General features: G+C 35.8%; 10 protein-coding genes across 19 annotated transcripts in view; 6 read left to right on the top strand and 4 right to left on the bottom strand.

The window, feature by feature from the left end:
• Positions 1-4,620, top strand: part of LOC116025771 (dihydropyrimidinase) — a 7,609-nt gene extending 2,989 nt beyond the window's left edge. The window contains exons 7-13 of the mRNA XM_031267108.1: positions 1,733-1,820; positions 1,934-2,012; positions 3,244-3,331; positions 3,446-3,486; positions 3,633-3,685; positions 3,798-3,954; positions 4,261-4,620. Of these exons, the coding sequence (XP_031122968.1) occupies positions 1,733-1,820; positions 1,934-2,012; positions 3,244-3,331; positions 3,446-3,486; positions 3,633-3,685; positions 3,798-3,954; positions 4,261-4,452 (698 nt within the window). The 3' untranslated portion in view covers positions 4,453-4,620. The remainder of the gene's footprint in view (positions 1-1,732; positions 1,821-1,933; positions 2,013-3,243; positions 3,332-3,445; positions 3,487-3,632; positions 3,686-3,797; positions 3,955-4,260) is intronic.
• A 3,783-nt stretch (positions 4,621-8,403) lies between these two features.
• Positions 8,404-15,591, bottom strand: LOC116025661 (transcription factor TGA2.2-like). The gene is made up of 9 exons (XM_031266979.1): positions 15,289-15,591; positions 13,890-14,019; positions 13,515-13,577; positions 13,367-13,426; positions 13,017-13,094; positions 12,816-12,867; positions 11,759-12,030; positions 11,113-11,358; positions 8,404-9,003 (listed from the first exon to the last, which is right to left on the bottom strand). The coding sequence occupies exons 2-9, from the start codon at positions 13,956-13,958 to the stop codon at positions 8,857-8,859; spliced, it is 987 nt and encodes a 328-aa protein (XP_031122839.1). The 5' UTR covers positions 13,959-14,019; positions 15,289-15,591; the 3' UTR covers positions 8,404-8,856.
• Positions 15,592-17,499: 1,908 nt separating this feature from the next.
• LOC116024596 (calcium-dependent protein kinase 17-like) lies at positions 17,500-22,278 on the bottom strand. The gene is made up of 8 exons (XM_031265523.1): positions 21,267-22,278; positions 20,350-20,493; positions 19,829-19,981; positions 19,483-19,598; positions 19,093-19,260; positions 18,564-18,691; positions 18,364-18,463; positions 17,500-17,923 (listed from the first exon to the last, which is right to left on the bottom strand). Exons 1-8 carry the CDS (start codon positions 21,928-21,930, stop codon positions 17,819-17,821), a joined length of 1,578 nt encoding a protein of 525 aa, XP_031121383.1. The 5' UTR covers positions 21,931-22,278; the 3' UTR covers positions 17,500-17,818.
• Positions 22,279-26,107: 3,829 nt separating this feature from the next.
• On the top strand, positions 26,108-33,853 carry LOC116025550 (protein ENHANCED DOWNY MILDEW 2-like). Of its 4 annotated transcripts, none has more exons than XM_031266813.1 (19): positions 26,108-26,238; positions 26,725-27,186; positions 27,283-27,379; positions 27,892-27,939; positions 28,035-28,183; positions 28,950-29,046; positions 29,161-29,262; positions 29,951-30,198; positions 30,310-30,399; positions 30,472-30,933; positions 31,084-31,231; positions 31,343-31,444; positions 31,562-31,654; positions 32,043-32,084; positions 32,251-32,361; positions 32,578-32,646; positions 32,873-32,979; positions 33,053-33,116; positions 33,202-33,853. In XM_031266813.1, exons 2-19 carry the CDS (start codon positions 26,774-26,776, stop codon positions 33,667-33,669), a joined length of 2,910 nt encoding a protein of 969 aa, XP_031122673.1. In that variant the 5' UTR covers positions 26,108-26,238; positions 26,725-26,773; the 3' UTR covers positions 33,670-33,853. The 4 variants fall into 4 exon arrangements, with proteins under 4 accessions (XP_031122673.1, XP_031122671.1, XP_031122674.1 ...); XM_031266811.1 differs by having other exon boundaries at positions 32,575-32,646; XM_031266814.1 differs by having other exon boundaries at positions 32,575-32,646; positions 33,227-33,396.
• Positions 33,854-35,498: 1,645 nt separating this feature from the next.
• LOC116025549 (putative receptor-like protein kinase At3g47110) lies at positions 35,499-39,000 on the top strand. Of its 2 annotated transcripts, XM_031266810.1 has the most exons (3): positions 35,502-36,378; positions 37,222-38,355; positions 38,472-39,000. In XM_031266810.1, exons 1-3 carry the CDS (start codon positions 35,625-35,627, stop codon positions 38,870-38,872), a joined length of 2,289 nt encoding a protein of 762 aa, XP_031122670.1. In that variant the 5' UTR covers positions 35,502-35,624; the 3' UTR covers positions 38,873-39,000. The 2 variants fall into 2 exon arrangements, with proteins under 2 accessions (XP_031122669.1, XP_031122670.1); XM_031266809.1 differs by having other exon boundaries at positions 35,499-38,355.
• A 704-nt stretch (positions 39,001-39,704) lies between these two features.
• On the top strand, positions 39,705-42,931 carry LOC116024996 (pentatricopeptide repeat-containing protein At4g14170-like). The gene has a single exon (XM_031266045.1). The coding sequence runs from the start codon at positions 39,750-39,752 to the stop codon at positions 42,186-42,188; it is 2,439 nt and encodes an 812-aa protein (XP_031121905.1). The 5' UTR covers positions 39,705-39,749; the 3' UTR covers positions 42,189-42,931.
• Positions 42,932-43,336: 405 nt separating this feature from the next.
• Positions 43,337-47,704, top strand: LOC116024948 (2,3-bisphosphoglycerate-independent phosphoglycerate mutase-like). The gene is made up of 9 exons (XM_031265991.1): positions 43,337-43,656; positions 43,848-43,975; positions 44,408-44,558; positions 44,695-44,898; positions 45,112-45,536; positions 45,930-46,122; positions 46,220-46,315; positions 46,869-47,024; positions 47,292-47,704. The coding sequence occupies exons 1-9, from the start codon at positions 43,495-43,497 to the stop codon at positions 47,454-47,456; spliced, it is 1,680 nt and encodes a 559-aa protein (XP_031121851.1). The 5' UTR covers positions 43,337-43,494; the 3' UTR covers positions 47,457-47,704.
• Positions 47,705-50,469: 2,765 nt separating this feature from the next.
• Positions 50,470-55,127, bottom strand: LOC116024677 (stomatal closure-related actin-binding protein 1-like). Of its 4 annotated transcripts, none has more exons than XM_031265632.1 (13): positions 54,883-55,127; positions 54,117-54,408; positions 53,793-53,921; positions 53,440-53,532; positions 53,157-53,297; positions 52,644-52,712; positions 52,305-52,388; positions 51,976-52,153; positions 51,792-51,908; positions 51,584-51,642; positions 51,358-51,492; positions 50,871-51,020; positions 50,470-50,785 (listed from the first exon to the last, which is right to left on the bottom strand). In XM_031265632.1, exons 2-13 carry the CDS (start codon positions 54,393-54,395, stop codon positions 50,747-50,749), a joined length of 1,473 nt encoding a protein of 490 aa, XP_031121492.1. In that variant the 5' UTR covers positions 54,396-54,408; positions 54,883-55,127; the 3' UTR covers positions 50,470-50,746. The 4 variants fall into 4 exon arrangements, with proteins under 4 accessions (XP_031121492.1, XP_031121491.1, XP_031121493.1 ...); XM_031265631.1 differs by having other exon boundaries at positions 54,117-54,403; XM_031265633.1 differs by lacking the exon at positions 54,883-55,127 and adding an exon at positions 54,761-54,845 and having other exon boundaries at positions 54,117-54,403.
• Positions 55,128-56,746: 1,619 nt separating this feature from the next.
• LOC116025197 (40S ribosomal protein S3a) lies at positions 56,747-58,925 on the top strand. The gene is made up of 7 exons (XM_031266337.1): positions 56,747-56,837; positions 56,971-57,018; positions 57,146-57,251; positions 57,766-57,903; positions 57,997-58,182; positions 58,314-58,514; positions 58,683-58,925. The coding sequence occupies exons 1-7, from the start codon at positions 56,827-56,829 to the stop codon at positions 58,773-58,775; spliced, it is 783 nt and encodes a 260-aa protein (XP_031122197.1). The 5' UTR covers positions 56,747-56,826; the 3' UTR covers positions 58,776-58,925.
• Positions 58,926-59,046: 121 nt separating this feature from the next.
• On the bottom strand, positions 59,047-63,101 carry LOC116025196 (CBL-interacting serine/threonine-protein kinase 3-like). 3 transcript variants are annotated; one of them, XM_031266335.1, is made up of 15 exons: positions 62,961-63,101; positions 62,262-62,470; positions 61,981-62,043; positions 61,826-61,897; positions 61,498-61,605; positions 61,329-61,409; positions 61,195-61,248; positions 60,987-61,112; positions 60,801-60,890; positions 60,484-60,606; positions 60,281-60,388; positions 59,940-60,053; positions 59,757-59,813; positions 59,598-59,672; positions 59,047-59,366 (listed from the first exon to the last, which is right to left on the bottom strand). In XM_031266335.1, exons 2-15 carry the CDS (start codon positions 62,430-62,432, stop codon positions 59,289-59,291), a joined length of 1,320 nt encoding a protein of 439 aa, XP_031122195.1. In that variant the 5' UTR covers positions 62,433-62,470; positions 62,961-63,101; the 3' UTR covers positions 59,047-59,288. The 3 variants fall into 3 exon arrangements, with proteins under 3 accessions (XP_031122195.1, XP_031122194.1, XP_031122196.1); XM_031266334.1 differs by having other exon boundaries at positions 62,262-62,475; positions 62,961-63,098; XM_031266336.1 differs by lacking the exon at positions 62,961-63,101 and adding an exon at positions 62,814-62,922.
• Between the last annotated feature and the right edge of the window lie 4,571 nt (positions 63,102-67,672).

The following is a 67,672-nucleotide window of genomic DNA, read 5'->3' as shown; positions in this document are numbered from 1 at the left end:
CTCATCTTTATGACCCCGTACATCCACCTTTATCTAGAATCTAGAACTATACTTTCTGTTAACATACATGTCAGGATGCCCTCCTTTTAACACCAATTTTTTTTTAGTCCTCAAGCTCACCTCTATATACCTGTCCATACATATATTTAGAACCTGGACCTAGACTTTCTTTTAATGTTAGTCACCATGTCTTATATTTAATTGTTTGACAGTTCTGCTTCCTTGCATCTCATCTCAGTTGGCTTCTTTGTTATCGGCAAGTTGTTTCTGTGCTCCTTCAGTTATTGCCATTTGCTGCATATTGCTATAGTAGCTTGAAAGCAACATAGTCGTAACTTTTTAAAGGGGTTTCAACTCTTATTAAAACTACATGTTTTCATTTGAAATTCTATTCATTATTATGAATTGCAAATAATTCCATGCAACCATTATCATTTTTCCTCTTTAATCTGTTACAAACATCTAGGGGTCGTTTACCAAAATGGAGAAATGGAGGATTTTTTGGAAAAACAGAAAATTGGAGAGGTGGAAGAATGAAAAATGAAAAACTTGTTTACTAAAATCATTTCTTCAATTGCCTAACTTCTCTCCATTCTCCAACTTTATGTATAATTGTGGAGAACTCTTATTTGGACTTCTCCAAATGGAGGAATTGGAGACAACACGAGTGAATAGTGTTTGCTATAGGGAGTTCCGCAGTTCGAATCTTGCTGTGCACTTAGGTCTGTTGTTCTTTTTCTTTCCTTATTATTATTATTATTATTATTATTATTATTATTATTTTTCCTTTTCTTTCCTTATTATTATTATTATTATTATTATTATTATTATTATTATTTTTCTTTTCCTTTTCTTTGCTTGTTCTTCTCCTTTTCTTTTATTATTATTATTATTATTATATTTCTTCTCCTTTTCTTTGCTTGTTCTTCTCCTTTTCTTTCATTATTATTTTTCTTTTCCTTTTCTTTTGTTCTTGTTGTTATTACTAATATTATTATTATTATTATTATTATTATTATTATATTTCTTTTCCTTTTCTTTGCTTGTTCTTCTACTTTTCTTTCATTATTATTATTATTATTATTGTTATCTTTATTACTGTATTATTTTTCTTTTCCTTTTCTTTGCTTGTTCTTCTTCTTCTTCTTCTTCTTCTTCTTCTTCTTCTTATTATTATTATTATTATTATTATTATCTTTATTATTATTATTATTAACTTTATTATTATCATTATCATTATTATTATTATTATTATCTTTGTTGTAGAAAAGTACAAATGTCATATGAGATGATTGTATTTAATGAAAAAATTAGAGAAATGAAAAACATGATCAATATGGAATGAAAATTAGAAAACTGGAGGAATGACGAAGGAAAACTGGAGAAATGGAAAATTGGAAATGGAAAAACAGTGAAATGAAGTAAACGACCCCCTAGCCTTGTTTGCACAGTCTGCCTCCACTTTTTTGCCAAACTCAGTTGGCCGAGACTCATGTATATAATTTCCTGTTTTGTAGTATTTGTTTAATTGATTCATGAAAATAGTCAACAGAAAGATATTAAGTTTTCTCGGTACACGTCATTGCAAGTTCTATGACCTTTAGCAGAACCTTGATGCTTATTGCTTAGTTGCATAAACAAACATTTGCATCATCCATTTCCAATGAAAATGGAGCTGTAAGAATATTCAGAATTTAATATTTGTTACCTTTTCATAATTTCTATATTGCAGGGCAAAGAGTTATCGGGGAACCTGTAGTTTCAGGATTAGTTCTTGATGATTCTGTACTTTGGGACCCAGACTTTAATACAGCAGCCAAGTAGTTCTTTCCTTTCTTTAGTTTCAGATTCCCTCTGTTATCCTTTTATTTCTCTTACTGAGATAATTACGTAAAACAGGAGGAAAATGCATAATGTTCTTCTCTTTTTTCAGGTATGTCATGAGCCCACCTATTAGAGCACCAGGACATGGAAAGGCTCTTCAAGCAGCACTTTCAACAGGTCTTTTACAGGTATTATTATAATCTTCAATGAGAGACAGTTATTTATGCTTCCCTTAAACATGGAAATGATGTGTGACTTCCTTGGCTGCTGCCAAATGAGTCCTTATTGTATCAAAAATTTGAAAAGGCTCATAATTTTTATTAGGGGTGGGCATTTCGATCCGAACCGAACCGAACCGAACTAGTAATACAAACCGAACGGTTCGGGATTCTTGTAAACCGAACGGTTCGGTTTTTAACTGAACCGAACCGAACGGTTTAGTAAAAACCGAACCGAACCGAACTTTGTTAGGTTTTAATAATAATAAATATAAATATAAATATATATAAATATATATTATATATAATACATATATATTAAATTATATATATATCCTAACAATGAATAAATTCATTCCAGTGGAATGAATTTTCATTCCAGTGGAATGAATAAATTCATTCAGTGGAATCAATTTGGCCAAATTCATTCATCAAGTTTACTGGAATGAAATTTCAGGTTTGGAAATTCATTCCAGTAAACTGGAATTCCAGTTTTGGAATATTAGTTCTATTTTTATTTATTATTTATTATTTTTTTTAATACAACTAGCCCTATTACATTGTAATATCTGTTCATCTAATATTGTTAATTTTTAAATTTATTTTTCAGCATTAGTTTTATTTTTTATTTTAATTTGTTTGAATTATTAATTTGTTATGTTGGTTTTTAATATTTAGATATTAGACTTTGGATTTGAGTTATGTGATGTTTCATACATAGTTATTACGGTGTCCCGTCAAGTCGCGGCGCCCCCGGCCGCTTTGTCGCGTATGAAATATTGAAATTCGGGGGCCGTAAACTGAACCGAAACCGAACCGTTTCAAACCGAACCGAAACCGAACCGAACTCTAATGTTAAACCGAATGGTTTAATTTTTTTAAAACCGAAAAACCGAAACCGAAAAAACCGAACCGAAAACCGAAATGCCCACCCCTAATTTTTATATTTGGACGAGGGACAGAAACTTGTATCTTCCAAAAGTTATTTGTTAAACTTATACTTGCTTTAAGACAGATGAAAACTCTCCTCTAGGTATAAACCTAGACCTTATAGTCTACATTATAAGCTTATGAGTCTTGGTAGGAGATATCATGTTTAATCACCATTCCCCTAAGATGTACCAAAAGTTGTATGTGCTATTGCCTTTTGTATTTTCTTTTCCTTTTCTTTTATCAGCTAATGTACGCATTAACTCTGCAGCTGGTAGGGACTGACCACTGTACGTTCAATTCAACTCAGAAAACCTTGGGAATTGATGACTTTCGGAAAATACCAAATGGTGTCAATGGTAATGTAACTTTTAATTCCCTTTCCATGTATATATATTTTCTCATTACCTAGGTTTAATCACCTTTGCATCTCAATTTCTAAAATTAGCCCTACTTTGTTACATTCTTGTAAGGTATTGAGGAGAGGATGCACTTGGTTTGGGATACAATGGTGGTAAGTACTCATTTCTAGGCTTCTAGCAGATTATCAAAATTTGTAAAGTCTCATATATTCCATGTGAGAGGATGCTAGATTGTTAAGTCCTACAAAATATTTTCATAACAAACCTCTAAGTTTTCTTTGTATTTTGACTGTTCTAGGAATCTGGTCAAATATCCGTCACTGATTATGTTCGTTTGACGAGCACAGAATGGTATGACTAGGAGCTTGCTATAATCTTTCAATAACACACAGAATTTCAAAATTACCTCACATATTTTTTAATAGATTCTTAACTTCGACAATCTGATGCTTCTTTTTTCCAGTGCACGGATTTTCAATATATATCCAAGAAAAGGAGCAATCTTTGCTGGGTCAGATGCAGATATAATCATATTGAACCCTAATTCGAGTTTTGAAATTAGTTCAAGTTCCCACCACTCAAGATCAGATACAAATGTTTATGAAGGGAGGCAAGGCAAGGTAAGTATTTTTGGACAAATTACCAACTTCAATGTTGAGAAGGAATTTGGCAGAAATTTTACTGCAAGCAATAGCTCTATTGCTGTCTTCATTTTGTTATAAAATTGAGGCGAGGAAAGAGTAAATGCAAGAAATCCAACGAAAGGAAGAAGTAAACTGTAGTTGAAAATGAGAGAAATTTTCATGTCAAATAGTGCAATTAAGAATGTTAACCCCCCTCCCTCTCTTGGTTAAAGTTTTATAATTGATTTTTATTGGGCGTTTTGTTCTGAAAGTTTTATTCCTTCTTCTTTCTCCTCCCTGTAGGGAAAAGTTGAGGTTACTATTGCTGGGGGAAGGATTGTTTGGGAAAATGGTAAGCTGAATGTTGTTCCAGGTTCTGGAAAGTACATTAAGATGCCACCTTTCAGTTATCTTTTTGATGGGATAGAGAAAGCAGATGCAACTCATTTCTCATCCTTAAGAGCTCCAGTGAAGCGATATAAAGCAACAAGTTGAGTTGTACAGGATCAGTTGAACAGTTTTATTGAATTTCTCATATGCTGATATTACAAGTATTAACTTATATCTACTACTGGTGTCTCATATACTGATATTACATGTATATAACTTATATATACTACTATGGTGTATGAATAATTGGTAATGTAAATTTTTGATTATGTATATGTACTGAAATTCTCTTGTGATTGCCAAAGCTAGCTCATTTCACAAACCCTTGCCTTTAATCCCTGAGCAAGGATACATTTTATAGAATCCTGTGTGGACACAATGTGATAATCCAGCTTTCTCTTGTTTTCAAGCTTCACTTCTTCTGGAACACTGAAAGTGCATGAGTGAAGAAAATACAGGGAGAGATGTTTGAGGGTGTTTCCGGGGCTTTGAAAGTGAAGCCCTAATAAGACCCACAAAGAAAGACCGAGAGAATGCCCCCCTTCTTCCTCTGCACAAACAAAAGTTTCAAAGAATTCAGACAGAAATAGTGATGCAGCCAGGCAGGTATGCAGCAGCATGTATACTTGAAACTCTTTCACTCTCTGGCATTTTATGATCCATCTGTGTTTGACCCAGGGGATATTAATCATAATAAAGCCAGCATTTGCATGCTCTATAAGTTATCTATAAAATTTTAAGTGAAATATAGCTTGTATGCTTTTTGATCAGGGGAGGTGGGGGTGGGGTGGGTGGGGGAATGGATTATTACAAAAACCATAGATTGTTTGTCCTCTGAAAACCCATTGAGTTTTGGGTGAAATGTAGAATTTCAGCAGATAGCAGGTGCAGGTACAATATAAACTGGGATGTTATGATGAATGTGTTTGACCAAAGGGGGGTATGGATCATAATTGAACTAAGAGTTTGCGTGTTCTGCGGAATAAGTATATACTGTACAACTTTAAGTGAAATACAGTATACAGGTGACAGAAGGTAAAAATTGAAACCTGAATGTAATGATCCATATGAACCTGACAAAGGGAGTGGATGTGGATCATAATAAAACCAAAGTTTGCATGTTCTGTGAAATATAACATGCTGGCATGGATCATCAGGTATAACAGAAACTGGCATGTTATGATCCATATGCATTTGACCAAGGGGATATGGATCATAATAAAATTGGGAGTTTGCATATTCTGTGAAGCATAACATTTTGGTATGCATCAGGTAAAATAGAAACCAGCATGTTATGATCCATATGCCTTTGACCAAGGGGATATGGATCATAATAAAACCGTAGTTTGTATGGTCTGTGAAATATAATATGCTGGCATGCATCAGTAAAATAAAAAGCAGCATAATATGATCCATATGCGTTTGAGTTTTGACCATAGGGATATGGATCATATTAAAACTGGAGTTTACATGTTCTGTGGAGTATAACATTCTAGCATGCATAAAGTAAAATAGAAACCAGCATTTTATGATCCATATGCCTTTGACCAAGGGGATATGGATCATAATAAAACCGGAGTTTGCATAGTCTATGAAATATAACATGCTAGCATGCATCAGATAAAATAGAAACCAGCATAATATGATCCATATGCATTTGAGTTTTGACCATGGGGGATATGGATCATATTAAAACCGGAGTTCACATGCTGGTGTGCATCAAGTAAAATAGAAACTGGTATGTTATGATCCATATGCATTTGACCAAGGGGATATGGATCATAATAAAACCAGAGTTTGCATGTTCTGTTCTGTGAAATATAACATGCCCGTGCATCCAATAAAATAGAAACCGACATGTTATGATCCATATGCATTTGATCAATGATCACCAAGGGGATATGGATCATAACAAAACCGGAGCTTTGATTTTTATATTGACAGGATGAAAAATGAAGATGGAGTATGTGCAATGAATAGCTGAGGCTTGAGAAGTCTTACCCGCCCATAGTCCTCCTCCATGGGCATGGGGGGCCCGTATTGTTTACCACGAAGCTCTTGGTCATTCCCAATGCTGTGGTGAGTGTACTCAGTTTTATGCTGCTTCCTGTTTGCGCGAGCTTCAGAAAACATCACAGTGTAATTACTTGGACTGCTCCCAGGCTTCGCTTCCCATGCTCCAAACTTGGGTACGGACATCTTATTGTTATTATTATTATTCCTCTGCATTTCCAATAACATCCACATAGTCAGTCATCTATTCTGCATTCGTGCTGCTATACAGGGGAACGGACATAAAACCAGCTTTTAGTTTTACCTCCGTTCCCTGTGATCACACGTGCTTTGTTGCATCGTGTTTAACATGCTAAGAATTTTACTTAACGTGATACATTGTGATTAGTTGATTATAAAAATAGTCAATCAATCACAATGCTTAAAATTTTCAAGTTTGTTTTAGTCAACGTCCCCTTGGTCACGCACATTGACTAATACAATCTTGAACGTGTCAAAATATGTATGCATGGTATATATTGATCAATATCCCCTTGGCTTATGCATATTGATCAATACGACCCAAACGGGTTATATCAACGCAAAATGAAATAATGCAAAATTAGATTATTAGATTACTAAAGATCTTATTTTAAATAAGATCTGAGAAGCACTGGTGGGCAGTGATTTGCTATCTGCAAAAATTGCAAATGATACAAAAGAATAAACAAGGTTAATACACTAAAAACCATTCAATAAAATGTAAACTATTCACATTGATATTCAGACCCCATGCACTGGTACATATATTTAGATTATGAGCTAACATTTAAATTTATTAGGGCTAGTGTACTAATTTAATACTCTGTATTATTTTCATTCATTTTAAGATTTTTCAAAATATATGTATATATAGGCAATAAGAAATAAAATTTGAGTGGTATAATGTATAAATTGACTCTACTAGAAATAAAATAATTCAAATTCCATCCACATAGTTAATAAGAGACACACGCAAGTGGAGAATAGGATGGAATTGGCTCATGTGTAGCAACTTCTTGCATATTTATGTATTGTTCTTTTAATTTTTTTTTATATATATTATTATTTTAAAATAATTTTAAAAAATTTCAACAAATGCAATAAATTTTAATATTAGCTTAAATTATGAAAAAAAATTATATAAACAGGATGATAAGAATTGATATAAATATCTTAACTATGAGAATTCAATATGACCACAAATATTACAACAAAAATCCTTTGAAAAAAAAAAAAAAGAAGAACGAGATATGAACTTATAGAAATTGTCCACATGTCTTTGAGAATTCAAATATGTTTACAAATACTAAAATATTTTTTTTTTTAAAAACTCCAACTTGCTATTTTGCTGAATATTTTTTAAATAATAAAAAGCATAAATAAACGGATTTAATGTAAAATATAAAAGAAATATACGTATCTATGTGTGCATGTGTATGTAATTATGTATATTAGACACAATATGTTATAGTGTCTGACACAAGCACATACCTCCATCTTGCGCTCAATGCAGCATAAAACATGATAGAACTAATATTTCTGTTCAAGCTAATGCATATTATATATTGTTAATCTGAGAATCAAGATAAGTAGTTTGCCATTAGCTATTTCTTTGGCATTGCAAGGCCATTTGCTTCCGACCATTAGCTATTTCTTTGGCATTGCAAAGCCATTTGCTTCTGACCATTAGCTATTTCTTTGGCATTGCAAAGCCATTTGCTTCTGATCATTTGTGGCCATTAATTTTGAGACTAAAAATACACATCTCTCAATTTTCCTCTAATAAAATAAATACTTTTTGCCATTAGTTAAAAGACTCTTAATTTTAAGGCTAAAAATACACCCCTCCCAATTTTTCTCTAATAAAATAAATACTTCTTGCCATTAGTTACAAAGACCCGTTGCTATCCCAAGGGTTAGATAATGGTTTGAGTTTAGATATATAGATATAATTGTCGGTTAATTTAACCTTTATTATGTAGTAAAGTGTAAACAGAAAAACCAGTAAAATGATCTTGAGTGTGCATAAAAAGAAATTAGGATGGAAACTTCCATTTGCACACACCAAAGAGAGTACAGAAATACAGAATACCAACAGCATCTAAGGGCATTATACAATGCTGGGTAAGTCTTTCAACAACAGTATTTAATTTCCATTAGCTCTTACTCTCTTAGCCTCTCACTATGTCACTTCTAAGCAAGCTAAAAATAGACAAAGTTCACTAACCATATCATGTCTATCTATTAAAAAACCAAAAAAAAGAAAGAAAAACATTCATTAAATTCAGGAAATATGTATAATTATAACATGAACAGATCAACTACATGGAGCCATGCAATCTCAGCCGATAGGGATTAGTGCAGCACAGCCTCTATATCGTCCCTAATTAAACACAGCTTCCAGGCACAATTCTCATTTACAAATGCCCCCAAGAATATCTCCATTTTCTGTATTAGACAAAAGTAACTACTTACTTACTCACGGGGACGGGCAAGCCAGAGAGAGCTAAGTGCTCGAAGCCGTGAGAAGTAGTCACTGATGCCAAGAAAAGCACGAGCTGCTTGGCGAGTCGTCAATATGCGATGCATTTGTTGCAACGTCTGTTGCCTCAGGTTATCAGCCTGAAACAAATTAGTACAGTGATGAAAACTTGTGACATGAATATATTCATTAAAGAAAAGATGGAATGCAAATTGCCAACTTGTATGATATTGCAGCTGATTAATGTTATGCAGCTCTTCTTAAACTACCAATGCTTTCTACTGGGTCACCTACCATGTAACCTATTTCAGAGTGTAATATTCAAATTGTGAAATTCAGTTCTTGATAACAATCAACAGTTCTCTCATAAGAAGCCCAGGTCGCCAATGAACATATACAAGAATAGGTCTTAAGGTCCAGAGACATTCTTATAAACCTTTTCAACCAACCTTAAATTATTATATGCCATCTAAATACTATTCATGTATAAGGCTTGTAAATTGTACTCCCTCCGTCCCATTTTATCTGTCTGGTTCGTTTAACAGGCTTGACTGAAGTTATTTTTTATTCAATTTTTCATAATATTTAGTATTAGTGCCAACTACTATGTAGTGTGATGACACCTCTGTTACCATTCCAAATTGGTGGTCACAGGATCATACCCCGGTGGTGGCATTGATTCTTTGGGCTGAAAAAGATTGAGAATGTATAGAATGGATACTACCTTGAAAAGAATCAAGAGTGTTTCAAAAAAAGTTTAGTATTAGTGTATAAATTTTATATATTTAGAAACTACATTAAAAATAGAGTTAATACCACAAATGGTCCTCTGACTATTGGGGTAGTACTCCTTTTAGTACTCGACTTTTAATTCGACCACAAATGGTCCTCTGACTTTCATTTTTGACCACAAATAGTCCTTTTGTTAAAATTTCTGTTAAATAAGTGTTAAATCTAGGGGTATTATCGTCAAATTGATATATATAATGTTCATAAAATAAAAATGTTTATAATTTTTCACCAACAAGCATATTTGAAACAATTAACAAATATAAATACTCATAAATAAAAAGATAATACACTTTATTCTCGTAATTATGCGTACAAAATTAAGCTATCTATTTTAATTTAACCAACAGACTAAAATGGAAGATTTTTTTAAAAAATCTTGCTTTCATCATTTTCATGGTTGTTCATACATGGTCGATTAATAATTTTCACTTTTCATTAATCGATCAAACATTTTGTTTGGGACATAACTGAAAGCTGCTACCGTTGAATTAATATAATTAATCAAGTACAAATTGCGAACATTAATCATGGATTTTTATTTAATTTGTTCATTTATATAAGTTCTCACGTCCATTTTATTTTTATATTTATTAACTTAATGTTTATTAATGTTTGAAATTAATTATGTTGTCATATAATTCTAAAAAAGAATTAATCATAATAATATTAATCAATTTGACGATATTACCCCTAGATTTAACACCTATTTAACAGAAATTTTAACAGAGGACTATTTGTGGTCAAAAATGAAAGTCAGAGGACCATTTGTGGTCGAATTGAAAGTCGAGGACTAAAAGAAGTACTACCCCAATAGTCAGAGGACCATTTGTGGTATTAACTCTTAAAAATACTATTAAACACCAAAAATCAAATTAAAAAATAATTAAAAAAGTAATAAGCAAAGAAGAAAGAGTTGGTTTGACTCATACATACTCCGGTCTCCGTAGTAAACAGGACAGGTAAAATGGGACAACGGAAGTAATAGCAAAAAACACCACAACAAAATGACTACACTAGGATGCATCACCAAACACCGCCTCTATTAATTTGGCACCAAATGTGCAGTAACAGATTCGTTAAACTGTTAAGAGTTCAGTTAATAAGAGAATTTTCCAACAAGGATGCTTGTCTTGAATTCTGTGATGAACCTCTATGCCAATATGTGATGCCTTGGGAAATCCTAAAGTGATTCCTAGAGCTCTTCTTTCTTTTATTTTCTTTTTCTACAATTTAATCACAATTTCAAACGTTGTTCATCCCTATATTTTAACCTAAACAAAACCTTTTTGATATTGTAACCCATAGCCGGACATAAACCCTAAAACATGGTAACGGGACCAAGGAGAGCTGATAGGGATTCAAGAGCAAAATGTCAATGCATTTGTGGCAATTAATATGCATATAAAAAGACCAAATTTCTTAACTCGAAAGAAATAGTAAAAGACCAAAGTGATCACCTGGCGGATAAACCCCTCGAGAGTTCCTAGTTTCCCCATTGCCATGGCCATTTGACCCATATAATTGGCAACATTTCCTGAAGAGCCTGATGGGCCTAAAGACCCTGCAAGAGTTTCAGCCAAGGATTGTTGCAATGCCTCCATTCCCTGGGATAACGCATCTTCAGCCTGTTGAGAAGACTGTTGCAAATTGTTGATGGCCAGTAATTGCTGTTCAGTTAAAGGCTCCAACTGATTTATAAGCAACTGCAACCCATGCAGATCAAAAGTCAAAAACAAAGTAGTTCAATAAATGGAGAAAACAAGGAAAGAAAATGTAGGACATACTTTAGCTGGAAGAATGGCACGAGATGCTGACTAATACAAGCCTATTCAAATTATTCCTCTTCTCATGTTAAAAGTTATTCCCATAATTTCGAAGACATTGGTAGTTATTGAGTAATTCAGTTGTTGAGATAGTGAGTTCTCTATGAGATAGCATTTGTTATTAAGCATTGCATGTATCATGTGCAAAAGTCTTCATAAGAGCCAAGTTCTGTTGTTTCAATGACAGAGAGCGGTGTGTGAGTTTTGTTCCTAACATTATTTGCGAGAGACATTATTACCCATAGCAAGAACTTGCACCAAGGAAATCAATAGCCCTCACCTTGAGGAGTTCAGATGAACGAAATCCACCCAACCACAAAAAGCATCTCTCAGCAGGAGTTTTCCACATGCCCGACAAAATATGAAAGACATCAGCTTTTGCAGCCTCTCCTTTTATCCTGAAAATGTCATCATAGTGTGCCATGATGCTATCAACAATGATGCGAAGTTCAGCATCACCAGCATGGGAATTAACCGCTCCTCTTAGCTCATTAATTCGTCGATTGTGCTCTTCCAGCCACCGTGCATATTCTACATCAAATGCCAGGGCTCCTAAAAGGATGGAGGAATGGAACATCACGTCAAAATAGAGATCATAAATTGAATTGAAATGACATGCAATACACCAAGATTTGTTCTTATGTAGTGTGTGTGTGTGTGTGTGTGTATATATATAGAACTTTGTACAATCTATAGTGTCTTTTCCATGCAAAGTATTCCACGTTCAATAGATTACCTTTTTTATCATAGAAAAAATTTATAACATCTAAATAGAATCCTGATTTGCATGTTCATCACAGTTCACATCCTCAAAAGTAAAGATTAAAGAGCTAAGGAACCATCCAAATAGGGCTTTGCTAGCAGGATTTATTAGAGCCCAGCATAGGAGAGACAAAAACATAAGTTGGCACATAAGGCATTGATGTGCATGTCACTAGGTTATGTGAGCTTTTAGGACTTATTAGAGATTAGTTGAAGCCCAAAGACGCTGATGAACCTTGTACGCAGCAAGTAGAGATGGATGGGAATTCATTTACTCCTTAAAGCATATATGATGTTATCATGTTTTAGGTCAGATCCAGTGCCCTTGCGCTTCAACCCAAATGGATTAGAACTGTGTTGTGTATTGGGCAACAATTATTTGAATTATCTTGGAAATATTGTATCTTGTAAGATCTTTAGGTACATGACAAAACCATTTGGTATACAAAGCACTGGCACTCTATAATTCAATCAATGTGTAATTATAAGGAAAACCAAAATTTGAACTTCATATGAGAAATACATACAGAAAAAAAAAAAGAAAACAAAAAAAAAAAACAAAAAAAGAGCATTACCATTTCCACTCATAGATTGTGATTGATCTCCAGAACTTGAGATAAATATGCCCTTCATCAGAAAAAGAAGCGCTTCTTTATTGTGTTGAACAAGGAAGCACTACTAGTTGTTCCACAACAAAGGCTAGTGCTGACAAAGCTTGAAAAGATATATATAATGAAGATAAAAGAAATAACTATGAAATACTAGTCTGAACAAACCTGTTGTCGAGCTCGTTGAAGCTCCTGCTCTAATTGTGTCAGTTTCATTCTGCTGTTCTCTAACTGTTGGACATATGCCTGCACCAAAAGGGAAAATATAACAAATGAATCAATATGAAGCACATCAGGCTATCATCATTCATCATACTAGTTCAGATAAATTAATCCCCTACGAAATTCATGAAAGAGATGCAAGGCAGATAATCTTTTCTGTATTAACTTAAGTTGCATTTTTTGAAAAGGAAATCACAAAAAATAAAAATAAAAAAATAAAAAAAATAAAAAAAGAAGAAGAAGATGAGCAATTACTGACAAAGTGACAAGGAATAACAATTAGGAGAATAACCTACCTTCTTCCGTAAACGGCTCTTTCGAGCAGCTTCACGATTTTGAGCAAGCCTACGAAGTGTCTGCACATGACAGTTGAAAATTACAACTTTGTTGATCTCCATCACTTCTTCAAGTTACTTGTCCATAGTGAGAAAAAAAAATGTGTACCTTTTGATCTCTCCTGTCACTGCCATCTGAACCCACAATACCCACTGCATGATTGTTTTGAAACTGCAATCAACAGTAAAAAAAAATTACAGACAATTAATTGCGGGATAATGAAGAAGTGAAAAGAATTTTCAACTACTCATAACTTGTTACTGTATCCACGTTCATTATCTTTTGAAGTTTTGAGCATTATCAAGGCATATAATAGTGAAAACAAAGTTTTGAAAGGCAATCCATTAACAAAGAAAACCAAATTCATGGGGATAGAAAACAATAACAACAAGAAACTAAAATATCCATCAAAGACGAATAGGTCAGAGGGCCAGGACTATGAAAAATATAATTGTGCAGATGTTTTAAGAAAATAATAAGTACCCCCATGTTTTTATCTTCAGTATCTGCATCAGTTGATGTATCAGTCCTAGGACTGACATCTGCCATCATGGGATATTACCAATTTTCCAGATATAACTTTAGATTAGGATTTGCATCACCGTATGCTCTTCTGCAATGTAAAGCAAACAGAAAACAAGATCATTATCTATGGACTTGCAGAAATGGTAACTCTAAAATGATAACATGAACAAACAGGCACCAAAGAAACATTTCACCAAGGCAAAGAGGAAGACCACTCTTCCGTTTTAGATACCTCACCTTAAAAGATGCAAGTTACATGCTTAGAAATCACCTCCAACTATTTTTACAAACTGACCAACAAAAAAAAATGAAACTGCAACTGAATTCAAAATATTTCAAGTTTCAGCAAGAACAAGTTTTAAACAGAAGGATACACAATGGTTTCAAGAACCATACGAGATATAAAACAAAATAAAATAATTATATAAAAAAATCAGATGATTCCAAGAAGTTGGAGGAGTGCTAAGTACTCTAGGAAAATTCACAATTGTCACATTCGCTAAGTTTAAACAAAGATTTAGAGCATTCAGCTAGAAATATTTGGAAGATCATGTATTTCTTTTTTTCCTTACCTGTCAAAGTTTAAGGATTTTGATCAGTCATAACACATAGTTTAAGCCATGGAGTACTTAATAAAAGGTTGAACCCAGTGCACAAGGCACCTGCATGGTACCAGGAAGGAAGAAGCATGCAAATTTACCTTAGTTTTCAAGCCCAACTATCAATTAGAGGTACCTCATATTAAATTAAATAGTTTCTAATAAGATAAGTTGTTGTAACAACACACCCTTTGCTTTGCTAAGAAAGATCATGCTTATTTAAGCAACTTTGTCAAGCATTTATTTTTACTAGGTACTTAGCTAACACGATTTGAACATTGAGCTATAGTTTCTTTTAAAGGTAATAAGTAATCAAAGAGCTGTGTATTTAAAAGTTTGTTTGCCACACTTTTATAAGTTCAGTAGACCATAAAGTGCTCTATGACCAGATCAATAGCCAAAGATACCAACCAAAAGTTTACCTCAAAACTGATATATACAACCACCCAGCCCCAACACCAAACAATTCCCTGCTCAATTCATCCAAAACAAACAGATTACACAACACTCCTCTATAATCAGACACCTTATGCTCATTCAAATCCCTACACAATCAAAAATCACATCCAAAGGCAATTCAACATACTGCAAAATCGAATTTAAACTAAATCAGCGGGAAAAAATTCAACTAAAAATATAACGCCAGTAGCAATAATCAGTCTTCAAATTTGCCAAAAGCACGATTTACGAGCTCAACCACAGTCTATCTAGAGTACAAATACAGTAGAAACCACAGAGGAGCTGAAGTTAAAACTTACTCTATACAGAACGAATGAAGAGTTTTCTCCGGCGACTCTTCGCTGAAGCCTACATATATATACACAATATATATATTGCTTTTTCTGCGTTTTTCTATTGTTTTTCCAGCGTTTCGCCTTCGTCTTCGTCCTCTTCTTATCCTCGAAGCTTTTCGGTGAATCGGTGAAGAAGAGAGCTGACCGTTTTTCTCGCAGCACAGCAAAGCAAAAACCTCCAGGTGGGCCTTGGAAACGCCCAGAGATTACAAACGAGGAAGGAGAGGAGAAAATGGGGAAATTGGGAGTGACGTCCTCTTCTTCGTCATCCTCTCTCTCTCTTACATGCCAATTTTGACTTTTGGTCTCTCTACGTTTTACTTCGCCCGTATATACGGATAATGATAGCGTATGTATACGGTGTAATTTACCGTTTTGCCCTCCTAGTTTGGTCCAAATTTTCCTGTATTTACGAACTGGCCCTTCAACTCCGGACAAATTACACAGGAATCCCAGAGAACTTTACTACATCATTATGGGCTTGCACCCCAGGCCCAATAAGGATGATGAGGTGGAATATTTTGCATGTCAATTCAATAAGGATAATGTTACATATTAAAAATAGTAAGAGTATTCTTTCAAAAAATAAAAAATAGTAAGAGTATCTCTATCTGTAGTTTTTTTACAATTTTTTAGAACAATATGATTTATATGGAGGAGAGAGAAGAATTGAGTATCTCCTGCAATGATGATTTTTTTGTGGGACCCGTTCAAAGAGAGAAAAGGGAAAGGGGAGGCGCAGCGGCCGCAGCCGCGTAAGTGGGCTGCACAAACCGCATGAGTAGGCTACACAGACCGTGTGCAACGCAGTGCTCGCCTCTCTATTTTTAGTTTTTAAATCCGTGTCAGATCTGCCTTTTTAATTTTCTTCTTTTTTTTTCCTTGTTCTCTCTCCCTCCTCTCTCTCCTAATGGCACTTCAACAACCGTGTAAAATGCATAGCTGATGAGGATGCTCTAAGAGATGGTGATAAAATATTAGGTATTAAGTTAGTCTAATAAATTAATTTCAATAGTTAAATAGGTTGTGTAATTTGTATGAAGTGGTTCAAACAACTCCATAAAATTAGTAGTTCATATTTGTTAGGCATGCATAAATATCATTTTAAACGTTACATATCAGGTCATCATAGCTAGTAACCATTCGGACTCGCGCAGCTAACACGTGAAGCGCATACACTTGCTAGACGAGCAAGTTTGGCCCTTGCCAGTTTTCTTTTCACCTATTTCCCTTACAAGAACTTAATTCTCGTGGTACATATTAGGTTTTTCTCCTTTTTTGTTTCTTTTCTTAACCCACTAACATATATAACTGGGGGTGTCGCTAGTTTTATAAACAACATTTTAATGCAATGTGTGAGAAGCGTTACAGCCCGTAAATCAATCAAGGTATGTTTGAGAGATTTAGTTGTATGGTTGCATGTATATAATTCTTCGAATTTCACAAAGAACGATGATATAAATAGGAATTTAGATATGACTTTTACTATTATACCATTACTTTGTAGATTTCTTTACAGATAATTGAACTTAAAACTTAATCACTGCTTTCCAAAAAAAAAAAAAACTTAATCACTAAACATCCAATATTACTGATAATATTTGATAGTCATACACTATTACATACTATTTGTAATTTAAACATTATGTTTGAGATATTCACATACTTGTTCTTGTGTTCGAGGTTGACTAAATTAGTTAATAGGTATGCTCAATTTTTGTCAAATTATAAATATGTCATATTATTTACTAGCTTTGATATATGGCATTGTTACCCATCAATATGAAAGTGACCCTCGTTTTTTTTTTTTTAAACAATTAAATGGTCACCTTTCAATATGTACAATCCATATATTGTTTATTGTGGGTCAAAATGGATAGGTTAAATCACATTAATTAATTAATTATATGATTTGATATTATTTGCCCATTTTAACCTTCTACTTTATATTGGTACTATATGTAGAATTTTATATATGTGGGTTCTATTATAATTAATCATAAGTTATAATATTTTCAATAATTTTGAGTTAAATTGTGATCGTTACGCTGATGAAGTCTCATTTCTATTACACTTGATATATTAATATACAATAATTATTAAATTCAATTTTTATCGCCATTAAAATCGTGTATCAATTAAATGTATCAAGTAACAATTCACGACGAAGTAATATGACTATTAAATATATTATCTATAAATGATATGTGCATGCATGTGTACGTGTCATTGTTTAATATCGTACCAATAATATTGCACTTCTAAAATACAAATATATACTCCCCATGATATGTACTATGTGTCTATGTATTTAATATTTACAAAGATATGAAATTCCCCCAACTTCCCCTACTCAAGAGCATTCGAAATTTGACGTTAACTTCCACGAACATCCTTTGACCTGGCCTGGAAATGGCAGGCAAGAATGCTGTAGGGCGGCTAAGGTTTTCTATATATATGCCTTGAGCTACGATGAAACTTATTCTCTCTACTGCTATGCAATTATAAACGATTCTCTCCGTTTCTTAGGATTTGTCTCCGAGTCTTGTTGGCCTTTCCTCATCATCGCTACAAACTCGTCGTAGTTGATTCGACCATCCTGATAAAATTTAAAACATTCAAAAACATTTTCATTCGTCAGTAGTTAAATCGTACTAGGAAAATCTATGTGCAATGAACTTGATTAATAGGATGTTAGTAAAAATTGAACTCATGACCTCATATTCCAAGAATCATATCTTACACACTCTGTCACCCCTTCAATAATTTGTATATATATAATAAAACATGCGATGTAGTCTTAAAAAATATTGTAAACTTAAGATGATGAACTGCACTGTGTCCTAAAATCGAGACATTTTCAAGTGATGTGACTTTATTTATTTGGGTTGTTGGATTTTTGATGGGTAGGCAAAATATGGAAGGGATGATACCATGTAGACAAGTAAAATCATTTAACGTAAAATTGAAACAAATTATTTATTACCATGTATATGTAGCATTTTTGGTATGAAGAATATTGCTTTGATTTGTACTTACATGATCCGTGTCGACCTCAGATATAATTTCTTTAATATCTTTCTCGTCATTCATTCCGAATTCTCGTAAAGCCTGCTCTAATTCTTCTATTGTAATATACCTAATTTAAAATGAAAAAAAAAAACATGAATACAAGAGAAATTAGTTGTGCATACTAATAATAATAATAATTGGTATATATATCTAACACTGTAACTTACCCACTATTGTCCTTGTCAAAGTATTGGAATGCAGTGTAAAGATGCTCTTCTCTATCCATTTTGTTGAGATGCATTGTTGCTGTAATGAACTCTTCATAGTCTATGGTCCCATTGCCATCAGCATCGGCCTACCCATCATTAATTCATCAAAAACAAGATTATTGTAATGACGAAAAGAAAATCATGATTGAAATATTTTTTTATGATAGAAATGACCGTTGATTTTACTTGTTAAAATGTGATTTGCTGATTATCAAATTACAGGACATATTAATATATATATTTGATAAGTAACAAATCACAAGCGGCATCATCAGCCAAATTGATTGGTCGTATAGTATTGGTTTGAGTCGATCAGGTATGGACAACTAATCGGCTTGCCTTGCTCAAGATTTCAGGTTAACTTATGTTTAGTTTGACTAAGATATGATATGAAGTATGAACATATATGTATAGTTTAAAATTATAGTCTAACACTAATATAGGAGTTTGATTATAAGTATTAATTAAATAGTGTTGATGAACTCACAGCTTCCATCAGCTGCTTAACTTCATATTCTGACAGTTTTGTCCCTTGCTTAGCTAGCCCAAGCTTCAACTCCTCAAGGGTAATTGTGCCACTTCCATCGGTGTCCATGCCCTTGAACATCTGCTTCAATCCCATGATTTCTTCCTCTGAAAGACAGCCTGCGATGACCTATTCATTCAACAAAACAAAACATAGATTAAAGTGTAATTAAGTTTGGCAAATTTGATTAACATGAATTCAGTATGCCGATGAGTTGCATTTGAGCTTAACATTATTATTATTGTATTCACAAGTTTGATTTAAATTTTATTGAGAAACTAAAATAGATACTTTTCATCTAGATCATAAGTTGTATTTGTTGATAAGTCGAGCATATATAATTATACATACCCTGAGGGCAACTTTCTTGAACTTGTTCATGGCTCTAAATTGTTTGAGTCTGTCCAAAACAGCATTATCCAATGGTGTATCTGGTGCTTCCCCATCCTCCTTGATCCATGCATGATCTTCACAGGTACACAACAGTATAATTAATATCCACTACTAGAAATCTCACTATTTCCAACCAAGAGAAGTTGGATGAAAAACGGCCGGGTTATTGGTTGGAAAATGAGTCATTGGCAGAACTTTAATGTAATTATTTTAAAGAAAGCTTAATTAAGGTATCAATATAATCTATACAGGTATTTGTTATAACATAAGGATATATAGCGGGTTATATTAAATATTAACTTACTCAAAACTTCAGCTGCAGACAATCTTTGCTTGGGATCTGAATTCAACATCTTCCGAACCAGGTCTTTTGCCCCGGGTGAAATTGCTGGCCATGGTTCAGTTGAAAAATCAAGGTGCCCACGCAGTATTGCATTGAATATTCCATGCTCCGATTCTGATAGATCAACACATATTTATTGGTTATATATTCTTTCATTATTAAAGCTATGATAATAGTTCCCCACCAGCCACCTGAATGTGAAATCTTGAATTGAAATTAAGGAATCCAATGAGATTCTATCATTATTATTTATTAAAGCTCACTTATGTGTCATTATACCAAATTGAATTACATTTCACCTCTATTTAGCTACCCTTTTAAAGTAAAAAATAATTGTACTTTTAATTCATCAAAAGTTACGTTCATCATTATGTAATTTAGTCTTTCGATTTCAAATTTAGTAAATATGGTCTCCAATTGTATTATTGTGTTGTGAATATGGTTGCTTAAATGTCTAAATCATTCATCCCTAAATATAGTACCTGCCCAAAAAGGAGGCACTCCACAGAGAAGAATATATAACATGACACCAACGCTCCATATATCAACCTCTGGTCCGTATCTTCTCCTCAAGACTTCTGGTGCAATATAATATGCGCTGCCAACTATGTCTTTAAACACATCTCCTGAAGTAAAAACAAAAACAAAAGTAAACAAATCGAGAATTTTCTTTGATAATTTTCATTTTTAAAAAAATATCTTTTACTTATAGATTTATAGTCATCCACTATTAAGTATTAAACTTGAAATCTTATAGTTACCAAACTAATCGTCTAATCAATAGCGGGAGTTGTTCCACAAATTATATTTTTTCAAACTAATATTAATTGACAAGTAGAGCCATCAAAATGGATTTTGCCCGTCAACCCGCCCCTACTTGGATAGGGGTGGGTTTCGAAAACAGAGGCCCGTCAAAGAGTGGGTTTTTTAAGCCCGCAAGCCGACCCGTAACCACCCCGCGATGTGATGGGTTAGGGCTACAAAAAATAACCCACAAAAGAACGAGCCTAATGGACCTTGCTCGCGGCCCGCACGGGGTACGGGCCAAGCCATATATATATATATATATATATATATATATATATATAGCCCTTGCATGATTAATCCTAGCATGCAGGCTGATTGTAAAAGCTTAAAAATTATGTTTGAGACGGATCTGTTCACTTTGACAGTACTAGTCCTGCTTTAGTAAAACTTATCCTAGCTCAGTCACCTGTTTTGACAGTTCTATAATGACAAGCTAGACAAATGGTATGTTACAAATATTATTTTTTTTATTTTTTTCACTTTTAACATTTGTTATTTAGTAATAATTTATCAAATGAGGTAGACTCAGTTCATATAAATTTTGTTGACAACTGTAACATAAGAAGAAAATGTGGAAAATTGTTGAACTAACCTTGCTTGTAGAACACGGAAAGACCAAAATCTGTAGCCTTGAGAGGAGAATTCTCATCTTTACTCAAGAGGAGGAAATTCTCCGGCTTAAGATCTCTGTGGATGACGCCCATGGTATGGCAGGTATGCACGATCTGGACGATGGTTCTGAGCAGCGACGCGGCGGCGCGTTCCGTGTAGTGTCCTTTAGCGATAATCCGATCGAACAGCTCTCCGCCGGCGCACAGCTCCATGACGAGGTGCACCGACTGCTTGTCCTCGTACGCGCCCTTGAGCTCCACCACGTTGGGCTGCCCCGTCAAGTGGTGCATTATCTGCACCTCCCGCCGCACGTCCTCGATGTCCTCCTTGTTCACCAGTTTCCGCTTCGCGATCGTCTTGCACGCAAACTGTTCGCCCGTTTGCTTGTGAGTGCAGAGATGCGTTACCCCAAATTGCCCCCGCCCTAGCTCCTTCCCTATTGTGTACGTAACCCTAACGTCCTCCATCGGCCGCCCTAGCACCGTCCCTATCTGCACCGGCTTCACCGACGACGACTTCGGCGCCGCCGCCGCTCCTCCCATCGGATCATTTTCCGGCGCGGTGGTCGGTTGATCCTCCTGATTTTGGTCCGATTGCTTCGGACCTTCCGCGGATTGATCTTCCTTTGGACAACAATTCCCCATTATTATTGTATATAAGGGGAAAGTTGAAATCGAACGAGAAAATCGAGATCAGGTCGAAATCAAATCAAATCAAAAAATCTATATAAATATAAAAACAAAAAATTTCTAGATAGAGCTAGCTAGAGATGATAAGGATATGATATTCTAGACAGAGAATAACATATACAGAAGAGAGATAAATGATATTGTTGCAATGAAGAGATCATTGCATGCATGCAGGAGACCAGAGAATATTGATAATGAGGGGTTGTTGGGGAGAATTTGAATTTAAGAGATAATGTTCTCTAAAATTAAGTACTCCCAAAATTCTGTTGTCTCAACCCCTCGGAGAAAGAAAGTTTTTTGTTGGTGCATTATATTGCAAGGGTTTAGAGTGTTTTTCGGAGAACAAATTGCTATATTTAGGCCATTTTATATTAGCCAAATGATGTTTATTTGAATAGAATTATTACATATCTAATAAGTTTGACGACATTTCAAATTAGCTACAAATTGACTGTTATTTGAATAGAATTACATATCTAATAAGTTTGACAGCATTTCAAATTAGCTACAAATTGACTATTTTTAGCTTTCAATGACTTATAAGTTTCAACTTTTGATTTTTTTTAGTTGAAACTCGGTAAGTCTTTAGTTTATTTATTTATTTACTAATATTATTAGAATTATTGTGAATTAGGATTAATCATTTTAAGGTTATATAAGCATATTTGGAAATAACAATAGTGAGATTATGATCTATTGAATCGTTGTGAATTATTTGTGAATCATTGTTTTTTTAAGTAATTAATTTTATAAAAATATTATGCCTTTCTAATTGTCTAGCAGATGTATTTGAAGTGTCGCATTATAAGGACATCTCTAGTAGTGAAATTTTAGAAGGCTTTTTTGTTTTTTTTTTTGTTTTTTTTTGGAATAATTAGCCGAGTTACATTGGATGAGGGAGGGGATAGGAGAGATGAAAATGATCGAATTAAGTTTATAGTGAGATTTTTTGTAGGTCCCGCAAGAGAAAGAAAATATAAGAAAAGAAAGAAGCAATCTAGTGCGCGTTGCGTGCACTAATAACACCACTAAGCACATGATGTTGGGCACTTGCATTGCACACACTCATTGGCACGTCAAGGTGGTTACCGGTTACAAAATTTTTATTTATTTATTTATTTATTTTTGTGGTACCTTCAAAAAATAAATATTATTATTACAACTTCCCAAGTGTGAAAATTGAAAAATATCATTTTTTCACGTTATATGTTACGGTTGTCGATCAGAAAATGGTGAAATATAAAAGAAAACATAAAAAGGAAATGAAAAGAAAAATCACACCCTAACAAGAAGTAAGTGTGTGGATATGTACTTAAGTTTGTGTTTAACTGTTTAGATGTAGCTTTGTTGATTTGACATATTCTCTGTTCTTGAAGTTTAGATTTTTAAGTTTTTACTTGATCAAGTTATTGTTTAAGGTGCTATCCTGTGTTTTTCATGTTTTTTTGGTTGTTTTTTCTTCTTCTGAAATTTTTACTCTTAGATCATGGACAAATAGGTGTAGCTTGGTTATTATGTGATTTTATAGAAGTGTAGTGTTGTAGCTTTAGGTTTTCACATGAGTGTGCTTAATTGGTGATGACGCAATTTGAATATGTGATACAACTTAGAGCAACCACAGAAGTGGTTTTTGCTTAAATTTTGATAAGAAAAAACCAACATATATTTTTTGGACTCGTGTGAGAAGTTTACTTATTTATTTATTTAGTTTTTAACTCCTGCAATTTATGTATTTTTGTGGATTCCCTGCTGATAGCATTGATATGAGAATAACATAGCAGGTGCGCGTGCAATGCATGTGCCGCTAGGGGTGTAAATGATCTTTTGTTTATTTTTTTTCCTGAACTGTCATCGTTTTTGTTTTTGTTTTTGTTTTTTCTTTTTTCTGTTTCTTTGCTTCCTCTCAGGCGGACTTGCATTTATTTACTTCCTGCAGGAAATTCAAAGTTCATTTCTCTGAAGAAACTTCATCCATCTAGGGGAGAGCAAAGTAAGAAGCTTTGTGTTTGTTTGTGCGTTTGAGTGGGAGTGTATTGTGTGTATATATGTATGTAAGTTTGTGTTTAACTAGCATTGCTGGTCTTATGCATTCTCCATTCTTGAAGTTTGAGATTTCTAAGTTTTTGCTTGATTAAGTGATCGTTTAAGGTGCTTTTTTTTGTATTTTTCATGCTTTTTTGGTTGTTTTTTTACCCGGTTTAGACCGTCGGGGAAGTCGACTCAGCAGTTCTTGCTTTTTTTTACTCTTAGAACATGGACAAATAGAGATGTAGATTGATTTTATGTGATTTTATATAACCACATCACCTGTTTTTGCTCAAATTTTGAGAATAAAAAATCAACATATGTTTTTTGGACTAGTGTAGGAGGCCCGCGTGCAATGCACGTGCCGCTAGGCGCGTAAATGACTTTCTGTTTATTTTTTTTTCCTGAACTGTCAACGTTGTTTTTTTCTTTCTTTTTTTTTTCTTTTTCTTTGCTTCCTAGTTGTATAAAATACAACTGTCAACCTAGTTGTATTTAACAAGAATTATCCTTTCCAAGCAATCGTCGAACCTATTGTCTTCAAGAGCCAAACCTATTTATTTTACGTCGAACCTATTGTCTTCAAGAGCCAAACCTATTTATTTTATTTTTTAACTATTGTCTTCAAGAGCCAAACCTATTTATTTTATTTTTTAAAATAAAATTCATCATTTAATCTCCCAAATACGCTATTAGTGGATAAGATTGATACCTCTAGCGGACGTGGATGAAAATTTTCCAAATCCATATTTAGCGAATTAGACGTGGATTCACCTTAAATCCACTACAATCTTCTCCGCATTTACCTTAAAATACAACTGTCAACCTAGTTGTATTTAACAAGAATTATCCTTTCCAAGCAAGCGTCGAACCTATTGTCTTCAAGAGCCAAACCTATTTATTTTACGTCGAACCTATTGTCTTCAAGAGCCAAACCTATTTATTTTATTTTTTAACTATTGTCTTCAAGAGCCAAACCTATTTATTTTATTTTTTAAAATAAAATTCATCATTTAATCTCCCAAATACGCTATTAGTGGATAAGATTGATACTTCTAGCGGACGTGGATGAAAATTTTCCAAATCCATATTTAGCGAATTAGATGTGGATTCACCTTAAATCCACTACAATCTTCTCCGCATTTACCTATACCGATATTTATTGTTTTTTTTTTTATTATTCTTTATGTTGGACCTTTAAAAATTAAAAATAAATTTTATTGTAAAGATTGTTATAATAAAATACCATGTCCAAAATAAGTAAAAAGCGACAAAAGCCCCAAATTTGAAAAACTGCAAAAATTTCAATTTTTTTCACACGTTAGTACGTTATGTCGTCAACCCGAAAATGACGAACTATAAAACAAAACTGAAAAAGGAAATGAAAAGTAAAATCAGTATCACTGCCTGAACATTGTCTTTCCTTCTCAGGCGGACTTGCATTTATTTACTTTCTGCAGGAAATTCAAAATCCATTTCTCCGAAGAAGCTTCATCCATCTAGGTGAGAGATAGGTAAGAAGCTTTATGTTTGTTTGTGTGTTTGAGTGTGAGTGTGTGTATATGTACGTAAGTTTGTGTTTAACTAGCTTCGCTGATCGTACGTATTCTTTAATCTTGAAGTTAAGATTTTTAAGTTTTTGCTTGATCAACTGACCGTTTAAAGTGCTATTCTGTATTTTTCATGCTTTCTTGGTTGTTTTTTCTTCGTCTAGAACACGGCAGGTGCGCGTGCAATGCACGTGCCGCTAGGGGCATAAATGACCTTTTGTTTTTGTTTTTTTTTTTTAATTTTCTTTTTCTTTGCTTCCTCTCAGGCGGATTTGCATTTAATCCGTCAAATCCGCTATTAATGGATTGGGTCGACACCTTTAACAGACGTGGATATGGATAAATTTTTTTCAAATTCATATTTATGGATAAATTTTTTTTCAAATTCATATTTAACGAATTGGAGGTGGATTCACCGTAAAACAAATAAAAAAAATATAAGTAAAAAGCAACAAAAGCCCCAAATGTGAAAAACTGAAAATATTCACTTTTTCCCACGTTACTACGTTACTGACATCGACCCGAAAATGGCGAACTATGAAACAAAACAGAAAAAGGAAATGAAAAGAAAAAATGTCTGCCTGAACACTGTCTTTCCCTTTCAGGGGGACTTGCATTTATTTACTTTCTAAAGGAAATTCAAAGTCCATTTCTCCAAAGAAGCTTCATCCATCTAGGCGAGAGCTAGGTAAGAAGCTTTGTGTTTGTTTGTGCGTTTGAATGTGAGTGTGCTTAAATGTACGTATGCTTGTGTTTAACTAGCTTTGCTGATCGTTAGTATTCTCCGTTCCTGAATTTTGAGATTTCTAAGTTTTTGCTTGATCAAGTGGTGGTTTAAGGTGCTTTTCTGTATTTTCATGCTTTTTTTTGTTGTTTTTTTTTTCTTCTTCTGGAAATTCTACTGTTAGAACATGGACAAATAGCTGTAGATTGGTTTTATGTGATTTTATAGAAGTCTAGAGTTGTAGTCTTTGGTTTTCACGTGTGTAGGTTTAATCATTTTGGTGCTGATGCAGTTTTGGTAGGTGATACAGCTTAGGTAATTTTCTGGAAATTCTACTGTTAGAACATGGACAAATAGCTGTAGATTGGTTTTATGTGATTTTATAGAAGTGTAGAGTTGTAGTTTTTGGTTTTCACGTGTGTGGATTTGATCATTTTGGTGCTGATGCAGTTTTGGTAGGTGATACAGCCTAGGTAATTTTCTAAGGAATTTATTGGTCATGGCTTCATCTGATGAGGAGGGTGAAATTGTGCCTGAATGCATAATAGATTACTATTTTGTGGACTGCAATGATCAACCGGTTTCATTTGTTCTTTTGCCTCTTGGATGGGATGGGAGTGAGGTTTCCGTGTCATCAAGCACCCATCTATTTGTACGTGGGACTGCAGATGATGGGTTCCAGAAAGTGTACAAGAAAGCTGTGGCATGGAAGTTCAAGCTCTGTTTTCTGGAGCCACTAATTTATGTGCTACTTCCCAAAGACAATACCTGGGTTAAGCTGTCGAAACCTAGGAAGAGTTATCAGGAGATCATCAAACCAGTCTTGACTGTTGTCCATTGCCTTCAGTTTGTGAAATTTAACCCTCAGCAATCTCGAGAAGCTGTGTGGAAACACATTGTGAAAACCTTGAGGTGCGGATGCAATTGTAATTTACATACCCTAATTTAACTGTGTTTTTTTACTTAATACTTTTTGTTGGTGCTAACTGAATTGTCAATTCTATTTAGTGCATGTGAGGTTCTACCTTGTGAAGATGATCTGTTCAAACACATATCAATACTCAGAGACACAGCACTGAGGGATAAAGATATATCAAAATCTGAGGTATTGTGGCATTTTACTTCACTACCATTGTGAAGTAATGGTAAATTGATGACCAGTATTTACTTAATCTTTACAGAGAGAAATTGATTTTCTACTATCATGCCTCACATATTTGGTTGCTAGATTTGAATGGATGTTAATTTGTCCCTACTATTACCAGCAGCCATATTTTTGGTAGTGCATTAAGCAACTGCCGCAGTCACCATCCCCTTGAACCTTATATGCCTTCCTGCAATCATAGTCATATTTGTATATAGGGAAAAGGAAATAACTCAAGAGAGTTAAGGTGTACTTGTATCCTTATCTCTGTGCCACAAGTTATTTGCTTTTTTTTTTGCTGTGGAATATAAGTTATACTTATGTTCAGATAGAATTCTGTCTTTAGTAATTTCAAGTCCTTCAGTTGCTTACTGTTATCTTTCCTAGGTGAGTTGTCCTGCTTGCATTGCTTGTGCTTCTATGCATATATTTACGTACTCTAGTAACCAAACATTAACAACATTGTGGAACAGTACTTGGCTGGATTTCTTTCAGAGACATCTATGAAAAGTGCTTATGAGGTTAGTGCTTGAAGTTTGAAAGGCAATTTTATGGAATAGTTTATTTCTCCCTTTTTGTCCTGCTTTTAACTTGTAATTGGTGAAAATGCTTTTAGTCAAAGGTAAACCAAGCAAATAAGAGACACAAATTTATTGTTGACGAGGATGATGATGACAGTGGTGGTGGTGATGAGGGTGATGGTACACAAGAAGGAATCTTTGATCATGTTTGTGCACTTTGTGATAATGGGGGTGAACTTTTGTGGTATGCACACAATTTATATTCCTTTGTGTGTGTGTGTGTGTATCTATTTAAAGCAGTTACCATAAAAAAGGCAAGCTGCAACTCAAAGTGGTTCTTTACTTCTTTCTAGTTTGATATTTTTCTTTATGTTCTTGTAACATAGTAACATACTGATGGGTTTGAAAACCCAAGGCACTTTCTAATTCCAAAGATAAACTCCATCTTGACTTGTCTTTAGAAGGTGGGGGCTTTGTAGGAAGCTATAGAGTCTTGATTTTGATATTTAAATGAAGACCTTGAGATGGTGGCAGTGTGACCTGACCCCTTCTTGCTTTTAAATAATTTGAAAGAAATGTGAACTAGGATTTGAAGGATTAACTCCACTTTAAAGAACTGAAAAGGGCACAAGTATATTAGATTATTAGGAAAGACTACTAAAAGAGTGAATCCTAACGTATTTGGGTCAAAGAAAAGAAAATGCCAGGAAGAAATGGTAACCTCTCTTTTTTAAGGGACCTTTAGCTTGCAGAAGATGCATCCATTTTGCGCAAGCACCATGCTACCAAGGCAAAGTAAAATTGTACTGATTTTAAGGACTTATTTTCTACTTATCTTACCCTCTGTGCTTTTAATCAACTTTATTTACTCCTTTATCACTTGCTGCAAGCTTATCAGAGACAATAAAGGAGTAAGTTACTCCAGTGGCTTCAGCTTGCTGGACTTTTGCATTGCTCTGATTGTTAATCCTTCTAAGTTTATTTTATTATCTATTTTACATGTTTTGCAGTTGTGAAGGGAGATGCATACGATCCTTCCATCCAACTATAGAATCTGGTGCCGATTCCCTTTGTGAATCTCTTGGCTATACTAGTAACCTTGTAGAAGTAAAAACTATTTCTATGGATCCTTGTGTCTTAAACTTTGTTTCTATCCTCTTTTTTGGGGTTAATCCTTGTCTCTCAAGATTTTAAAAATTTTCCCTGCTGATTGTTAAACAGTCAATTCAAACATTTATCTGCAAAAATTGTGAACATGGACGACATCAATGCTTTGCATGTGGTTCATTGGGCTTTTCAGACAGCTCTTCTGGGGCAGCTGAGGTTTGAAAAATTTTCCAATCTGTGTAAAAATTTGGTTGAGTATAAGTGAAGTTGAGTGTAATTGTTTTCTTTTTAGTCAAAACATTTGCTCTTTAATTTGGCCACTACTTCCATGTTGTATACTTGATTATTGGGGAAATGTTTCCTTTAGTCCCTAGATTCACATGCAACTGCAAGGTTTTGATTTAGTAGCGTACAATAATTGACTAGACTAACGAATTTGATAAAGAAGACCATGTATATCCTTCTTGGTGAACCTCATTCTTTTTTCTTTATTCTTGGAGAACCAAACATAATTATTGTTAAGAGTCCCACATTGATAAAAAAAGAGAGAATATATGGGTTTATAAGGCCATGCGTTAGACTAGCTAATTAGTTAGATTCAATCTTTTAGGCTGGTTTGACCAGCCCAGTTGGGTGACCCTGGCCCAATCTTAAAATATAACAATTATTATTGTCTCACAACTTTGAGACAATACTTGAATTTCACAATAATAATACAATGCAAATGAACTTTAACTTGCACAGTTAAGTTAATTGCATTGTTGTGAAACTTATGCATATAACTTGTTCTCTAAAATGTGGAATTGATATCTTTACAAGTTTGCATTGCCTCTTACATATATATAAGGTGATTTCTTCAACTGTAACTTGTATTGCCACTCAATATGGTTATATTATATTATAGGTCTTTCCTTGTGTCTCTGCAACTTGTGGTCATTTTTACCACCCAAAGTGTGTCTCAAGGCTGGTCTATCCATCTGATGAAACTCAAGCCATAAAACTTGAAAAGGAAATTGCCAATGGAGAACAATTTACATGCCCTGCTCATAAATGTTTTACATGCAATCAAGTAGAAGATAAAAAGGCCAATGAGTTGCAATTTGCAGTTTGTAGACGCTGCCCGAGGGCATATCATAGGAAATGTCTGCCAAGGTTGTTCTTCTTTCTTTTTTACCTCATATACGCTACTAGTTTAATGTGATTCTTTACTACTTGGAAATAATTCTCTGACTTTACAGTTAATGTTATTAAATGACTTCTCAGGAGTATTACTTTTGAGAATAATTTCGAGCAAAATATCCAGCAAAGGGCATGGGATGGACTTTTGCCTGGTCGTATCTTGATATATTGCATGTAAGTTAGGTTGTTTCATTACTCTTTCATGGATCTTGCTATTTTTTAATGCTGTTGCCTCTTAATTAATAGGGAACACAAGATGATTCCTGACATTGGGACTCCAAGAAGAGATCATATCTTATTTCCTATTGAAGTTCGAAAGGATAAGCAGGCTTCGGGTCAACTGTCAAGCAAAGAGATTGTGCTCTCTCAAAGGAGAACTAAGGTGCTTGGAGCTATGAGAACAACGGTGGAGGGTGAAGGGGGAAAATCTTTCCAGAGGTTTCCTGGTGATTCAATTAAAAAAGAGGGGAAACCACTCAAAGTAGCTTCAACACTGAAAATGAGTCAAACTGTGAAGACTGTCATGTGCATCCCAAAAGAAACATATAAGCCTCCAAATGTGGAGAAAAGAAAGTTCAAGGAACCAGTAAATATGAGGTTGGTCTCTAAGGGGCAAAACGTTAGCCAGACACGTAATGTGGTGAAAAGAGTAATCACGGTGAAGGAGGACAACAGTGAATGCCCTTCACGGGATGAGACAGAAAAGAGGTACTGAACTTTCCTTGTCATATTCCTGAAGCAATATCCCTTTGATTCAAATATATTCTTTTTTTTTTTTTCTTGTCACTGCAAATCTCCTTTGAAGTTCAATTGTTTCTCTTTGTTCTTTTCCTTTGAATACAATATTTGGCTTTGCAGTATACGTGCTCTCGTAGAAAGCATTGATTCTTCTTTTGATAAGAATAAATTCATGATGGAGCATAAAAAGAACAGCATTCATACATTTTCCTCAAGATTCGATGATGTCAAGACCATTACTGAAGCTAAGGTGGAGCGTGCTGTGAAGGTATGATTATCAGTTTTACATAAAGTTGGACAGAGATTATTTCTGTTTTTTCTGTGGTTTCCAGTTTATAATGTCTATCCTTTTTCCTCTTTGGTCCCTCAATATTCTCAGGCTGTTCAAGCAGCCTTGAAGAAATTAGATGAAGGGCACAGTATTGAGGATGCGAAAGCTATCTGTGAACCTGAGGTTCTCAAAAATATTTTCAAATGGAAGGTATATGCTTAAAATACATGAACCTATTTGCAATATGAGTTCAGATGGAAGTTTTTATGGTGTCTGATGAGAAACATAATAATTACCGTAGAATGTATCTCTTTTCTTACACTGCAGAAGAACCTAGGTTCCTATCTCGCCCCTTTTCTCAATGGCATGCGGTATACATCTTTTGGTCGCCACTTCACAAAACTCGACAAATTAAGAGAGGTAGATTTTCTTGGCAAATTATACCATGGTCCAGTGTCTACCTTGCATTATAATAGACATTGGTCCAAAAATAACCTTCAATCCTGTATCTGTAGTTGACACATTTTGTACCTGCAGTTGACAATTTCTGTAAATTATGTGTCAGCAATTATCAAGTTATTTGTTTACATGTACAGAAACTGTTAACTGTAGGTATAGAATGTGTTAACTGAAGGTACATAATTTTTGTATTAAGGTTCATAATGCAATATGAACCCTGGTCCATGGTATAACAATTGGATTTTCTTATGGTTCAGAAGTGATTTATGCTGATCGTCCTTATATCTTTACTGAGTTTGGTGTCTATACAAATAGCATGTTGACCCATGGATAATTTCTAAATTTGCAGATTGTTAATAGGCTCCGTTGGTATGTACAAGATGGAGACATGGTAAAGTTCCACACACTTTATCCTTTTCTGAATGTTTGATTATTTTTCAGCAACTTCTATTAAACCTGCCTCCATTTTCTCTGATCTACTGAGATGCAAGTATTTAACGGTGTAGTGCCTACAATGATCATATGACATTTCCTTAAACAAAATGCTCCTTAAACAGGTTGTCGACTTTTGCTGTGGGTCAAATGATTTCAGCTGCCTGATGAAAGAGGAGCTTCAAAAAATGGGGAAAACCTGTGAATTCAAAAATTATGATCTCATACAACCCAAGGTGAATTGTTTTTATTTTGCTTCTCTAAGATTTTGCAGTTACTACATAATGCATGATGATAGTTGGAAATGGTTTTGAATGGTACTAAGTACTATTGGAAACTATTTCAATATTACACAAATGCCACCACATTTTATATTGCTTTCCTATATTCGATTCTGTAGTCTTTGCAGGTATACCTTTGCTAAGGCTTCATTATATGTTTTTCCTCAGAAGGATTTCAATTTTGAGAAGAGGAATTGGCTGAGTGTTGGAGTAGGAGAATTACCTGAAGGATCTAAATTGGTAAGCACCATATGGTTGTTTCCTATATTATGGTAATAGAATTAAAAAAAAAAACTTTTTGTTCCTCAACTTTTGTGGTATTTCTATTTATAGTTCTCAACTATCATTTTTCCACTATTAATCTCCAACTTTGAATTTCTTAACACTTTTTAGTCCTTCCGGTGAGTTTTATCACTTTATGAGAGTGATATTTTGAACGGTTTAAATTTTACTTTATTTTCAACAGATCATGGGGCTGAATCCTCCTTTTGCCAGTGCATACGATTTTCTCAGAAAGGCTCTTACATTCAGACCAAAGGTTCTCATCGTCACTGTCCCTAAGGACACAACAAGGTGAAAATCTATACTGCAGCTTAGATATCGAGTCGTTTTCCTGGTTACTATTTAATATGTTTTCTGCTACCAGACTTGATGGAAGACAGGATGGCTATGATATAGTTTGGGAAGATCATAAAATACTGGCTGGGAAGGTCAGCTAGCAATAATCTGGTTTTACATTTTTATTTTGTTAGCATAAAAAAACTTTAAAAAGTATTTGATCTGTTATTCTATCAGTCCTTTTACCTGCCTGGATCAGTAGATGTGCATGACCAGCAGATGGATCAGTGGAACATAACAGCTCCGCCATTATATTTATGGAGCCGTCCTGATTGGACAACCAAACACAAGGCGGTGGCTCTCGAGCACGGCCATATCGTCACAGAGCAGGAGCAACACCCAAAAGAAGCAGCAGAACACAGCGGTTGCAGAAATGGAATCACAACCTATTTAACGGAAGAACCTCAGGACTGCTATTCCAATTTTTCCAATGTTTTGAGTGGATATGGTGATATAAACAGCACGCTAGATAATATCCCAGAGACATCTGATTACAATGAACATGGAAAAACGGGGGCATTTGGTTGTCATATGCAGCAGGAAGGAGGCTTGACAAATTATCAAGATGTTAATGAAGCTGAGGATATGTGTGTGGACATGGAGCTGTCTATGCCAGACTCCCCATTTAGTATGCTAAAGAAATGAATTCAGTTGTTCTGTGTTCTTGTGTATAATGCAAATATGCAACAGTATTGGTTTTAATTAGTCTTGTCACGTGTGATGTCACCATATTAATATTGTTACATGTATGCTAAAATATTGCTTGTACTCTGGTAAAGATATTTCTGCTCAACTTATTGTATTTGAATGATTAGAGTGTATTATTTGAAATTGGCAAAAATTAAGCTTTGTGATTTTTGATATAGAAATTATATTTTATCTACTTATGGTGTGCTTGGTAATTGATAAAATTGACTTCTGCCAAATATTTTTTGAGTTTTTAGTGTTTGGCAACGTCCGAAAAATGTGGTCGACGAAAAATGTTTTATGTTGACCATGTAAAGTCAAGTCAAAATTCCAGAAAATGACTTAAAGAAATTTTTTCCCCGTACGTCATTTTTCAGAATGATCAAAATGACCGTTTCGCATGTTCTCCAAAATAGCCATCTTACCCAGAATCCACTAGGCTGTCTAGCTAGCTCCCAAATCCCACTTAAGTAATCTCTTGCACTGAAGTGCTCGTCTTCCTAGTAAATCTCTCGAGACATTATGAATTTTTTTGGATAAAGCTAATAACCCCTCCAAAGATAATGTTCAATAACCTTTGTAACACTAGGGTACAGCTGGGTGGGATAATCTCTTTGAAAATTTAGTTGGAGACATATTTTATATAGTTAAGAAAATTAAGATCAAGTGCAATGAAAATCTATTTCTAAATAATTTGAAATTGAAAAATGTTTTCAGACTTTTCAAACAGATTAAGGTAATATATTCTGAATTATTGTTATTATTATTATTAAGAGTCTAAACGAAAATCTTTCCTTGTTAACTATGAAGTTGCTTTGTATATATGCTGGTACTGTGCGGCATTAATTATTCTTTCCATTGCAATCTTAGAAGTTTTATTATAAACTTGACTCTTTGAATTGTTGAATGGATACAAATGAGCCCTTAAAGAGTATCTATAGATATTTTACATTTTTAATGGATGATGGAGATTTATTTGATTTTATGACAAGTGGATAACTATTATTGTAACTCTAGAATTCTCCCTAATTTTCTATACAAACCTAAGGGTTTATAAAATTATAGAATATTTTATATATCTCTATTTGTTCAGTGTTATATATATACATGCTTTTAGAAAATTTTATAACTATGAGAAATTAGGCAAAAGTTTAAGAAAAGTCTAAAATGATGTAGCAAACCTCAAAAAGGTGTAGCAAAGTGTTCCGAGTGTTATACCTTGCTCCAAATTTTGACTTTTTGTATGTATGCATTATGTTAAAGAGTTATGAGATGGAGACACAACCAATAATGTAACTCTAATTTGATCCTTTGACATGTAATTTTATTAGACTCCAATTGGTCTGCTTCAAAGTAGGTGTACTACATTTAATTCTTCGTTATATTAATCAACCAACTTGAGCTAATATTTCGGTGGCAATTAATTTAATTGGAATAACTAGTGTTTGGTAGTTGGTACCCATAAAAAGTTCATTACATTATATGTAATTCTTATACTGAACTTAGTCTAACGTTTTTATTCATAATTTGACACTCAAAAATTAACTAAGAACCTTGTAAATCACATAACATTTTCCTAACAATGACCAATTACCTTGTAATTTGATGGTATTGTAAAATGTTGACATAATCATGTTGTTGAACAGATATTATAATCCCAGATAGATTTTTTTTCATAAAAAGAAAATATTTACCTGACAATGACTAGTTAGTTGAAGAGCTGACTATGACTATTTCCAGTACAAAAATTGAGTGAAGAGCTGACTACTGTAGGGTGTTAGTTAGTTGATGAGCTATTAATGTTTTCCAGTACAAAAATTGAGTGAAGAGCTGACTATGTAGGGTGTTAGTTTATCATCAACATGCTTTAATATATACTGAGTTGTAGAGATGGAGGCTCAGCTAATCTGATCATGAAGATCAACCATGAGAAAATCCTCTCACTCACATACCATTTCTCTTCATCATCTGCACTTTGTACTGTTCATCTTCTGCTTTGCCTAATATGCAGTGTTACTCATCCCACTTCCATTGTATCAGCTACTCCCTACTCAAATGAAACTGATAGGATTGCCCTTCTAGATTTCAAACGCCGAATTTCTTATGATCCGCAGGGAGTATTGCTCAACTCGTGGAATGACTCAGTGCATCATTGTCACTGGCAAGGAGTGAGTTGTGGTGGGCGACACCAGCGAGTTGTGGCGTTGATGCTTCCTGAGAAGGGCTTGATCGGAACCCTATCTCCTCAAATCGGAAATCTCACTTTCCTCAGGGCTGTTGATCTTAATAGCAACGGATTTCATGGTGGAATTCCCGGAGAAATTGGGAATTTGTTTCGATTGAGATTCCTCAATCTGTCTTTGAATGCACTGACGGGAGAATTAGCCGCGGTTAACCTAAGTAGCTGTTTGCAACTCAGGCTTGTTAACTTGTATCAAAATGGCCTCCATGGGAGGCTTCCTATAAAGCTTGTTTGTTTGAAGAAGTTAGAGTTGCTTAATCTGGGAAATAACCAGTTGACAGGTGAGATTCCTCGAGCTTTTGGGAATTTTTCATCGCTCCGAGTACTTGCCTTGTTACGCAATCAGTTGGAGGGGAGAATTCCTGATGAGATCGCACAAATTTGGGGCTTAAAAGCCCTTTCACTTGCTGCAAACAATCTCTCTGGTAATCTTCCTTCTTCTCTCTTCAATAAGACTTCAATTACATATTTTTCAGTAACTGCAAACTCACTTCAAGGAACCATTCCCAGCTACATAGGAGACACCATGCCAAACTTGAAAGCTTTCTTTTTTGGTGCCAACAAATTCCATGGAAATATCCCTATTTCATTTCCCAATGCCTCTAAGCTTCAAAATCTTGAATTATCACAAAACTATCTTGTAGGCAAAGTTCCTGGTAATATTGGGATGTTAAAAGATCTTCAGCGTTTGAACCTTGAGCTCAATTCTCTTGGTAGCAATGATCCCCTGAATGATTTGGCTTTTATGACCTCTCTGTCAAATTGTAGTAATTTGGATGTATTTTCAATTCATAAAAATAGATTTGAAGGTAAATTGCCAAACACCATAGCTAACCTTTCATCCACACTCTCTTTTTTGTTTCTAGGAGGGAATAAGTTATCCGGAACTATACCAATAGGAATAAAGAATCTAGCTAGCTTGGCAGGTTTAGGTTTAGAAGAAAACCTTTTCTCAGGTGTTATTCCTAGTGAGATAGGTGGCTTGCAAAAACTTCAAAAGCTGTATTTACGTGTAAACCAATTTTCTGGAAAAATACCGCTAACATTTTGTAACCTCACTTCTCTATCTTCACTATATATGGACAACAACAATTTAGACGGCGATATACCTTCAACCGTGGGAAACTTTTGGAGTTTGAATGAATTAGTCTTGTCGAGTAATAGACTCAGCGGCACCATTCCTCAACAAGTTTTTTACTTGCCTTCTTTGTCTAAGTACCTTGACCTCTCTAATAATTTATTCACTGGCCTGTTATCTCCTGCCGTAGGCAAATTGAAAACACTAAATGTGTTAGACGTCCCTGGAAACAAACTATCAGGCAAAATTCCAGACACAATAGGGGATTGTTTAAGCCTTGAATATCTTGATTTGCATGCTAATCTCTTTGAAGGGAAAATCCCACCTTCTTTGGTTTCCTTAAAAAACATGAAGTATTTGGATTTCTCAAACAACAAGTTGACTGGAGAAATACCGAGAGAACTCCAAAAGCACCCTCTCTTGCAATATTTAAACCTTTCTTTCAATGATCTAGAAGGTGAGGTGCCAACAGTTGGAATTTTTGCTAAGGCAAACAATGTATCATTGGTTGGAAACAAAAAACTTTGTGGTGGTATACCTGAACTAAAGCTACCTCCATGTCTTGTGAAGAAAAGAAAACATAGAAAGCATATAAAACTTATGATTCTTATCTTCACATGTGTCAGTGTGGCTCTAGTCTTTGCATCCCTTCTATTATCATTGCACTGGAGGAAGGACAAAAGAAAGGAGTCTTCTAAGCTATCCAAAGTTGAAAAGCTATCCATAATCACTTATAGTGATCTGCACAAAGCTACTGATGGCTTCTCTGACATAAATTTGATCGGTACTGGTGGTTTTGGCTCGGTTTACAAAGGAAGGTTTAAGCAAGGTGAAGAACAAACAGTTGCGGTAAAGGTACTTGACCTCCTAAAGAATGGTGCTTCAAAGAGTTTTCTTACAGAATGTAAAGTATTAAAGAACATACGCCATCGCAATCTTGTTCCAATTTTGACATGTTGCTCAAGTTGTGATGCCTCAGGCAATGAATTCAAAGCTCTTGTCTATGAGTTTATGGAAAATGGGGATCTCAATACATGGTTACATCCACATTCTTGTGATGGGAGTACGCATTTTCTGAGTGTTGTTGAAAGATTAAACATTGCAATTGATGTTGCTTCTGCATTGCATTATCTCCATGATGATTGTGAACCAACAGTTATTCATTGTGATCTAAAGCCGAGCAATATTCTTCTCGATAAAGACTTAATTGCTCACGTTGGAGATTTTGGGATATCAACGCTTTATTCACAAAAAGTTGAAAATTCGTCTAGAGAGCAGACTTTGTCAATCGGATTAAAGGGATCCATTGGCTATGTTCCACCAGGTAATAATATTATAGCTTTACCACATATTTCCGTCATAAATCATATTTTTATTGGATGCATTCACCATGTTAAGAGGTATTTGATTTGTTTTTCTTGACAAATTATTTGAATTTAGAATATGGAATAGGAGCACATGCATCGACTTTTGGAGATGTATATAGCTTTGGAATCCTTTTGCTGGAAATGTACACTGCAAAGAGACCCGTAGATGATTTTGTTAATGATGGTTGTAGTAGCCTCTACGATTATGTTGAGACAGCGCTGCCAGAGCAGGTGATGAAGATAGTAGACCCATCGCTTTTAGCGTGCCTGGAAATCCAGCATGGAACAGAACCAGATGAAGAATTGAACAATCAATGCAATTTGGTGGGGATTGAAGAGAGCAAGATGCACAGTTTCTTCTTCTCTATTTTCAAAATCGGGCTCACTTGTGCTTCAAGATCACCAATGGACCGCATGCATATGAGGGATGTGACCAGGGATTTACACAAGATTAAAAAGGCCTTCTTTGTATAAAAATAAGCAAACATCTAAAAAAGTGTTACTTAGCCTAATATGTGTTACTCTGTATTTCTTCTGTTATATGATGGCCTGTGGAACAAGTAGCCTGTTATATCAAGTGCTATGCTTTTTTCGGAGACTTACTTAACAAAGACAGCATTACTAAAAAGTCAATGATCCCATCTTCTGTGACCTGTGTGGTATATTAATATTAAACCAAATACTACTCTCATCCATCTTTCTCTGACCATTACCTTTTTGTCCGGTTCATGCCTACAGTGTTTAACTATAATTTGATCCTTTCACCCGCTAGAGGGTGCATTACTATATTTGATAGAACTGTTATCCTTTGACCTGCAATTGTATTAGCAGTCAATTGGTTTCTTCTAGATTAGAGGGTATACCACTACCCGAAGACATATACGGGATAAATATCGCATTGTGACCTTACCTGATAAATAAGTACAAGAATGGCTAATGACTCAAATCAAGAAGGCCAATAGGTCATTTTCACTAAGAGTCGAACTTATAACCTTGTTGTTACCTAGTCAACAGCTGACCAACTTGGCTAAGATTGCCCAAATGACTTGTGATTTGAGTAGTGAAAAACTTTATTTTTGTTTGGTAAGATTTCAGTTATTAACATTATGAACGCATGATTAGTTTAATAGTGGTAGGGATACCAATTGTGGTACTCAAAATAAAAATAAAAAACAGATTTTTCCCTGATCAAATTTTTATGTGGAGGTTTGTGTAAATAATGAAAATAAAAGGGGTCTTTAGAGAAATTTCCCCGACATAATAAATTCAAGCTTTCCCTCCAAAATCCAGGCATTTCTTCTTCTTCTTCTGTTTCTCTGATTCTATTACTCTCTATTTCTGTATTCTTTGTATGTATATCTTCAACCGCTGCCATGCTCGTCTCTCTCGTTTCGCTTCTTCACTCTCTTGCCGAAGCTCTCTACACATTCTCCCACAGTATCAATGGTCTCACCGGCCGGACATTCTCTCCGTCTGCGCCTCGGCGCAGTCTCTCCGGCAAATCCAACAAACTCACGCTCAAGCCGTCCTCCATGGTGTCCTTCCGTCCAGCGTATCCGTATGCGCTGCGCTCATTCTCCGGTACGCTCTGTTTGAGTGGAGCTCGGAAACCGTCCAGGCTCTCTTCTCCCGGAGCGTCGCTTTTGCTCTCTCGCCGTTTCTCTACAACACTTTCATTCGAGCTCAGGGGATGCTAGGGATTTATGATCAGAATGGTTTTATGGTGTACAATGAGATGTTGAGGAGTGGTGTTATGCCGGATGATCATACTTTTCCTTTTGTGCTTAAGCTTTGCTCGGAGTTTTTGGAGGTCCGGAAAGGATTGGAGGCTCATGGAACGTTGCTGAAGGTGGGATTTGATTCGGATGTGTACGTGAATAATACTCTGCTGACGTTCTATGGGAACTGTGGTGATTTGTTGGCTGCGGAGAAAGTGTTCGGTGAAATGCCGGAGAAGGATTTGGTGTCTTGGAACTCGATTATTCGGGCATTTTCAGACAATAGTTGTTGCTTTGATGCGATTAGAGTGTTCAGAGATATGCTTTTTTGGTCTGAGGTTAAGCCAAATGCGGTTAGCGTGGTGAGCACACTGCCAGTTTGTGCAGCACTTGAGTATGGGAAGATGAGTAGTGGGATTCATTGTTATGTTTTGAAAGTAGGTTTAGATAGTCAACTCAGTATTGGGAATGCATTAATTGATGCTTATGGTAAGTGCAGAGAGGTTGAAGCCTCGAAACAAGTCTTTGATGAGATGATTGAGAGGAATGATGTCTCATGGAATGCAAGTATTGTCATTTTGGGTTACAATGGGTGTTATGAACAGGCCTTGTCTAGTTTCAGGTTGATGATTGAGAAGGCAGTGGATTTTAATGCAACTACAATTTCAAGCGTGCTACCAATCTTGGCTGAACTTGGTTATTTTTGCAAGGGGAGGGAAGTTCATGGTTTATGTGTGAGAATGGGTTTGGATAGAGATGTCTTTGTTTCGAATTCATTGATTGATATGTATTCTAAATCAGGGCGTTCAACTGAAGCATCAAATGTATTTTATAATATGAACATGAGGAATGCCATATCGTGGAATGCAATGATTGCAAACTTTGCACAAAATTCACTGGAGTTGGAAGCTATAGGCCTTGTCAGGAAAATGCAAGCTCAAGGTGAAAATCTGACATCTGTTACTTTGACTAATGTTCTCCCTGCATGTGCGAGGCTGGGATGTGTTCGCCCTGGGAAGGAGATTCATGCAAAGTCACTCCGGAGTGGGTTTGCCTCTGATTTATTTGTCTCAAATGCTTTGATTGATATGTATGCAAAATGTAGCTGTCTAGATCTGGCTCAAAATGTATTTGAAATTTCCCTTAGAGATGAGGTATCTTACAATATACTGATTGTTGGTTATTCTCTAACTGATGATTGGCAAGAGTCTCTTGCTCTATTTTCAGAAATGAGCCGGCTGGGAATGGAACATGACACTGTTTCATTTGTAGGGGCTCTCTCTGCATGTTCTAATGTTTCTGCAATCAAGCAAGGAAAGGAAATCCATGGTTATGCAGTTAGAAGATTGTTTCATTCACATCAATTTGTTTCAAACTCGCTTTTAGATTTGTACACCAAGTGTGGACGGATTGATATTTCTAGGACGATCTTTGATCGAATGCAATGCAGGGATGTGGCATCTTGGAATACTATGATATTGGGGTATGGAATGCTTGGTGAACTGCAAACTGCTATTGATTTATTTGAAGCCATGAAAGATGACGGGGTTGAATATGATTCAGTTTCCTTTATTGCTGTCTTATCAGCTTGTAGTCATGGAGGGCTAATTGAAAAGGGACGGAGATATTTTGATGACATGTTTGCTCACAATATTAAGCCAACACAGACACACTACGCTTGCATGGTGGATCTTCTTGGTCGCAATGGGCTTGTAGATGAAGCTGTTCATCTTGTTCAAAGTTTACCAATTGAAGCAGATGCCAATATTTGGGGCGCACTACTTGGAGCATGTCGGCTCCATGGAAAGTTGGAACTGGGTTGTTGGGCTGCTGACCACTTACTTAAATTGAAGCCAAAGCACTCCGGGTACTATGCACTGCTTTCCAACATGTATGCCGAAGCTGGGAGGTGGAAGGAGGCAGATAGAGTTAGAGAATTGATGAAAATGAAAGGAGTAAAGAAGATGCCTGGATGTAGTTGGGTTCAGATGCGAGACGGGGTATATGCTTTTATTGTTGGGGAAAGATTTGAACAATTGGACTCGTACTCATGGCTCGAGAAATCTGATTAAAGTATGCTCTCTCTGAGCATCAGATTTGAATTTGCTTTTGGCTTTCTGACAATTCTGGTTCAGAGTATCAGCTCAGAAGTCCCACAGATTTGTTTAATATCAAGTCACTGAGAACCACATTCTGGTTTTGTCTTCAGATGCCAATTAGAAGATGCTTTCAAGGGAAGCTGAATGCTACATACACTTGATAGGTTAATCTTGAAGCTCTTGCTTGAGATTCTCTTCATGTACTTGTGCAAGAATGAAGGACTGGACTAGTGGAGTAATGAAGTGCCTGGCTGCAACAGGACCGAAGTTGTGGTTCGTTGCATGGCTTATCATTAAAAAAAATGGACATGAGGAATGCCATATACTCGTGGTAAGAACTGTGGGTTAAAAGAATGGTCTCTCATTGAGCATTCAGATTTGAATTTGCTCGTTCTGATGGATATTAGACCAGAGAAGTTTTGAACAAATGGACTCGTACTCATGGCTCGAGAAATCTGATTAAAGCATGTTCTCTCTGAGCATTCAGATTGGGTCCATGTTATAACTATTGATTGAAACATTGAACCATACTTCTATTTCACCATAGATGGGTGTGTTTATAAAGCATGTTTTGCTACAGGGCAGACTCACCATGTACACTTGCCACTACCCGAAGATGTACAACTGAGTAAATAAAAGACTGCTTCTATCGAGAATCAAACTTGTAATATTGTGGTTACTAAGTTAACAATCTGATTAGTTTGACTTCTTCTTCAGTATGATGTGTCATTGTATTATTTTTCTAGGGGCATGAAAAATGCAAGTTAAGAATAAGTCAAATGCATCAAAGAAAACAAGGCCGAGGAACACATTAACGTTAAAAAAATCACATTACTAAAGAATAATCGTTCGCCAAATCCACGGCAGCCGGAAATCCGGCAAACTGGCGACCACCGATCATAATAAATTAAAAAACAAAGAAAGAAAAGTAGTCAAATACCTTGGGGTCTAGTGGAGTGAAGTGGGTTCAAGCCTCAACCATCCTACATGGATGATGAGAGTGGAGTGGGTTCGAGCAGTCTCAGTGGAGGGAACCGTAAGTAGTACTAAAAAAAAAAAAAAAAAACTAACTATTAACTAACACCTACACCCCATGCCTCACGCGACTTCTCCAACCTAAAACCCCGCCCTTTTCTTCTCCTCTCCATTTCTCTCCTTCTCTCTCTCTCTTCATATATATATTTGGAGCTTTTAGATCTGATTTGAAGTTGTTGGTTTTCGTTTCTGGGTCATTGAATTAGTTGCAACAATAAGTATTTCGAAAGAGAAGATCTGAGATATGGGTAGCGCTGGGGATTCATGGAAATTGAAGGATCACCCTAAGCTTCCCAAGGGGAAGACGCTGGCACTGGTGGTTCTGGATGGATGGGGCGAGGCAGGTGCCAATGAGTACAACGCCATCCATGTCGCCGAGACTCCCGCCATGGATTCTCTCAAAAAGGTTTAATTTGCGATCATCTCTTTGGAATTGATTTGGTTACGTTGTTGAGATTATAAGCTAGATTATGGTTAATATCATAAGCCTTATAGATTTGTTGAATGGTTGTGCTTATTGTGCTGAATGTTTTTGTTTATTAATGTTTGATGTGATTGATTTAGTAGTATTGATGGATTGTTGTGTGGTGTTTGAAGGGTGCTCCGGATAGGTGGAGGTTGGTGAAGGCACATGGTACTGCGGTGGGGCTTCCCACAGATGATGATATGGGCAACAGCGAGGTCGGACACAATGCACTTGGTGCTGGGAGGATCTTTGCCCAAGGGTCTGTTCTTCTATTTTTATCTTACACTGCTCTGTATGGTTTATGCAAACAAAATCTGAAGCCAAATTTGAATCTTTCACCTGTTTTTATGCAAAACTAAATGGCAATGGTCAGTATAATTAGTATTGTAAATTGTAAATATGAAATGTGTAATTGGACTGTTATACTATTGACTGATATTCCTGAATTTTATGGGCTCCAATTAGTTGTTCCATCCTGTGAAGTGTGGAATGGAAAAATGGTTTTACATTTTTCTACTTTTCATCTTTTATACAATTTCTATTTGGCCAATTACTCTGTCTTTTCACTGCTTAGCCTGAAATTTGATTTTTGATGAACCAGTGGATGGTTGTAGAAAGTATCCTCCAAATTTCCATTTTAAGTTCATAAGTTCCCCAGAGTTACTTAACTGGTATTTGTATTTTTGTATAGTGCAAAGCTTGTTGACCTAGCCCTTGCCTCTGGCAAAATCTATGATGGAGATGGTTTCAATTACATTAAGGAAAGTTTTGCAACTGCAACTTTGCACATGATTGGGCTATTGAGTGATGGAGGTGTCCACTCCAGACTTGACCAATTGCAGGTGTGTCTATTAGTTCTAAATTGTATTGTGATAATGGTGAACTTTGTACTGATTTTACATGTATGTTTGGATGGCCTATTTTATTTTTACTTTTGAACATGATAAAATAATTACTGTGTAATACTTTTCATTGCAGTTGTTGCTGAAAGGTGCAGCTGAGCGTGGTGCCAAAAAAATTCGTGTCCATGCCCTCACAGATGGACGTGATGTCTTGGATGGTTCAAGTGTAGGCTTTATGGAAACCATTGAAAATGATCTTGCAAGCCTACGTGCAAAAGGTGTTGATGCCCAGGTTGCTTCTGGAGGAGGCCGCATGTATGTCACAATGGATCGATATGAGGTAAAGCATAATTATACTTCGAGACTTTCTCTCATGAAATTTTCCTAAATCAGTCTGATTACCATTTTGCTGTCACAATAGTATTTCCTTTTTCTCTGGTTCCTACTATTTGCTTGGGAGTTGAGAGTGCAAATTTTGAGTGTTAAGTAAAATTATTCCTGTTCACAGTTATAAAGAACTTGTACTGAATAATAATTCCTCCATGTTCTCCAGAATGATTGGGATGTTGTCAAGCGAGGTTGGGATGCCCAAGTGCTAGGTGAAGCTCCAAACAAGTTTAGGAATCCCGTTGAAGCAGTCAAGAAGCTGAGGGAGGCTCCTAATGCTAATGATCAGTACTTGCCTCCATTTGTTATTGTTGATGAGAATGGAAAGTCTGTTGGGCCTATTGTAGATGGTGATGCTGTAGTTACTTTAAACTTCCGAGCAGACCGTATGGTTATGCTTGCTAAGGCTCTCGAGTATGAGAACTTTGATAAATTTGATCGCGTCCGATTCCCCAAAATCCGTTATGCTGGTATGCTGCAATATGATGGGGAGTTGAAGCTCCCAAGTCGCTACCTTGTTTCTCCTCCTGAAATTGACAGAACTTCAGGAGAATATCTAGTTCGCAACGGTATCCGAACTTTTGCCTGCAGGTTAGTTATGTTTGATTTACATAGTCCATCTCATTTATTTATGTACTTGCTAGCATTGATTCATCAAGTATAAGTCACCTTTCTTTGTTACATCTTGGTATTAATCCTATTAATTTGAGAAACCATGAAGTTGCCTATGCTACTAATTTGCATTGAAAAATATATTTTTCCCATCAATTCTCCTTATGTCTATACAAAATTTGGGAAAATCCCTTTAAAGAGTTGCTTTGTAAATTGTAATGAGAAATCATTATTGAATATAAACCATATTCTTCTTTTATCAATGTCTCTTATTTTGTAATTTTGATTTTCATAATATAGCTTGTAGACTTCTCTCATCTAAGGAGTTTTAACCTAATTCCTTACACCTTTCATTTCCATTCTTTCTGACAGTGAGACGGTTAAATTTGGTCATGTCACCTTTTTCTGGAATGGAAATCGCTCTGGGTATTTTAATGCTGATTTGGAAGAGTATGTTGAAATTCCAAGTGACGTTGGTATTACATTCAATGTCAAGCCAAAGATGAAGGCTCTAGAGATTGCCGAGAAAGCTAGGGATGCTATTCTTAGCCGCAAGTTTGATCAGGTAATTGATTTGGCATCCATGACTGCTATAGATATAATAACCAAGTAGAGAAATTAACATGTATAACTGACTTATAGAGTGGATAAATCTCTTTCAGGTACGTGTTAACCTACCAAATAGTGACATGGTGGGACATACCGGTGACATCAAGGCGACGATTGAAAGTTGCAAGGCTGCTGATCAAGCTGTCAAGGTAACTGCTCTAAGGTTTCACATGTGTTTCCTTTGTTTGCTATAAGCAATTTAATTTGAGATCTCTTTTGCTTGCATACCACATTAGAAGTTTGGTGCATCTGAAGTGAACCTTAGGAGGAAAACTGTCTATATATATATAGGTTTATGTTCAAGTGAGAACCTATCTTATTGTGTGAACCTGAGGAAAACAGGTTTATGTTCAGGTGAGAACCTACCTTATTGTGTGAACCTGAGAACCTGTGCACACCCTTGATGTTGCATCATCCAACGACCCAGAACATGGTGCACGGAAAAAGTCAAACCAGGACGCAGTGCACAACATGTGTGCATTGTGTTATAGATGACATGCACTGTCCACTAATATAGACAAAGGGTCAGATTGGTTCTCAAGTTCACGTGTTAATATAGGGTTCTCATATGAACCCTAAATCTATATATATATGGTCATTTCTTATTTGACACAGATGTCGGGAAGGTTTTTACACAAATTGTCGCATTTACTGGCTAAAAGATATTTTTATCTGCTCATGGTTTCAAGCTGTTATTTGCAGATGATCCTAGATGCTATTGAGCAAGTAGGCGGAATTTATGCAGTTACTGCAGATCATGGAAATGCGGAAGACATGGTTAAGAGAAACAAGAAGGGGGAGCCTCTTCTTGATAAGAGCGGAAACGTTCAGATCCTTACTTCTCACACTTGTGAACCTGTAAGTAATACTCAATCATACCTTACAAAAAGTGGTAGCTGTTTACATAATTTCTAATGTTTGTTGACTCGGTTGGTACTGTTTTTGGTTATTGTGTTGCAATTGGTTACACTGAACCTTTAACCAACCTTCAACTCTAAACCTGAGATTTCAAAGTTGTGTTTTGAAAATATTTTCTGGATTGTGAAAAAATGAGACTCTTGAATTTAGCAAATGCCATTTGTGGAATTGCTTGTTCTCTTAGATTAGTGACCTGAACTATTTCAGGTACCTTTTGCAATTGGTGGTTCGGGATTGGCACCCGGTGTAAGATTCCGCAAAGATGTCCCAACCGGTGGGCTTGCCAACGTTGCTGCAACCGTTATGAATCTGCACGGCTTTGAAGCGCCAAACGACTATGAAACCACATTGATTGAGGTTGCAGACAACTAAAAATGGTAGAGATATTTAATCCTAAAATTTTGGTATTTAGTCACATGATGAGAGAATTCTACACTTACCATGTTAAATAAGAAATTTTGAGCAGACTTTTATCACAGTTGGTTTTCCACATTTGGCTGTGTTGTAGGATGTAGTTGATGAATGGAATGATCCATTAATGCTTTGTCATAACCTGTACTACTGTTATACCCTTCTTTGAGAATAAGAACAATTCCAAAAGTTTTGAAGCTTTCTTTTCAGGTTTTGGTTAGTATTAAAATGAGGATTTTTACCCCAATGTATGGCATATTGGCATGTTACCTGTGTTATGGTTCAAGAATAAATAAGGGTGCTTTCACAACACAAGTGATTTTTTTATTGGAGTGATAGAGAATGTTTATTCGTTGCTCAAACTTCTAAGTAAGGAACTATTTTTTTTTTTTTTTGAAAGAAAATAAGGAGACATGGGCTAGTACAAATTGTGTTTGATTCAACAAGACTTCGAATAAATTACTTAGAGCAACCACATCAATGATTTTTAAGTAGTTTTTTGTGGGATCCATAGTTTATGGGGATCAAAGAGAAGAAAAGGGAGAAAATAAAGTTTCTTATGCAAATGTAAGGTCTTTCAGTCTTTGTGGGACTCATGAGCGCATTAGGTGCACCATCTGGGTGCGTGAATACTTTTCTTTCCTTTTTTTTTTTTTCCAAGTTGTTAATGAAGTAGAGTTTGACAAATTTTTATAGAATACATAGTGACAATAATCGATTATTCACCTGAAATAACCCGTCATTAAGATTTCGGTCAAAAGACGATCGGCCGGTCGTCTTCTCCGGTGGGACTGGTCACCTTTTCCACCGGAGAGTATTCTTCGATGAAAAGGTTGTTGTTTATGTTTTAATGGTAGTTAGCGACGGTCAATGATGGTCCACGTCAATAATATTATCGATAACCAACAGATTACCGGTAAATTAGACTTTAACTCATTTTAACAAGTTTGTGAGTGTTTAGTTGCACTTTTTTAAAGTTTAAGAACCTAGTTACACTTTGGTCTAAAGTTCAAGAGTTTATTTGATGATAATTAATTCTAATAAAAATATGTCAATAAACAATTTTTAAATTGTATATAAAAATTATAATCATACAAATTGAAAACAAAAATTTAAATACAAAATAAAATTTTTTAAATAGTTATATATAATTTGTAACAAGAATACATCTCATAATCACAACTATTATACATTTAAATATTATACATTTAAATAGATACATGACTATCTAATTTGTTTTACATGGAAGTTACTAATGCAAAGCTCTTCTCTAAGTGCTCCTTACTAAAGAAGCAAATGCAATAATTCCTCTCTTTCTGGAAGGAGGATTTTTTGGCAATAATTGATTCAATAATTGAAAGATATAATCAAATGTGATACAAATTAAATCACTTGATTTTTTATAAAAAATTATTGTCAAGGATGATTCAGGTGTAATAGTCCTAGACCAACAATGAAATTTTCTGTTGTAACAATGAATGAGCTGAGGAGGCCGGCGGCCTATTTGAGACTTCCACCGGTGCAATAGAGAGCGCAAGCTTTCCCGCCGGCGAGAAGACAGCCCGGAATAGTGGATTGGACCACTAAATGCTCACAATATGGCCTCAATTTATCAAACGCGCATTTCTGCCAGCATTTGTGTTTCGGCGGCGCGTCTTTCTCCGCCATCAAGCTCGCCGCCACCTCCTTCAGCTGGTTGTCGTTCATATTCTCCATTTCCTCCGCCGTCCACTTCGGCTTCTCCTCGTTCTCCGACGACGCCGGGCACGACTCTTTGTTGTGCTTCTCCTCCTCCGCCGACGACGACGACGGCGATTTGATTTGCTCCGCCGACGACGACAGCTTCATGTACTCCTTCACCTTGTTGTTCTCCGCCCACTTGGCGTACTTCGACGACGACGGCGCCGCCTGCTCCTCCATTGCCGCCGTTGCGCACGCTATTAGGGTTGCCATCGCGACTAGCTGCAGCGACATTATTGCGGTGAAGTAGTTATGCTTAGCCATTATAATTACAGTTATGGATGATGAGAGAAAGTATATATAACAAATCAGTCCTCATATATATGTAGTAGCAATTTGGATACGTTCAGTCACTCCCTCCCTCCCATACACTCTTGCATCATTATAGGGATAGTTGGAAATAGTCTTAGACATTGTATGGATGAGCACATTCTATGTTTTATTATATTAGAGGTATATATATATATACTTGTATATATAGTTTAGATGATAAAATTAAAGACTTACAATTTGTATATGTTGATGATGACTACTTGTATTAGGCCTTCCTCAATAGTTAAACCCGAGTATGGTTTTTGAGGAGTTTTTGTAAGTGTGATTAGGAAAAAGAAAATGGGGTGGAAAAAAATAAAAAGCAAAAACAAAACAAAACAAAACAAAAAAGAAACTGAAAAAAACAAAATTAAAAACAGTAAATTACTGCACATCTTCGCCTGACGCAGTATGCTCTTCCAGTGGGGACCACCTAACTCTGCCAAAACCCCTCATTTGCAGGGAAAAGAACCCACCCAAAACACCCCCTTCCCATTTAATAAAAACCCAAGCATTGTGTTTTACTATTCCAAAATTTCTCTAAAAGCAACCAATGGAGAAGGCCTAAGTGTAGTTTTTTTTTTGGTTGCCCAAAGTATGCCTCCAGCCGATAGTAAAAAGACTAATCCTCTATCTCAACGGTCAGCACACTAAGTAGTAGGAGACTAGCCAAATGGTTTGCTCCATTCACATGGGTGGAATCGAACCCCTAACCTTGTGTGTAGTTTAATTACGAATAAAAATGTGTTAAATCTCAACTAAAAGTTTAAACTAGTGGTTGGACTGCACCGTCTGCACGTTTATGTTTATATACAATATGCTCTACATTCTTTCATGTTCCTCTTGCAGTCTTATTGTGTTTTCATTTGGAATATGTATGTTTCTCCAATGCATTGGCATTCATACAAATTCTACAAGGAAATGGCAAGCACAAGATCCAGTACAAAGAATTCTTCTCAATATCATTAGTTGTTCAGCCGGGAAAAAACAAACCCAAAGATCATTACAATCAAGTGGAACCCAATAAAAGAATGACCAAGAAGATGAAAATAATAATAGTGATGATGATGAAGGTTATTGAAAACTCAAATTTTGTAGACAAACCCTAATTTGGATGCATGAAAGCATGCAGGCCTATAGATACAAAGCACAATGCAGAATCAGTGTAATTACAGTTTGTTCCGATCAACGCTCAAAGCTCACAGGGCAGCTCTGTCGTCGGGGCCTGCAAGTGTGATCTGCACATTTCTCGAGTTAGAACACATCCATTTTTGTAATGAATCTGTGCCGGTGAAATGAGTGAATGTGTTAATAATGACTTACGTTGCAGTCGAATGAAAACCGCCTTGCCAGCATAATAGCTGCATTTCTCTCGCGCTCTGTTTCGAACGCTAAAACAAACGAGAGCCCTTCTTTCGCTTGCCAGAATGCTGCCTGTGCAGCAGCATTCCCGCCTCCTCTAACTCCACAGAGCTGGAACGATGGCAAAAACGTTTTAGAACAACCGAGGATGCAAATGAAGATACCATCTTACAGGTTCTATTATACCGAGGAAATAGATAGAGACATTTTTCTTTCGGGTTTAAATAATTTGAGTATATGGCGTGTCGGGGGCAACCCCAGTCAAGTTGGTCAAATTGTTGACTTGGTAACGACAAGGTTACATGTTCAACTCCCAGCAGGAGCAGCTTATTAGCCTTCTCCCTTTGGTGGTAATATGTTTTCTATAACCCAAGGCACGAGAGTTTTTCCCATAAAGAACCTCGTTAATTATATTAAGAGAAGGGATGGAGCTATGAATGATACATACCTGCATCGAAGTGGAATAGTATTCCTTTGCCAAAGTTGTCTTCCCTTTACAAAGTTTCATTCTCATCTTCCCAACGTGCAATACGTGGATAGATTGTGATGGATGATCTGAGCCATTCATCTGAACGATAACTACCTGCAGAAAAAACACTAAATTATAACATTTGGATACAATTAACAATCTCGCAATGTCAACAAAAAAAAACATAGATAGAGAAATATTGTACATTAAATTCGGTTTCATGCCTTCGCACCAATGCTTCAACATAGTTTCCCAATCCCGCAGCTGTTACAGGAGAGCAGTATCAGAGCCATGGATTCAGATTACATTTCCGAAAGCCTCGAAAAGGGGATTGCACAAGACAGTCTACCGCAAAACATTAGTAAAACAACATTTTGTAGCAGAAAACTTAGGTTGATGACATAAATGATAACCTGGATCAATAGGGCCGGTGGTCGTTACAGTAACAGTCTCGACCCCTAACGTCATATCAGCTTGCAAAATTTGTCCGACATCAAATGGTTCCGGTGCGTAAGCAGGTTTCATAGCCCCTAGGTCGTGAACAGTTGATTATTATGGGCAAACATGCCTGAATCGAAAATAGGCTCGCATACATACCTGAAATAGGTTCCCGTTTACCATTTTCACACCCTAAGCGATACCACTGAATCGAAAATACTGAAATATCCGGAACATCAGTGGAATAGGGTTGGATTTCCAAATATGAACCGAGTGCTTCAATGCCATCAATTCCATACAAGTTCTGTGCGTTTTCACCCCTCTTTCTCATTGCAAGCTGAGGGGAAAATACAAACGAAAGTTATTTTAAAGATATGGCAGCGTTATCTCCCCCATCAGACAATTGAGATATGAATCCTAAAAGAAACCTTTATAAATTGAACTTAAGCACATGACGAAAATCAAACAGGAATAGATGGAGCTAGAACCTCTTTCTGAAGCAGAATCGAATGCTTAGACTTCTCTGCAAGTTGAACTCTCAATGCTTGAAGCTCGTGCTCCATATCCATAACCTGTTTCATTGAATAGAGAACAAAGATAAACTAACACTTACCTTGATTGTAATTACATTCATCACGGGGAAAATTAAATCACGACAAAGTAGAAGGCTTAAAGTATTGTTCTTGTACAGCTGTGAGTTCAATATTTGCAAAACTTGATGTTTACTCGATTTTTCCACCAAAATTGTGAAAGAAATTGAATTTTTCATCGGTGCAGCTTTGTATGGTTTCGGAGTCTTTTAAGATACACAAGCTAATGACACTTACCTTGCTAGGCTGATGCAGCATTTTGATACGCCTAGCCTCTTGGACTTCCTTCATCAATTCTTCAACATCCTTGTTTTCCAGCAGAGCACATAAACGTTATCCATTACTATTTAAACATGGGTTAAAAAATTAAACTATTTTCGCGAATACAAGAATCTCAAGTTGACGAGATTTATCTAGAATCTCAACATGGTTACAAGTTGGTCAGGCTGTTGACTTGGCAACCACGAATTACAAGTTTAACTCCCAATGGGAGTATAGCCTATATATTGGCCTTCTTGGTTTTAGTCGGTCAACTTTGGGCTACCTAAGTTGGTTTACCTCCTTGTGGTCCTTTGTCAGTTAGGATCACAAGGCGGGGTTTACCCAATGCACACCCTCGGGTAGTGGCTGCGGGTTTCCCTGTCACCCAAACATGGTTTGGCAAAGATTCTTAGTAAGATTGAGGTTTCAAAGAACAAAGAAATCGATGTGCAGTAGGAATTCAGAAGTGGGCATGAGATTTTGAATTACTTGTTTTCCCGAGGCTCGGGACATCTCTTCATACTCCTGAAGAGCCTCCTCAACCCTCTGAACGGCTGCTCTTGCATTCTCTATTTCAGTCCTTGCAAAAGCTCTTTCTTCATCAACAAGTTTTTTAGCATCTTCAGAAGCCTGCAAAGAATTTCGGTTAAAAAACTATTATCATTTCAGTGACAGAAATTACTATCTTACTTTCCATTTCAATAGGTGATCTATTGGCACATGAAATGTATCAATTTAATAAGTACATATTTAACTACGATCCATTCTTTACCTGCTTGATAAAAGTTGTAAGCTTTTTCACTTCTGACTTTTCTTGAACCAATTCTCCTTCTCTCTGAGTCAACTGAACTGCTAAAGCTTCAACCTGAAAAAGAGACAAGAATTACAGTTAAAATACTCGGAAGGATTGATGGGAACCATTAAATACTTATGAGCTTCAAAGATACAAAAGCAATAAGATTTTTATATCATGAAAGATAATATGACTTGGGAATAGAATAGAAATGTGTTACTGAATATGCGCCTAACTCTTTGAAGATAAATATGTGCAGTGAACAGATAATGCATTGTAACAGAGTCAGTAGTACTAAAAAAAAACTAGCAGATAGAGAGAACGAAACTAACCATTGAAATAGCCTCCTCAACGCCATCCTTGTTCCTACCCACCACACGCCCTCTCAGAGCTTCTAGTGCATCTCTAAGCTTCTTTAGAAGCACATGTTTCTCAAGTGAAGCTGCATCCCTCAGCCTTGCCTGGAGCAAATAAAATATTGCTTTTAATATTATCATGTCTCCAAATTTGATTAAAATTTATAATCTCTGGAACCGAAGTACACGAAAAGGAAAAGGGACAGAAATACCAACAAATATTTCCCAGACACCCAAAAAGGCTAAATAATATATAATGCCCCAAAAAGTTATATATGTGCAAATTTAGCGAGTCCATACCTCATCAGACAATTTGGCAGCAGCAGCCAGACCTTTCTCGAATTTACTGGCTAGATCACGAACTGATAGCCGGTTTTGCTGGTCAAGCAAATGGGCAGTCTCTCGAGCAACCACCTCCTTCACCGAGAGTGCCTTAGGATGATCCTTCAACTCCACTACCTGATAATTCGATCCGATTTTATAATTGGAAAATCGGCTCGAATGGAAGATCACATCAGCTGAAACAGGCAGCACTGCATCCTTTCTCATAGTGACAAAATCTCGGCTCACCCTCGTCATAATCCAAACTATTCTACACAAAAACAAGAAGGCCTCAAATCTCAAATCAAATCAAATCAACCACCACATTTCAGAACTCAACTATATTCTTCTTCCTTTACTGATTTTGAAAATGACTTCTTAACCTCAACTTCTGCCGTGGGTTAGAATTCACCAACTCAAACTAACTAACTACATTTAGCAATCAATCTGAAAATTTTTCAATACCAAAAAAAACCCACAAAAAATGAACCCACAGCACCACATAACCTAAAGGTAAGAGCTTTACCACCTATCATGCTTAATATGAAGAAAGCTACAAACTTTGACATGTAAATACATACAATTGAAAGAAATTTTAGATTGGAAAGCTAATTAATTCATACCAATAAAATTTCTGGGTCTAGATTCGTTAGGACCAAAAGAAGAAATTTGAACCCTAGCCACAATGTACTAAGAGAAAAATTGAAAATTAATAAAGAACAGAGAAAAAGCTAACAGTACTCACAGACAATAATAATGCTATGAAAAGTTGGAAGCAAAGCTGGAGCTGAGGACTTGTGGGGATCCTTTTTTGTGAAGAGTGACAAAAGTGGTGAAATTTGTGGGATCAGTTTGACTGTTGAGTGGTGCTCCTGAGTTTCAGAGAGAGAAAAAAACAGTGAGGAGAGAGAAAGAAGAAACAACTGGAAATTGTATGTATAACGTAGAAATGGAAAGATGGCCACTTCAATGATGAAGGCAGCCCAGCAACTGGACATTACTACTCATTAGTCGTGTTAAATGAACCAGCTATAATTTCCATTTTTTTTAGTGATGGACTAACTTTGTCTACGAAATTGATATGTTAGATTTTGAACAGCTGATTTTGGCCACTTAAGCATAGTGTAATTAAGAGACTACTTTGGGTTATAGTTAAGAGCATCCTTATCAATGAAGTTATTTCACGATATTTGAGGAGTTTTTGTAGGTGTGATTAGGAAAGAGAAAATGTGATTGGAGAAAAAAAATAAATATAATTTTTTTAAAAAAATAATAAAATCAAGTTTCTGTCCAGCTGGGCGCAAGAATGTGCTCCCACGCACGCTTGACGCAGCTGGGCACAAAGTTTACTACGCAAATTACTGTTTCATGCTCCCTTCTTTTGCAGGAGCATTTTTTTCTTCTCTTTCTTGTTTCTCACTCATCCAAATTAGCCATTACTATTCCAATATCTTCCTATTATCCATTGATGGTGTTGCCCTAATAGCTTCTTAAAAAAGCATATTATATTCGGTCTCGAGTTTAAATATTTTAAAAAAAAAAAAACAAAGTAAATAATCACGCAATTGTATCTACTTTGCACCTCAAAATCAATATAAGGTGATAGCATAATTGAATAAAATGAGAGCACCACCAATTGGATATGTATTTTTCATGGTCATCTGTGTACAATAAAGTAATGTAAGTGAAATGGAATAGAATTATTTAAAAGGAAGGTAAACGGTGACGAGACTGAGTTGAGCTCTTATTGCACGATATATATGTGTAGTTTTTTATTGTGGCTTCACTACATAAATTTTTTTGAAAATACATAAAGGATGGGGAAACTCCAGGCTGTAGTATAAAACACAAAACAACCTACTTTGTCTCCAATTTGAGGTGTTCGCTCACAACTCCCATTTGATAATTACTTACAAGTTTATCACAGCCAACGAGAAGGGAAACAAAGATAATACATGGCTCCCTCCTGTTAGCAGCTACCCTAGTCGAAAAGTCAGGTACAAAGTTCTGTTCGCGGAAGACATGAACAACCGCGGTGCACCCACTTTTGCGAATTAGTTATTTGCAACATAACTTCAACGTTCCCAACTGATGATTACTCTCATTTGCATCATTGAGGGCCTTTTCCATTTGAAACTATGAACATATATTACATTGTAACATAATAAGTAGTACTCAAAATAAATCATATAAAGTTATTTAATAGTATGGTTCACACAATAATTAATCGACTAAGGTAGTAAGGTTGTCGCAAGCAAGACAAATTATTGTGTAGACTATGGCCCACATACAGACCATGAATGCAATATACATTTTTAATATACTAAAAATATATTATTTGTGTACTGAATGCACAATATATAAAGAATTATGTACTTTTAAATAATGTACTTTATGTATACAAATAATGTATTTTTTTAATTTATGATTCATGAAATAATGATTGTGCAAGCTCACATCTGACATAAAAAATGTATATTTGTATGGACGCATGGTTTGATAAAGCCCAATTACAAACGGGCCTATCAAAACCCAACCCAGTGGATCCAAAAGCCCATATGAGTTTAATCCATCTTGAATTAAACCCTATAAAAGCCCTCCGTCCAAATGGAAGCTAGGGTTTTTAGCGCAAGTTGAGCTGACGGAACTCTCTGCATCTCTCTACGCAGCTTAGCTCCCAACCTCGACCATGGCCGTCGGGTACATGCACACAAACACACTCTCTCTTTACGTCCATTCAGATTCTTTCAATATACATGTATCTATATGCTATATGTATGTCGTTATTGGTTGTGTATTAATCCGTGTGAACTGTGGCTTGGTTGCATTGCAGAAAGAACAAGCGGATTTCTAAGGGGAAGAAGGGAGGAAAGAAGAAAGCGTAAGTTTTCGTCTTGCTTATTTTGGTTTTGAAGGGATTTCGTTTTGTTTTTGGATGATGATAAATTGATAATTACAGTGGATTTGATTTTTAGTTGATTGTTGTTTGGATTTGTTGTGATGTATAGAGCTGATCCCTTCGCCAAGAAGGACTGGTATGACATCAAGGCTCCATCTGTTTTCACAGTGAGAAACATTGGAAAGACACTAGTTACCCGAACTCAGGGAACAAAGGTGAGCTAATACTTGTGATCTTTTATTGTTAATTATTAGTTAATCTGGTCATTTATCTGAGATCACCAGCATGTTTTTTGAATAATCCTTAACTAGAATAGTAGAATCGCTTTCTTCTTTTATTAAGATGCTTTTTGGTGCTTATGATATTCTTGGGAGTTTGTTTAATTAGCAAACCTGGTTTTGATTTTATAATTATGTTGTTTGAGGTTAGAAATCATTTGTAGATTTTTTATATTAGGTTTACACCTTGTAATCTCTCTGACATTGGAATTCATAATGCAAAGACCAACCTTTTAAATTTGTGCAGTTGAGTTTATGGCATGACTCTTTTGAATTTGTTCGTTTTTACTACTCTGTTGAGTTTTTGTTCATTTGGAATTCTCAACCACTCAATGATTATTTTGGATTTTTTTGGTTAGGTATTGTTTATCCTTACTGAAACTTAGGTTTTCTCTTATTTCACTGTTAAAACCACTGTTGTTTTAATGACCTTTATTATCTTTCAAATTAGATTGCTTCAGAAGGTCTCAAACATCGTGTGTTTGAGGTGTCATTGGCTGACCTCCAAGGTGATGAGGACCATGCTTTCAGAAAGATTCGTCTCAGGGCTGAGGATGTTCAGGGAAGAAATGTCCTTACAAACTTCTGGGTATGATGTGTGCATTATTTTTTTTGTTACCTTTATTTTCCCTACAATTTCTACTTCTGTTTTTGACTGGTCATTCCTTTGCAACAATGACAGGGAATGGACTTCACTACAGATAAATTGAGGTCATTGGTGAAGAAGTGGCAATCACTGATTGAGGCACATGTAGATGTTAAAACAACAGACAGCTATACCTTGAGAATGTTTTGCATTGGGTTCACTAAGAAGAGAGTAAACCAGCAAAAGAGAACCTGCTATGCACAATCTAGCCAGATTCGTCAGGTAAGCTTGTATTGCACAAATGCCATTTTGAGTCTATATTATGTTATTAGTTAGTCTGCTCTGTTTCAAATTCAGGAAATATTCTTGTATTTAGTTCACTCATTACTTGCTCTGTCCTTGTTATTGAGTAGATTCGCCGCAAGATGCGAGAGATTATGGTTAACCATGCTCAGTCATGTGATCTCAAGGACTTGGTTCAGAAGTTCATTCCCGAGTCAATTGGCCGTGATATTGAGAAGGCCACCTCAAGCATATACCCTTTACAAAATGTGTTCATTCGCAAGGTCAAGATCTTAAAGGCTCCCAAGTTTGATCTTGGCAAGTTAATGGAGGTGTGTATTGTAGATTTCTAGTCTAATATAATTATAACATGCGTTCACACACAGGATTGTTCTAAACAGAGTTTATTCATGCCAGTCTGCCTTCTAGCCTATTTTTTGAAGCCAGTCTATTTGAATACAGCTAAGCTATTCTATTTACTGAGTAATTTGTTTGTGTAGGTTCATGGTGACTACACTGAAGATGTTGGCACAAAGCTGGACAGGCCTGCAGATGAGCCCGTGGCTGAGGCAACCGAACCTGTTGGAGCTTGATTGTGAATTTTTGTGTCTTATGCGTTTCTTGCTGATTTATATGCTTTAATGGACCTTAGATTTTTGGCGGCTTAGGAAGAGTTTTGACAGGAATATCTTGATACTGAACGTCTGAACCATTTGAACTTTGATGAACCAGTTTATGTTTCACTGATGCTTTCTTTTATTTCTTATAATCACATGGCACGATAAAGTGTAATACAGATAGTAGAAATCATACTATTAAAAACAGGAGTACAATTTTCCAAAAAAAAAAAACAAGAATACAAAGTAAAAGGTGAACTCAAGGTCAATATATCTCAAGTTCTAAGGAATTACAAATTGCTAGAGACTTGTAAATACTTGGTATGGCACCATTTTCCCCTACCAATGTTTTGAAATTTATGGTAAGGAAAAACTATGGTTCAACTGTAACATTTCCAAAATGTATTCTTGTTCATGTTATTATTATATGTTCCGAAAGAATTGGAATCATTTCTTTTTGAACTGCTCTCCCCAACCAGGACTGAGTTGCTACTCCTTTATATGCATGCCATCATCTTCGGTTTTCCATACCACATCTTCCAGGCAAGTCGACAGACTTCTGTAGAACTGCACAGACCAAATATATGAAAGTTGAGTGTGGTAAATGCGAAACGGTGGCAGATTGTAGGTTCTCACTTAATAGGTCGAACTATGTAATTTACTCTTCTTGAATCATGTTGGCCAAGGGTGTAAGGGTCCTTAGGGTGAGGGATTTTACCTTTTGTGGGCAATGTGCCACACCAAACAATCATGAGGATATAATAGTGACCAAAATATTCGAATTAAATGGTTGCATACCTTATGGAATTCCAATGTGTCTCCTTTGGCCTTTCGCACCTCAACCATATGAAGACAAGGGGCAACTTGAAATACCTGATTCAAGAATCGTAGTTCAGACCTGAAACCTTGTATAGTTTTCAGTTAAAACAGACAATAAAGGCATTCTCATTCGCATACCTCAGTTGCCACGTTAAGATTTCCTTTTCTTCCTGCTTTTATGTTTTCCAACCGCATCTGAAGACAAAAAGCAAGAACCGACTTAACTATCTGTGGCATTACCATATTGTTCTTTGTTTCAACAGGTGCATTAGACTGCCCGCATATGAAGTAAAATTCTCCATGACTGTATTGTAAACTCACCTTGTAATTCTTTTTGCGAACATCAAAGCCTAGGGGCTTTACAGCTTCTTCAATCTTGCTGATAATCTTGTTGGCTGAGCATTTAGATGCAAACCGCGTCTCCCTCTTGAACCCCTATCAAGAGTCAGATATGATGCATATTATACTTCAATTTACGGTGCTCTGGTTAAAGCCTACCTTATGACCTTACTTGGCAAAGGACCACAAGGAGGTAAACCAACCTAGGTTGCCTATGGATGACCGACTCAAACCAATAATGCCAAATGACCAATAGACAGCTCCCATAGAGCCTAAAATACTGGCATTTAGGAATTAGGATAGATGCATAAAGATGAAAGTACCTGTTGATCAAAGAGATTCCCAAGGTCTAGTCCTTTTGCAAGAGAAATTAACTCAAATGCATTCATGGGAGTTGGATGTTCTTGTCTTCTCTCTGTCACACGACGCTCCTGCATAATATGAAACAGAATGCACCCAATGAACTAAATCTTATTTCTCCAAACTCCACCTTGAAATGATCCAAACATATGTTTGGCAAACTCACTTCGGAGTGCTGAAAAACAGCTTCCACGTCGTCCAGATTCGCATCTTCCATTTCATTGAAAATAGGTGGTTTATAACCTTCCTTAAACCACTTGTCCTCCAAAATCTCCGGGATGGTAATGCGCTGCAAAGTATAAACAAAAGCAAATGAAGAGTGATGCGAGTTTTGCAAGTCAGCCCTTTCGGGTGAAAACCTGTTAGCAAACACCAGGAAAAAACCACAAATTTTCACCAGCTTTGTCTGCTGTGGCTTCTCTTAAGAGGTTTGATGTCTTACAAAAGTTTCCCAAAAAAGTAAACAGGTTTGTATTCACTTACTGTCCCGGGGTTTGGATCCAAAATTCGAGTGATTAACTTCATTGCACCGAAAGAGATCCAAGGCGGGGAAGTAAATTCAGCAGAAGATATCTGCAAGCAGTGTAATATGATAAGATTTTGCGAAAACAAAAAAAAGATAAAGGCGAAAAGGTTAACTCTTCAATGAAATTGTGAAAAACGTCTTACTTTTCTGAATAGGTTTGCAAGATTATTGTCATCAAAAGGGAAGTAACCTGCAAGCATTACAAAGAGGATGACTCCACATGACCACAAATCTGCAGTAGACCCATTGTAGCCTCGATCGTTAAGAACCTACAAAAGGAATCTCATTCTTCAGGACCAAACATTGGAAACGAGTTTAAAAGACGCCTTATACAAAATATGATGTTTAGACCTCGGGTGCAACATAGTTTGGAGTTCCACATGTCGTGTGAAGCAAGCCGTCATCCTGCCAATCGAAACAGTTTGTGTAATAGATCGAATATGGCACGGGTTAGAAAAAGTGAAAGACGGTGATCTGATAGTTACCCTGATTTGCTTGGAATAAGTACTCAATCCAAAGTCTGAAACTTTGAGGTTCCCGGAAGCGTCCAAAAGTAAATTCTCCAGCTGCGCCATCATTAACCGAGTGAATCGAAAGGGTTATAAAGCACTTAGTTCTTACATTTAGTGAGGTAAACATTATGTCGTTATCTACCTTCAGATCTCTGTGATAAACTCCTCTGCTATGGCAATAATCAACCGCATTTATAAGCTGTTGGAAATACTTCCTTGCCTCGTCCTCCCTCATTCGTCCATCATTTATCTTCACAATTCAGAAAACGAGAGTAAGCGCAGTTTGAAACCAGACAATCATGAAATCAACAATTGCATTTAGCGGGAGGATGCAACTGAGTTTTCGAAAGACATGAAGTTTGCAGTGAAAATAGATCAAAACTGAACGAGAATGGATGGCAAAATAAGCAAATTGTGCTTCGTTTTCACTTTTTTAAGAACCACAGAAAAAAGGGAAGAATCGGGCATACAATTTTGTTGAGCAGCTCTCCACCGGTAACGAATTCCAAAACAAGGAATATTTTTGTCTTACTCCCCATTACCTAAAGGCAGAAAACAATAAAAGTGTCAATGAAACTATGGGAACAGTCTCTAATACTACCACAGATTATCGAGAGGGAACAACCTCGTACAAGCAAACAACATTTGGATGCCTTATCAACTTCATGGTAGCTATTTCTCGTTTGATCTGTCAAACAAAATGCATTCATAAGAGAATTTCACTTATAGAAAGAGCTATGTGCTGACATAATTTATCGTGCAAGAAGCTCCCGAGATTTTAAGAGCCAGAAAACATCTGTCTCCTCATCATAAAATCGAGATAATAATATTCAATTGACAGATGTATACAACAGAGAAACTATCGGTCCATTAAAGAACAAACAGCTAGCTTGGAAACTAACTTACCTGTTCCACCATTTTATCCTTAAGAACCTTATTTTTGTCAAGAATCTTGAGAGCAACATGCTCTCCTGTCTCTGAATTCCTCGCTAACTTAACTTTGGCAAACGACCCTTCGCCTATCGTCCTTTCCACCTCGTATTTACCAACTCTACGCTTGATTTTCGACTGACTCATGATCAAGAACCTAGTGCAGCCTTCTTCAAATTGCAGCCCTACACTTCATAGTTCATATTCATCACAGAGTAAGCTTTCAGGATTTCTTGGAGAAATTACAGAAACATAATCTTATACTTCTAAGTTCTAAGCATCAATACAACATTTTTCAGACTTCCCATTTTCTATTTTTTGTTATTAGATGGAGGATTGGAGGTAGAGATTTTTAATTTTTAATTTTTTAATTTTTAGGGTTTGAGAATGTGATTAAGATTCAGATATAATTCAAGGCTAACAGAGCAAATTCAGCTTCCCAGACTGTTAAACAAATCAAAAAAACAGTACAAACTGTCACTATTACAAAGAAGTTCAAAAGAAACGGCAACAAATAGAGAAAATCACCATATCTATCATCCCAATAGGGTTCAGAGAATGCAAAAATGCAGTCTTTTGATAAAATTTGAGATAAAGAGATTCCAAGAGGTACAGATTTCCAAAAGCTGAGCAGAATATATCAACTCAATGATCATGAATCATTATATGACTTACCAAAAATGTTGAAAAGATGTGAATGATTGTTTAGATATAGAGAGAGAGAGACAGAGAAGTTTTGCTGAAGCTGAACCTCAAAGGAGCTTGGCTAGATATGGGCTGATGGTGATGATGATGATGATCAGCACAAAGTGCTAGCAGTCTTTGGAAGCCTTATTATGGTCCAAGAAAAATATAAAATTTTAAAAATAAAATAAAAAATCTCCCAAAAGCAATTTTTTTAATCTAGATTTCCAGAAGCCTGATAAAGAGGTAAATTAATTTTGAAATTCAAAAAAATATACATTTCTGCACGCAAGGAGTTCAATCTCGAATCCCACCCTGCCCCTAGACAACACACAAAAGTCTTAAATGACTTTTTATCTACTAAAACAATGTCTAAGGTAATATTTTGTTTTACTGTTAGTTTTGATTGAAAAGAAAATGGGAAAGAAAATAATTCAATTCCACAAATCAAACATGATGCTACAAAAGACAGTATATCACGACGATTAAAAATATAATATTATGATATAATTGATAACTATATTTATAAAAATGAACAATAAAAAACTAAAATAACTAGTGATGAACTAATGATCGCGCATCACTCAAAACTACAAAATTATTTTTTTCTTTCTTTCTATCTTTTAAATTTAAAAATAATGGTAACAAAGTAATGAATGTAAGCCAAAAGCGTAAAACACAATTTTTTTAATTATTTTTTATAATTTTGAATTTGAGTTGAGTTTTGTACATACATGATCATAATTTGTGTGAATCTCTAATAGTATATAATTGACAAAATTGTTTTAATGTATTGAAAATATCTTATATAATTGAAATGGTATATATAATTGATAATGATAGAGGAGTTAAAATTCTCCATAATTGATGAAAGACAAAGGTAGGCACACATATGTGGTACGATGGAATCTTGGTTTGTCCTTGTTGTGTCAAAACCGTGTACGAATATGTGGTTACGGATTATTTCACTTAAAGCCCCTAAGGTTTGTAATCCTTTCAAATCCATCCCTATTATTATTAAAAATTATAGAAAGGCCCACTCAATCAACTTAGCATCTCAAAAACAATTGTTGATATTAGTTCATGCTTGCAATAATTGAATTGTATATTTTTGTTTTTATATATATTATAAAGAGTTAATTCTATGGCTGGTCCATTGATTGATTAGTGACATTATATTTATTAAATTTGGACACAAAATTAATAGTCAATGATAATTTATGGTCAAATTGAAATTGATGATGAAAATTGATAAATATCACTAAGGAATCATTTATGATACAATTGAAAGTCGATAATAAAATTTGATAAATGTCAATATATAGTTAATGAATCATTCTTGAAATTAATTTTATTATATATGCTCAATACAAACGCAAACAGAAGGATGACAATTCAACCTGCCCCGAATGAAAAATAAAAATAAATAATAAAAAAAAAAAATCAATCCCCGCCCCGACGGGGGCGGATTCAGGGGATTTTTTTGGGGAAGGGGGCGGGGATGAGGAGAATTTCCCCATTCCCGCCCCGCCTCGTTGTCATCCCTAGCAAGCACACAATAAATTACTAACATATATAATATAATTAAAATTATATTCAAAGCCTCATCATTCCTTTTAAAACAACTAATGAATTAATGGCTGTTGTTGAAAAAATAATTACAACAGAATATGTCAACCCTACCGTAGATAAAAATGAGTTGAAAATATCGATACAACAGAAATTCAAGTAGATGAACAAAAAAAAATGATGTCAAAGTAAAAATTGCTAGATGGTAATGTTTGTATAAAAGATACAAGTGGTCGTAAGATGACCGAAGGTCCGAAACTAGCTATGATATTACACAGCAACGCTATTTGTATTTTGATCTGAACTGTCCAGCAAAAGCTTATATGTTTATATAAAAGATAAAGGTGATGATTGTGAGAGGAGCCAAACTTAGATATTACACAGTATGCATGCACTGGCTAGCTTACCCGGCCCGATCTTGATTGGAACTGAACTGCCCAGTCTGCTGGATATGTTCATCTCCTTCAGCGGCCGCCGGCGCCACCTCAGGCGCCTCTCCTCCGCCCTGAATTTCTTGACCAGATTCCTTCGGCGGCGGCTCGTTGAGATCAAAATCGATCGGTACCTTCTTGCAATGGGCATCCTCATCATCAGCTCGGTTCTTGCAACGGGCATCCTCATCAGCTCGGGCCTTGCAACGGGCATCCTCATCAGCTTGGGCCTTGCAATGGGCACCCTCATCATCAGCTCGGTTCTTGAATTGGGCATCCTCATCATCAGCTCGGGCCTTGCAACGGGCCTCCTCATCAGCTCGGGCCTTGCAATGGGCATCCTCATCAGCTCGGTTCTGGGCACCCTCATCATCAGCTCGGTTCTTGAATTGGGCATCCTCATCAGCTCGGTTCTTGCAGTTGATCATATGGCGGTCGAGCCACTTGCGAAGTTTGTAACGCTTCTTGCAGTTGGGGCACTTAATAACACGCGGCCGCGGCTCCTTGCGGTCGTCGTCTTCTTCATCCGTCTCCGGTCCCACCTGGAATGGCTGTGGCCCCAACCCACAAAGCAGAAGTGTAGAGAGCTCTCTACGCCTTTTTTCTTCTTCTTCTTCATCCCCTCCACCACTTCCGTTCTTCGTCCACATTTCTTTGCTTGCATGCATGATCGAAACAATGCACAAATTTTAACTCCCCAAATAAGAAAAAAAAAAAGACAAAACAAAAAACTCAAGAATTGGGAGTGGTGAAGAGAATTTCAGAAAGATAACAAATTTATACCAAAAATTGAGGGGAAGAGTAAGGATCCAAAGAAAGGTAAGGAGAAGTTGGAGTTAATCAGTTAATGTCACTAACTATAATTATATTCTACATAAAATAAATTATTTAATTAATTAATGGAGAATTGTTATTATTATTATTATTTATTAATTAATTAAAGACTTTTATTTTTAAAATTAATATAATATAATGCATTACCATTTTGAGTTTTTTTTTTTAATTTAATACCAACATTGAAAAAATTTCAATTTTAATCAGTTTTTGTTAAATATCATTAGTCCATAATATATTACTCGATTATAGCATGTGCTATATGTTCTAGAAATGTTTTTTTTTCTTCATGAATTTATCTCCTACATTGTAATAAAAGTGACTATTCATGAATTAGTCAATCACTACTATGAGTTTGACTTTAATAACAAATAAATTAAATGATGAAATTTGGGTCAACTAAAAATATAAATTAATAATTGAATTGAACATTTATGTTTTTATATATTATGGTTCTATTTGGTAACATAGTTAGCTTATCGGTCTATTTTGAATTATTTGACCACTATTAGCTTTTTAACTTAGTTAAACATTCAATTAGTGTTTGATACATTAATAGGCGTTTTGAGGAAGTTATTTTTGCATCTAATCAGCTATCAACTAATTTACCAAATATCTTTCTACAATCAACTAGTCAATTCAATTCTCTAACTCAATCATCTCATTGTTATTTACCAAACACCCCTATTATCTCTCTTTGGGTAGAATATTGGTTTTGGGTTGTGTTTTGATGATTGGGCCATGGACCTTTTTTTTGTTGTTTTGTTTGAAGAAATAGTTTATTTGTACAATAAATATTCGCTTAGATGCCAAAGACAGTGTAATCGAGCAGCATAGTTGATTTATTTTGTGCATGTCATTAACCATTTATGTGCCTATAAATAAATTAAATGCACATAACATGTTAACTACAAACAAATGAAATAGTAACTATAAAAACATAAATTGTTAGCCGCAGATACAAAATAAGTTAATAATATATTATGTATCTACAGTACAATTAACATATTATGTACTTGCAGTTAACCGTTTATGTGTATGTAGTACAATTACCATTTTATGCATGTTTAGTTAATATGTTATGTACCCTCAATTTATTTACAGCACATAAACTATTAATTACATGTATGTACAAAATATGTGAATAGTAGGTAAAAATGAACTCTTGTAAATTTCATTAATTACAGCAGAAATTCAAGGAGATGAACAAAAAAAAATGATGTCAAGTAAAAATTGGTGGATGCTAATATAATGTTTGTATAAAAGATAAAAGATGATCGAAACTAGAATATTACACAGCATCCCTATTTGTATTTTGATCAGAACTGTCCAAGCTAGCTTATATATATGTTTATATAAAAGATAAAAGGTGATTGTGAGAGGAGAAGCAAACTAAGATATTAGACAACCCCTATCTTGATTGGAACTTGTATATTACGTACTGTCCAGAGTGCTGGATATGTTCTGTTCATCCCCTTCAGCGGCCGCCGGCGCCACCTCAGGCGGCTCTCCTCCGCCCTGAATTTCTTGACCAGCTTCCTCCGGCGGCGGCTCGTTGAGATCAAAATCGGCCCGTACCTTCTTGCAATGGGCATCCTCATCATCAGCCCGGTTCTTGAAACGGGCATCCTCATCATCAGCCCGGTTCTTGAAACGGGCATCCTCATCATCAGCTCGGTTCTTAAAACGGGCATCCTCATCAGCTGGGTTCTTGCGGCAGAAGAACAAACTGCAGCCGAGCCCCCGGTAGCCAAAGTAAGGCCTATGGCAGAAGGGGCAGTCAAGAACAAACCACATCGGCTTCTTGCGGTCGCCACCAGCTGAGCCCCCGCCGCCGCCGTCTTCATCCGGCTTCGCCTCCACCTTGCG

The sequence above is a fragment of the Ipomoea triloba genome, chromosome 7, assembly GCF_003576645.1.
Source record: "Ipomoea triloba cultivar NCNSP0323 chromosome 7, ASM357664v1".
NCBI lineage: Eukaryota > Viridiplantae > Streptophyta > Magnoliopsida > Solanales > Convolvulaceae > Ipomoea > Ipomoea triloba.
The sequence above is the reverse complement of the archived record's forward strand: the minus strand, read 5'-3'. Positions and strand labels throughout refer to the sequence as shown.

What these genes read in the sequence shown, in the direction of transcription:
- LOC116025661 (XM_031266979.1), bottom strand. Translation starts at nt 13,958, where the DNA reads ATGATGGCAGATGTCAGTCCTAGGACTGATACATCAACTGATGCAGAT. An exon ending in CTGAAGATAAAAACATGGGG is followed by an intron (nt 13,578 to 13,889) that starts GTACTTATTATT and finishes TGTTGATTGCAG; the next exon opens with TTTCAAAACAATCATGCAGT. An exon ending in ACAATCTATGAGTGGAAATG is followed by an intron (nt 12,031 to 12,815) that starts GTAATGCTCTTT and finishes CCATCCTTTTAG; the next exon opens with GAGCCCTGGCATTTGATGTA.
- LOC116024596 (XM_031265523.1), bottom strand. Translation starts at nt 21,930, where the DNA reads ATGGGGAATTGTTGTCCAAAGGAAGATCAATCCGCGGAAGGTCCGAAG. An exon ending in TCAAGAAAGTTGCCCTCAGG is followed by an intron (nt 19,261 to 19,482) that starts GTATGTATAATT and finishes TTGAATGAATAG; the next exon opens with GTCATCGCAGGCTGTCTTTC. An exon ending in CTGAGGTCGACACGGATCAT is followed by an intron (nt 17,924 to 18,363) that starts GTAAGTACAAAT and finishes AAATTTTATCAG; the next exon opens with GATGGTCGAATCAACTACGA.
- LOC116025550 (XM_031266811.1), top strand. Translation starts at nt 26,774, where the DNA reads ATGGCTTCATCTGATGAGGAGGGTGAAATTGTGCCTGAATGCATAATA. An exon ending in CATAGGAAATGTCTGCCAAG is followed by an intron (nt 30,199 to 30,309) that starts GTTGTTCTTCTT and finishes ATGACTTCTCAG; the next exon opens with GAGTATTACTTTTGAGAATA. An exon ending in TACCTGAAGGATCTAAATTG is followed by an intron (nt 32,647 to 32,872) that starts GTAAGCACCATA and finishes TATTTTCAACAG; the next exon opens with ATCATGGGGCTGAATCCTCC.
- LOC116025549 (XM_031266809.1), top strand. Translation starts at nt 35,625, where the DNA reads ATGAAGATCAACCATGAGAAAATCCTCTCACTCACATACCATTTCTCT. An exon ending in CATTGGCTATGTTCCACCAG is followed by an intron (nt 38,356 to 38,471) that starts GTAATAATATTA and finishes ATTTGAATTTAG; the next exon opens with AATATGGAATAGGAGCACAT.
- LOC116024996 (XM_031266045.1), top strand. Translation starts at nt 39,750, where the DNA reads ATGTATATCTTCAACCGCTGCCATGCTCGTCTCTCTCGTTTCGCTTCT.
- LOC116024948 (XM_031265991.1), top strand. Translation starts at nt 43,495, where the DNA reads ATGGGTAGCGCTGGGGATTCATGGAAATTGAAGGATCACCCTAAGCTT. An exon ending in CCATGGATTCTCTCAAAAAG is followed by an intron (nt 43,657 to 43,847) that starts GTTTAATTTGCG and finishes TGGTGTTTGAAG; the next exon opens with GGTGCTCCGGATAGGTGGAG. An exon ending in ATCCGAACTTTTGCCTGCAG is followed by an intron (nt 45,537 to 45,929) that starts GTTAGTTATGTT and finishes TCTTTCTGACAG; the next exon opens with TGAGACGGTTAAATTTGGTC.
- LOC116024677 (XM_031265632.1), bottom strand. Translation starts at nt 54,395, where the DNA reads ATGACGAGGGTGAGCCGAGATTTTGTCACTATGAGAAAGGATGCAGTG. An exon ending in TTGAGGAGGCTATTTCAATG is followed by an intron (nt 53,533 to 53,792) that starts GTTAGTTTCGTT and finishes TCTCTTTTTCAG; the next exon opens with GTTGAAGCTTTAGCAGTTCA. An exon ending in CGATTCTGCTTCAGAAAGAG is followed by an intron (nt 52,154 to 52,304) that starts GTTCTAGCTCCA and finishes TTTTCCCCTCAG; the next exon opens with CTTGCAATGAGAAAGAGGGG.
- LOC116025197 (XM_031266337.1), top strand. An exon ending in CCCGAACTCAGGGAACAAAG is followed by an intron (nt 57,252 to 57,765) that starts GTGAGCTAATAC and finishes CTTTCAAATTAG; the next exon opens with ATTGCTTCAGAAGGTCTCAA. An exon ending in ATCTTGGCAAGTTAATGGAG is followed by an intron (nt 58,515 to 58,682) that starts GTGTGTATTGTA and finishes TTGTTTGTGTAG; the next exon opens with GTTCATGGTGACTACACTGA.
- LOC116025196 (XM_031266335.1), bottom strand. Translation starts at nt 62,432, where the DNA reads ATGAGTCAGTCGAAAATCAAGCGTAGAGTTGGTAAATACGAGGTGGAA. An exon ending in ATCTTAACGTGGCAACTGAG is followed by an intron (nt 59,673 to 59,756) that starts GTATGCGAATGA and finishes TTCTTGAATCAG; the next exon opens with GTATTTCAAGTTGCCCCTTG. An exon ending in ACACATTGGAATTCCATAAG is followed by an intron (nt 59,367 to 59,597) that starts GTATGCAACCAT and finishes TGGTCTGTGCAG; the next exon opens with TTCTACAGAAGTCTGTCGAC.